General features: G+C 45.5%; 1 protein-coding gene across 38 annotated transcripts; it reads left to right on the forward strand.

The window, feature by feature from the left end:
* Nucleotides 1-210: 210 nt before the first annotated feature.
* LOC123595721 (protein FAM156A/FAM156B-like) lies at nucleotides 211-47,619 on the forward strand. 38 transcript variants are annotated; one of them, XR_006711333.1, is made up of 8 exons: nucleotides 212-517; nucleotides 9,076-9,229; nucleotides 32,251-35,969; nucleotides 42,651-42,856; nucleotides 43,067-43,152; nucleotides 43,429-43,549; nucleotides 46,368-46,527; nucleotides 47,038-47,619. XR_006711333.1 is itself a non-coding variant. In XM_045473401.1 (5 exons), exon 5 carries the CDS (start codon nucleotides 41,274-41,276, stop codon nucleotides 41,928-41,930), a length of 657 nt encoding a protein of 218 aa, XP_045329357.1. In that variant the 5' UTR covers nucleotides 271-517; nucleotides 7,890-8,129; nucleotides 9,076-9,229; nucleotides 32,251-35,969; nucleotides 41,170-41,273; the 3' UTR covers nucleotides 41,931-42,604. The 38 variants fall into 38 exon arrangements, 25 of the variants coding, with proteins under 25 accessions (XP_045329357.1, XP_045329358.1, XP_045329348.1 ...); XR_006711338.1 differs by lacking the exon at nucleotides 47,038-47,619 and having other exon boundaries at nucleotides 211-517; nucleotides 43,067-43,221; nucleotides 46,368-46,684; XR_006711336.1 differs by lacking the exons at nucleotides 46,368-46,527; nucleotides 47,038-47,619 and adding an exon at nucleotides 45,352-46,005.
* The last annotated feature ends 9,107 nt before the right edge of the window (nucleotides 47,620-56,726 follow it).

Raw genomic sequence — 56,726 nt, forward strand, 5'->3', positions numbered from 1 at the left:
CCCATGTGAGCCTATGTGAACACCGGGTCTCAGGCCGCTTTATTCAGTTGCACTTCGCCGACTCCACCCCTCCGTTTCTGCATGGTTACGTCCAGCTGGGCAGCAACGAGGTGAGAGGGGGCGAGGTCAGAGGCTTTCTGGGTGATGATTGGTCCGGGAGAGAGTGTGCCAGAGTAAGCCCTTCCGGGGCGCAAAATGGCTCCGGAAAAACTCCCTACTCCCCGCCCCTGTCTTCGTCTACCCCGTTCCCATTGGCTATCTAGCGGGGTCAGGCACAACGAGGACAGGAGCTCTGGGCGAGGGGTGTGTGTGGGTGTGGGTGTGGGTGTGGGTATGTTTGTTTGTGTGTGTGGCTTTTCAGAGGGCACAGTTTTTCTCCGAGTTGAACTACTCACCGACTGACTGCCCCGAGGGGCTGAAGATGCTGCCCCAGTCGGTGGCGAGGTTCGGCGCAACAGCTCGCTTGTAGCCAGAGTCTGGCACTGGACGCGCGCCGTGACTGTGCAACTGTCTTCACGTGAGCTCTTTCAGTCCTGTTCAGCCCTAACTCGGTCACAAGCCTATTCGGGCGCATTTGGCACGGCGCCATCAATCAATTAAGTCCAGGGCGAGGTCTGTGCGCTTGTTTGGCGTCCCTGCCTGGGAAGTAGAGTGTGTCAAGCAGTTTGGGGATGTGTGTGGCTAGAGAGGACATCACAGGCACAGTTTGAGTATATTTGATCTTTCTGAGCCTTTTAGGAGATTGGGAGTGAATGGGATATTTTATCTGAGTGGATTTTGTACGGCACGGGATAAGGACTTTAGGCCGTGCTTGTCTGTATATCTGGGGGTGCATTTTCTGAGCTTTTTGCGCATTTATGTCCGTGGGGTTGAGATCTGTGTGGGCGTCTGCACCCCAGGTGTGAGGTCTCTGAGCTGTTTGTGATTCTGTTTCAAGTTGTGATATCTCTGAGCTGCGTGGGGTGGGGGGTATTATCTTAAGGTGTAAAGGATCTGTGCTGTTTGGGAGTCCAAGGTGTGGGTTCTCTGAAATGTCTGGGGACTTTAAAGATAAAGGTTATGTGATGTTTCTGAGTTATTTGAGCTTCTGTCTTTCCCTTTTTATTTTGAGGTCCTTGTAATAGCTTGGGAGGTGTCTGCAGGGTTTGGGAGTCTTCTCTAGGATGTGAGGTCTCTGAGCAGATTTAATTTGTTTCCTGGAGTGAACACGTTGATCTGTTGCGGGGGGGGGGGGGCAGGAGTTGTTTCAGTGTGTATGGTCTCTGTTGTTTTTTTTTTTTTTTTTTGTATTCTGTGACTCAAGTTGCAAGCTCTTTGTGCAGAGATTTTTGGAATCTTTTTTAGGGTGTGTTCAGGGATCTGTTTTTGGTGTCCCTGGGTATCTGAGCTGTTTGGGGTCTGTGTCTGAGAAGTAAAATCTTTTATCTTTGTGGTTGTGAGGTCTCTTTCCAGGAACTGAGGGGTTTGGAAGCTGGCAGATATGATTCCAAAGCCCGGACCCCCAAATCCTGGTTGTGTGTCATCGGGAAAGTCACTTGTTTCCTGAGGATTAAATATGTGTCAGCATCAATAAAATGGGGCCAGTGCGTGTCTTGGAGGGTACCTGTGCAACTTAGAAGTGTGTGTAAAGGTCCTGACTCCCAGCCATCCTTCCACAAGAATTTTCTGATCACCGGCTGTGTGCCTGAGTACTTTCCTTGGAAGTTGGAAGTACAACACAGGATAAAACTGACAAAGTGTCTTATTCCCTAGAGTTAGCCAGTAAATGTATTGACTGTCAGAGGATGTCAAGTGCTACATAGAAAGAGAAGGCGGGTTGGAGGAAGGAGTATGTGGGGATCATGTTGGTATTTATGACTCCCTCAGAAGGTAATGACTGAGCAGATTCCTGAGGAAGTGAAGGAGCAGGCCGTGGAACTACCTGCAGTTGTTAGAACATTACAGGCAGAAGGTACAGCAGGTGCAACAGTACTGAGGGGAAATCCACTGAGTGTGTTCCTGGATATCAAGGAGTCCTGTAATGCTGGCAAAAGCCCTCAAAACTGGTTTGACACATAGAGCGCAGTGAAAGGTATCTGGTGTTGCTGTCTCTGTTTTTCCCACAACCTGTGAGGGAGGTGGTCTTCATCCCCATTTTATAAAGGACCCGAGACTCCAAGAAGTGCCCAGAATCTTCTCTCCTGTTTACACCTGAAATTGCTAAGAGGAGTGAAACCTTGTGCTCCATCATGAAAGACTTGAGACATGAGAGGCTTGAGTGTCAGAGCTGCAGGGCCCACACCATCCAGTTTGGATGTCAGCCAGCCAGCAGATATAAGCGATAATATGGGAATCATGCCCCTCATTACATTTCTACATTTGATGGAGGTCCGGACTGAGAAAGAAATGGGGCAGAGAAGAGAGGCAGGAAGGGGAAGCTGGAGAGCAATGAGAAAAAAAACAAAAAAAAAAAACAAAAAAAAAAAACCAACACACTGGCTTCATGATGTTGCCTGGATTTGCCCCAATTCCCTTTAATTAATTGATTGTATTGAGATATATTCACCTCTCCCCCTCCCTTTTCTTTCCCTTCCCTTTCCTTCCCTTCCCTTCCCTCCTGTTGTGCCTGAGCAGTTCAGCCCTGAAGCCATTAGGTGCTACAGAGCAAGGCAAGTGTGTGCATGTAGGGGCATCCCACACTTGGAGTCAGAGCCCAGGCACAGTGAGAAGGGCATCCATACATAGGGGCAGACTGCATTGGGGACAGAGCCCAAGGTAGTAAGGAGGATGTCCCTGGGGGTTGGATGGGGAGAAGGCTAACTGGCTCAAGGGTTCAAACTTCAGTGGAGTGTGGAGGTCAAGGTCAGGGATTGGTTCAGCAGAGCGTGTGAGGGTGGGCCTCTGTGTGCAACTGGGATGCCTTATATACTTTAGGATTCGTCAACTCACTAAATGTGGAAGACCCGACTCTCACTTTTGGAAGAGGAAATTTCAAATACAGAAAGGAAGAAAACAAATTCTGAGGTGTTCTATTGGGATTGGAGGTCTCCATGTGAACTCATGCTTTATGATATGTATGTGTGCATATGTGCGTATGTTGATAGATACAGATGTACATATGTATGCGTGTGTGTTTGAATGTGTACATACATGTATTCCAAACTTTCTGGAAACAGCAACATCCCAATAGTAATAAGTACACCTAGCCCCGACGTCCTGGCTTCTAAATATTATTCTGCATTCAGTGATGGGTTCCCAGGCTGGGAGAGCGAAAGGACAAATGAGCCTGGCTCAACTTGTGGTACCAATCATAAGGGACAGTTCAAGGAAACTTGTGGTACCAACAATAAGGGACAGTTCAAAGACTGATTTGGTGATGTCAGAAGGACACAGAAAATAGCCTGAAGGGGCTCCCACTGGACATTCTGGGGATGATTTTATTTTTTCAGCTTTAATGAGATACTATTGATATATAACATAAGTAAGCTTAAGGTATACACGGTGATGATATATATATATATATATATATATATAAAAATTGTGTGTGTGTGTGTGTGTGTGAGATCCCCATAACTTACTCTTCTTATGGCTGGAAATTTGTACCCAAAACCACCGTTTTCCCCAACCCCTGGCAAACACCATTCTAATCTCTATTTCTATGAGTTTGGCTTTTTAAATTTCCACATATGTGAGAACATACAGTATTTGTCTTTCTCTGTCTTCTTTCAGTGTAAAGCATTCAGGGTCCATCCATTTAGTTGCAAAAGCCAGGATTTTCTTTTTATGGCCAATTAATATTCCATTGTGTATTTATAGCACATTTTCTTGATCCATTCATCCCTCCATGGACACTTACATTGTTTCCATATCTTGGCTGTTGCTGCACAGTCAATCATAAAATCGGTGTTACTCCTCCAATTTTGTTTTTCATTTTCAAAATTATTTGACTATTCTAGTTCCTTTACCTTTCCACATAAACTTCATAATCAGTCTATATGTCCAAAAAGTCCTACTGGGATTTTTTTATTGGAATTGTATTAAAATGTTGCATTCCTTTGAGGCCTATTGACGCCTACATTATTTTGATTTGATCAACCCAAGAACACAGTATGTGTCTCCATTCATTTAGGTCTTATATTTCTTTCCTCAGCTTTTTGTGGTTTTGAGCATATACATCCTGTGTATGTTTCGATAGACTGGAACGGGGGAAGCGATTGTAAATGGTACCTGCGGGTGGTTTCCGTATTTTGTCTTGTTATGTAATTGTTCATTGCTAGCATGCAGAAAGTTGCTTGATTTTTTTGTGTTCAGCTTCTATGCTGTGACAACACTGAATTCACGTATTGGTTCTAGGAGGTTTTTTTCTGTAATTTCATGGGATTTTCTACATACATAATCATGTCATTGTGAATTGGAAGTTTTATTTCCTCCTTCCTGACCTTTCTTTTTTCTTTCCTTACTGAAGTGACTAGGACTTCTAGCAAAATACTGAATAACAGAGGGGAGAGTGGGTATCGTAGCCTCATTCCTGGTCTTAGGGAGAAAGCATGTAGTCTTTCCTCATTAAGCAGGATGGAGGGTGTAGGTATTTTTGTAAGATGCTCTGTATCGTGGAGTTGTTTCTAGAGAAAGTATTGTAAGTCCTGGAGGGTGAACGGGGCAATAGCTGAAATGTCAGCAATGTTCTGGTCTCAAGGCTGTCGAACGTGGTAGCATTATGAGCTACAGAGCCCCACGATCCCCCAGAGGACAGTTAAGATACAAAACCTGCTGTAATTCCCTGACACTCCTTAAAACTTCACGTACTCCTGCATGCCTTCACGTAGCCACCAAATGTATGTCTGGTTAATGTCTAAAGGTCCATTGTGCTCTCTATCCATGCTTTGATATTCTTTGATCCTCTATCTAATGAAATATGAAATAAGGGCTATATGCAGTCTGCTGCTCTCTCACAGAGGCAGCCCTGCATACCCGCTCGGTCTGGTGTCTGAGAACTTCTTCAGTGCGTGGCCACACTATATCCAGGTTAGGAAAGTTCCCTTCTGGTTATAGTTTGCTGAATGTTTTTATCATGAATGGCTGTTGAATTTGGTCAGATGCTTTCTCTGCATCAATTGATATGATCATGTGGGTCTTTTTTTTTTTGATACACTAATGTGATTTCTTAACTGATTTTTGAATTCTACACCAGCTTTGTATTTCCAGGGTAAACCCAACTTGCTCATGTTGTATTATTCTTTTTATATATTATTGAATGATTTGCTAGTAGTGTCTTTGTCTGATTTTGGTATCAGGGTAATGCCAGTCTGATGAAATGATTCAAGAAGTGGTCCCTCTCTTCTATTTCTTTGAAGAGGTTGTAGAATTGCTGTTATTTCTTATTATATTTCTACTACTTTTGTAGAATTTTTTAAAATTTAAATTCAAGTTAGTGTATAGTGTAGTAATGGTTTCAGGAGTAGAATTTAGTGATTCATCACTTACATATAACACCCAGTGCTCATCCCAACAAGTGTCCTCCTTAATGCCCATGATGCATTTAAGCTCATTCCCCCCCCCCCCACACACACACACACAAAACACCTCTCCAGCAACCTTCCGTTTGTTCTCTGTATTTAAGAATCTCTTATGGTTTGCCTCCCTCTCTGTTTTTATCTTATTTTTGCTTCCCTTCCTCTGTGTTCATCTGTTATGTTTTTTAAATTTGACATGGGGTGAAATCGTATGGTATTTGTCTTTCTCTGACTGACTTATTTTGCTTAGCATAATACGATCTACTTCCATCCACATTGTTGCAAATGGCAAGATTTCATTCTTTTTAATCCCCGAGTAGTATTCCATTGTATATGTATGTACCACTTCTTCTTTATCCATTCATCAGTCAATGGACATATGGGCTTTTCCCATAATTTGGCTGTTGTTGATAGCACACTGTTACTTGTTCTTAAGTGTGTGGTACAGTTTTCCAGAGAAACCGTCTGGGCCTGGAGATTTCTTTCCTGAAAGTTTTTAACAATGATATTTTAGAAATATATGTATGTTTTTCAGATTACCTGGGTGGTGGTTTTTTGTTTTTTTGGTTTTGTTTGGTTTTGTTTTGTTTGGGTTGAGCTTTAATAGTTTGTGTCTTTCAAGCAATTGTTCTGTTCCATTTCAATTACCAAATGTAAGTGCATAGATTATTTGTTAGAATCCATTCAAATTCTCTGGATTCTGTAACCTATTTCATTCTGGATATTGGTAAGTTGTGTCTTTATTTTACTTATCTTTCTTTTTGTGTCAGTCTGGATAGAAATTTATGAATTTTATTGACCTTTTCGAAGAACCAGCTTTTGGTTTCATTGACTATCTCTATTCTTTTCCTGATATTTGCTCTAAATCCTGTTTTTCTTATTTGCTTGCTTTATTTTTATGTCCTGTTTCTAGTTTCTTAAGGTGGAAGCTTTCATTATTAACGTGGGTCCTTTCTTCTTTCTAATACAAACATTTGATGCGGTACATTTAACACTAAGTACTGCTGTAGCTGCATCCTGCAAATTTGGATGTGTTGTATTTTCATTTGCATTCAGTTCATCTGATAAAGGGTTAGTATCCAAAATATTTTCTAATTTCCCTTGAGCCTTGCCATTTGCACCATGGGATTATTTAGGCATGTATCGTGTAATTTCCTTGTGTTTGGAGGTTTTCCTCTTCACATTTTCTTACATATTGGGGTTTTTTTTTTTCTTTTGCTCAGGCAACATTCTCTGTATGATTTCAACTATTTTATAACTTCTAATATGTGTTTCGTGACCCAGGATGCAGTCCACCTTGGTGAAACTTCCATATGTGAAGGGTTCTATACTTGTCAGTTACATCCAGGTAGTTCACAGTGTTCAGTTCATCCGCATATTGCTAATTTTCCTTCTATTCCTTCTGCATATGACTGAGAGAGTGTTGACTTCTGTAACTGTTACTTGTAGATTTGTTCATTTATCCTTCAGTTCTGTCTGACTTGGTTATATATTTCGAAGCTTTGTTATTGGGTGTTGTGCAGAGAAGAGTTAACATAGTAGGCCTGAAACTACTGTGCTTACAAACATCAGCATGTTGGCCCTTATCTTGCATCCGGGAACTTGAATTTCAGAAGGTTTCCCACCATTCCCTACCTGAGCAGGGTGCTTTATTCTTCCTAAACTGTCCAAACAATATGTTTCATGTTAAACATCTATGAAACATCTCAACACATAGACATCTATGAAAATACCTTTCCTTCTGGGAATCTGAAATCTTGGTGTGTGCTGGGCAGACAGTGCCTACGTGACCAGCCTCCATCCCAAACCTCTGATGCTGTGTTACTCACGAGGTACCCTTGGTAGACAGCATTTCACATGAGTTATCATGATTTGTTGCTGAAGGCACAAATTGTGTGACTCTCCTGGGAAAGGACTCTTGGAAGCTTGCACTGGTTTCCTCCAGATGTTACCCAGGGCACCATTTCCCCTGGGCAATTTTGCTTTCTATCCTTTTGCTGTAATAAATCTTAGCCCTGAGGATGACCTTCACGTCCTCCTGGGGATGCAGCAGAAGCAAGGGTGGTCTTGGGACCTCCGAAACCATGGTGGCAGCCATGGGACTCACTAGCAGGAAAACCCTGACTCACTAAAATATGGTGGAAGACTTTGCGTAAAGAAAGGATGGCACGGTAGAGATGATAAGCTGCTTGTGCCTCAGTGACTATGGATGTGCCCACGATATGAAAGAGCAGCTGAGCTGTTCTGAAAGGTAAATGTTACACACGGAATGCAAAAATAAAAGGTCCAAGTCCAAGAGCGTTGGCTCACTGCATGCCTTGGCTGCTTTAGCCATGCTGGATGCTATGAGGTGAACAAGTGTAGCCAACTTATGACTTGGGTCTTTATTCTCTGGAGGCCAGGGAAAAGGATCCAGACCTTCCCAAAGGTGAACAAAAATGTTGAAAGTTTAACTTGCTGTCTCCTGCACGTGGGAGAAGACAAATTTAATTGGTTGCCTGGGTTAGAAAAAGCTTTACATAAACTAGAGGCAAAGACGGAGGGGAAGGCATTCCAGCCTTTTCTTCAGCTGGCTTACTGCTGCTGTGGCTGCGCCTCCCAGCATTCCAACCAGGATGTCCCCTGTATGGTCACCCGGTAAGTGTCCACTTACTGCTAGGAGTTTCAGTAAACTTGCAGTGAGAGCGAAAAGGGAGGATTTAAAAGTGGCTTTGTACGTTGTGGCTGTTGGTGCCTGGATGTCTGAGAAAGCTGATGTAAGATGTTAGGCAGGGCCACTGTTCAAAGCAGCTGCCCCCAGCAAGGGTATGACCTGTTCTAGCCTGGCTGCTGGATAAAGGAGAGAGACAAAAGGGACAGGAGGTGATGTAAACCCGTTTTGAAAATTTTGAAAATTCAGAATTTCATCCTGAACAATTCCTAATGATCATGAGTCTTTCTCGTTATGTAATAGAGTTTTCTATGAAAATATTTTGGTCCCTTTTGCTAACAGGCCCTCCTTACAAAAGGTTTGGAGGAGAGCAGGGGATAAATAAAGACACGGAAAGGTTCAGTTTCAGAATTGTACGCACTGATTTTGTAACAGTGGAGAAAACAAACCTGGCACCTGGGGAGAAGCAGAGGGAAGAGGCGAGGACATTAATGGCCTGTGTCTGTCCAGACTATTCTTGGAAATTTTCTATTTTTTGTTAAGGAAACACTCTCAGCGCAGCCTTTGCAAGCCTTTGTGAGCACTGCGAATGCAAATTGACTCCTGAGCCTCGAGCCATACCTGCCAGAGCTCTGACTGTGGGACAGCAGGGGTGGCCCCAGCTCCTGGGCGTTGCACGCATGGCACCTCCACGTGACCTCCACCCTCAGAGAGAGGATGAACTGGTGTCATGGACAGACACAACTTTGGGAAATAACTGCCTCCAGGCATCCCTCTAAAACCAAGGGCTCAAATGAATATTCCAAGTGGACAGGGAGTCCTAGAGGGGAAGGCCCGTGGCGGGAGACCACATTGAGGCCCCGGTGAGCCGTGTTGCCGGATTCGGTGTATGTCCAGCTCTGGGCTCCCTAATGATTGTAAACTCTGTTTCAGGAGAATCACGTGTGCCCGCTAGGATTACCCTTCCTGTGTGTGTGCCCTGACCAGCCCGACACTGCCTCAGCCTGGAAGACGTTCAGGTCAGGTTCTGCTTCTCGACCGGTGTGTGCTGTGCCTGAATTTGTGCGTCAGGCCAGCTAAAAAGAAGGTTCGTACAAAAAACTAAGCAGTAAGTTACCTGTTTTTCTACATTAGACCTTTGTGGTTAGTGCAAATTGTTTTAACTGGTTAAATCTAGGACCCCTGAGGGATGTGATGGAGATCAGTCCTGCAGGCTGGTCTTACCCTACCGCATTGGTCCTAAGACTGAGACCTGTGGCACGTCCCTCCTGCCCTCTGCAGACCGGCATCTGTGTGGTTCATCATCATGACACTAGGTCCATTCATTCCCATTTGACTTCAATTCCACAAGTGTGGACTGGCCTTCTGCCGAGTGTCAGGTCCTCTGGCCTGAAGACACCAAGAGGTGTGTTTCCAACCTTCCACGAGGCAGACACGAGGGAGACAGATATGGAAACAAAGTGGCAATGTTCAGTGACCGCTGGCAGATCACATTGTGAACATCTCCCACTTAATTCCTCCGGTCCTTTCACAGCATAACCTGGAGAAGACCCATCCGGTCAGTACACTTGGGTTCCCCTCATTCTATTTCCTGCACGCACAGCCACAGATATCAAGTGATACTGGCATGTTGTATGAGATGCAAAGCCATGAACAGAATTGCTTTCATTGATGTATTTTCCAAAACAGTCAAGGATTATTGGTACCTTCCCAGGTAAAACAACATGCAAGTATCCCTCAATTTACAGGGAAGTTAACATTTATGGAAAATCCACCTTATGTAAGTCTCTGTCAAAAAGATTTGCCTCCCTGAAACTTTCCCTTTTTAAATACTGATACTTCCCTTTAATCATTTCAACAATCACAGTCTCCCTCTGAAATTTTCAAAATGTGCCATTGTGGTTATAACCCACATAATATGCTGGTCCTTGCCTGGATTTGGTGCGAGGAAATACCATGGCAGCATGGTACTCCCAGGAAGTACTCCCTGGGAAGGATTCCGGGCACCCTCATCCTCTGCCTGCTTTCTGTGATAAGAACGTGTTTCAGGGACAGCTGAGATGTGAGGTAAAGCTTCATTTCAGAGGTCACCACTGCCGTGGAATGTCCACGCCCGGATGGTTTTGTGCTCGTCTTGGCTCTTAGCTCCTGGGACTGGGGTTCTCCTCCTCATTGATGACAAGCCTTTCTAGGTATGGACACCAGAGTAAGGGGCTGGGCAAGGGCTTTAAGCTTCTGTCCTGTTCGGGACAGCAGATGATATCACAGGACAGCTGAAAGGACAAGAGGGAGATGATCTCCTAAGGTCAAAGGCAGGTTTTTGATAGGTGAAGGGAAGACATGTGCCCAAGTTCTGGTTGCGCCAGGCTGACGTGGAGTGGAGTGTGGGTGTAAGAATGAACCAAAGGCTGCGAGGACATGGGGAGAATAGATTGCATAACCTCACATCATATGGTTTACGTGGTCCTCAAAAAAAGCCCGTGCCATCATGAGAACTTAATGTCATCTTCTGTCACCAACCCTACCCACTGGCCACGAAGAGAATGGATTTGAGATAGACCGAAGCTTTCATGGAGAACGTCCAGTGGGGTCGTGATGTCCTGTCAGAAAATCTGCCCTGCCCTTGGTTTGAGTCTCAGGCTGTGCTCATTATGTTCTGCTTTCTGTGTGCTTTCAGATTGGTCTCTCATGTGTGTGTTTGTCTGGAAAGAGTCAGTACATTGAAGTCAGGCTTGCTACCACAGGGATTTAATAAAGTTCTTGAGAGTTTCCTAGGCAGAGTTAAAAATCACAGATTCTAGGGTGCGTGGGTGGCTCAGTTGGTTAAGTATCCGACTCTTGATTTCGGCTCAGGACATGATCTCACAGTTCATGAGAATGAGCTCCGCATTGGGCTCCATGCTAACAGTCCAGAGCCTACTTGGGATTCTCTCTCTTCCTCTGTCTCTGCTGCTACCCGATTCACGTGCATGTTCGCTCTCGCGCACGCGCTCTCTCTCTCTCGATAAATAAACATTTTTTTAAAAATCACAGATTCTTAACGTTGTGACCACGCTAAATGAGATTCACTGGGTATGGATCATAGCATGTGCATTTTTAAAAACTTCTTGGGTTCTGACTTAGGAGGACTCCTTGTCTGGGAACTACTGGAGCAGGGCAGTCAGTGGTCCCGTTTTTCTGCTGCCTGGCTTCTCTCTCCATTGTTGTGAGGGTGCAGAAGTGACAACAGTTTGGTGCCTTCTCTGATGCACAAACCCAAGAACTTCAGCTAGGAGACTGATGTGCTGTCTGCTGTACTAACAAGGCTCGGAGAGTATTGTTTCCACAGAGTATCCTGAATCCAGTCCCTGTCAAGCTTCCATCTAAGTGATTGCTGTTGAAATCAAATTTCTGTATACCATGCAGTTCCGTGCTATAAAATCAGTTTGTGTTATATGTTAGGTGTAACTCTAAATATTTTGCAGTGGCCCTTGGATCCTAATATTGACTGAACAAGTACACAGTACAGTGAATTGTCTGCAACGTGGGCCTGCACCACTTACGGCCCGATGCCACTGAGCAAGTTACTTAACATCTGTGTGCCTCGTTTCCATTAGCAACGTGGAAACACTAGTTAGTAGTAAGTGTAGCTACTTCTTGGGGGCAGTTTAGAGTACTGACTGTGTTAAGACAAAAAAAAGTCATCAGGACAGTGCCCGGCATGTGGCAAATTGCCGATCAATTCTAGCCATTGTTGTTACTGTTGTTGTTCCCACATTTCCGGGAAGCATGTTCTGGACAGATGGTGTCAAGACTACCTTTGACTCACTGGAAGGACTTAGCACTATCACTTCGGCTCCTTGGGGACTCAGGAATTGAGTCTGTGGGGCACGGTGGAGGGCGTGTTTTTATTAGCATAACGAGTATTCAGCTCTCCTTATGGGCCATTGGGAAGCCTAAATGCAATGCTAGGTTCCATCATCGTGGGCTCCTATGGAAAACTTGAATGGAAACTTCTCTAGGAAATTAGAACGAATGACCTGTTTGCACATTTTGTACAGTGTTTGGAAAATGAAGTGGTCACTGGATGATGATAGAACACGAGTGTATAAATTTGCGTAAACATTTCAAAGAGTGAAATGTAAAGGCCAAGGACCTCATCATGTGGTGGCTTCTACAGCCATTAGTTGTATTGAACTCCTATTGGGAGTTCAGTCTGGGAAGATGTGAGTCTGGTAAAGATACGAAGCTGTTAACAGTCCAGTTTTCATCAGTAACATTTGTTTTTCTTCCACTCATATTCATTATTCATTTAACAAAAGGCTGGTGTATTAGTATTTTCTGAACTGAGTCATGAGGAGGTGGTAAACAGTGTGTTTGGAGAGTCTTAGGAAAGGTGCAGTGAGGAGAGAATGGGAGTGGAGGATGAGGTGAAAGTGTGCAGGGGGCAGGCAGAGAGAAGGAGTAGCAAACAGGAGGGAAGGATAATGGATACAAGCAGAAGGAAAGAGACAGGAATACAAGCTCACACTTCAGGAGGCTTACTACAGGCCTGGATTTGTTTTTAGCTCTTTCCCTACAGCAATGATTTTAAAATTCATGGAGTATCCACTGCAGCACTGTGAGGTAAGTGTTTTTAAGGGTATCGTCCCTTGTTCCATCCAGATGAGGAAACTGAGACCCGTAGAGGTTAAGGGGTGAAGTAACTTACCCAGAGCCACCTACTCAGCAAGGGCAAGGTCAGGGTTAAATCCAGGTCAGAGAAAAACATACAGAGACATGGGATTTGGCCATAAACTGCAGTGCACCTCAGTGTCCAGTGTCCTTTGGTTCAAAAGACAGGTGAACGTGTAAGACAGCTTATCCTGATTACACTGGATCAGTGCTTGGATAGAACATGATGTCTCAGGTGCACGAGAGACTGTGAGGTGACGAGTCAATACAGGCACATCACTAAGTCGGGATCTGGTTCATATCAAGGTCTATACACGCGTTTGCTGCGGCAGATTTCAGCGTTGGTATCCTCATCACGATCATTATGGACAGTAGTTTATGGTATATATAATGTTTGGAAACAAAACAACAGATAAAATCCTATAGATTTTAAAGTCGTTTTTCTAAAGACTCGATCTCTTTGGTATCTTGACATTTCAAGATAATGAATTGCTTTGATGTCCTTGCCAGCTGAAAACGCAATCAGTGCATTTAAAGTAGAGGAGAGCTATGTGGGACAGTAGAGCAGAGCAGTGAGGGAAGCAGAGAGGTTTGGATGGAAGGTTAGCTAAGTCTGCAAGGGCCATGAAAATGCCACAGACGATGCAGGCCAAAACCAAACCAAATCAGACAGCAACTTGCTTGTCCCTAAGAAGAGACAGTTGTGCTATTGAGATAAGTATCTCTATTAAAATTTCTTAGACTTTTGCTCTCTTTTGGCCCCCAGGGTGCAGTGTGTGGTTCTTACAAGGTAGCACTGCTTTGGTCACGCTGTGGGTGAGAGTGGCAGCCTCACCTGAAGCATTCTCCGTTTGTGGGCCACCTGGAGCACGTTACTTGAAGTCTGGAGGCCTACGGATTCATAAGAGAAAACAGAAAGCAAATGCATAGTACAATAGTTAGATCCAGCCACCTCCAGTAGAGCCCTACAGCGCAAGTGAGATGCAGGCACAGGTGTTGTAGTCATTGGTTGGGAAGTAGCAGGGTTGGGTTGGGTGACTCAAAGAAGAAGCATGGAAGTGAGTACAAGGTGAGAAAACACATTAAGAGGGGACAAACAGCGAAAATCCCGTTTTCTGGCCTTGCTTTTCTGCTATGAAAATAGAGTGCTCTAGTATTGTGGGGAGAGGTTACCCTGGTCCGAGGTCCGGGAGGGAATCGCTGCACTTAGTGATGAGCGTTCTGATGACCCACCATGAACAGTAACGAGGGGACACTGAGTGTGTGAAGGCACAAAGGTCTCAGCCTTTACCATAGACAGACTCATAAAGTTTCTTAGCCTTGCTGAGAGTAACGCTGCCTCACCTTACAGAAGCTCGAAGCCGCCATCTGGCAACACCACTGGTGCTCCTCCATCTCCTGATCCAGCTGGGGGGTGGCTGCCCAGGCACTGCTCCCTGAGCTGCATAAGTATGATGGTAACCGTGTGTGTGTGTGTGTGTGTGTGTGTGTGTGTGTGTGTGTGTGTGGCAAATATAGGGTGAGAGACTCTATTCATTTAACTATGATTCACTAAATAAGCTTCAGCTCTTACCTAGACACTGTACACACTGTGTTGGGTGCCTGGGCGATACAGTAAACAAAGACACATCACTGCCTTCATGGAGTGAGTTTAAGCCAAATCATTCGAGAATAGTTAATCTAACAATCATATAAGTCAATGTAAAAATTACTACCGTGACTAGTGGTACCTAAGAGGTGTGTTTTATTGAGGTCTGATTGATAGGTAAAGCTATAGGTAAAGGTATTCACATGTACAACCCTTTCTTCTTGTTGGTGTGGTTGTTATTATATGATTATCATTAGCGGTAAGAACACTTTTAACATAAGATAATCTCTTAGCAATTTTAAGTATATAACACAGTATTGTTAGGTAAAGGCACTACGCTCTGTAGGTCTCCAGAACATACTTCTCTTTCATAGTTGTAACTTTGTACCTTTGACCATCACCTCACCATTTACCCCTCCCCTTACCCCTGGCAGCCATTGTTCTACCTTCAGCTTCTAGGAGTCTGACTATTTTAGATTGCACGTAGAAGGGAGATGGCCCAGTATTTGTCTTTCTGTGTCTGGTTTATTTTAGTAGCCATCAAGTCCTCCACGTCCAGATGACATGCTCTTATCTGTGTAAAACCCTGAAGATTCTGACAAAAAGAAATTGTTATACCTAAGGAACCAATTCAGTAACATTACTTTCATTTTTAAAAATAGCTTACTGGATATGAGATTCTTGGTTGTTGAGCATTTTTAAATTTTTTAATTACCCAGTTAGTTCCTTCTGGCCTCCATATTTTCTGCTGAGTAAACTGCTGTTAATTGTAGTTCCCTCATAAGTGACTGGTCATTTTCTCTTGTTGTTTTCACGATTTTCTCCTTGCTTTTGGCTTTCGGCATGTTTACTGTGATGTGTCTATGAATCGCTCATTTATCCTACTTGGAGTTCATTGAGTTGCTTTCAGGCACTGTTTCTTTGAATATTTTTTTCTGCTCCTTTCTGTCTCTGTTCTGGTACTCTCCTGCATCTGTGTTGGTGTTAAGAGTGTTCCATATGTTTGTGCAGCTCAGTTTATTGCCTTCATTTGTTTCCCTCACTTTCTTCAGACTGTATAATCGCTGTCCATCTGTCTTCAAGATTGCTAAATCTTTCTCTGGTAGTTCAACTAGTGTCGATCTCCTCGAGTGAATTTTTCACTTTAGTTACCGCACTTTTCAACTGCAGAACTTGTATTTGGTTCTTTTTTAAATAATTTTTCTCACTTTATTGTTATTCTGTCTTTGATGTGACATTTTCATCATACCTTCCTTTACTTTTTTTGATTGTGGTTTTCTTTGTTCTTTGGACCTGATTATAACAGCTACTTTGAATTCTTTATCAAATCTGACATCTGGTTGCAAGCACCTGCAGTTTCTGTTGCTTATTCATGCTTTCCTGTTTTTTGAATTATCATAATTTTTTTCTTGTCTAACTATCTAAAATATTGGAGCAGTACTGGGTACTGATCCATCCCACCCCTTCCTGGGTTTGTTACCTCTGTTTCCTTGTCTAGTTGTTTAGTGTCTAGCTGGTTTATTTTAGTGGAGTCTGTTTTCTCTCCTTACTCTCGCCCACCCCCACCCTTGTGTTAGGCTTCAGATTTTAGTCCTCAGGGAGAGACGACTTGGGGATGCCTACTGTCCCCTTGGGATGACTGGTTGCGGCAGGCTTCTCTCTGATTGTCTCTTTGCCTGACCACACCCAGCTGTTCCGGTTCACTGACTGTGGGCTACTTGTTCAACTGTTTTCAGCGATACCCTGGATATATTGCTTCATAATCTAAACCAGTGAAATCCATGCTCCTTTGAAGGGCTAGCTGCTGAAGTTACTGTTTCAGAGTTTTTCTGACCCTAGGCAGGCTCCTTGCAGCTGTCTCTTCTCCCTGATTGTCTCAGGTAATCCGGCCAGCCTACAGTTGATCCTCTATGTCCAAGACTTCTACCAGTCTCCTACCGTTTGCCTTGTACCACAACCTCCACTGTTTTGCAAGTGCCCTTAGGCTTGCTTGACCTTCTCCTCAACACCCCTTTGCAAATGAACTTTGTTCCTCTGAGAGGAGCTATCTGCTTCAAAACCTCTGAGCCACAACTCTGTAGTTGGGGAGTGGGGACAATGGCAGCACATTCTTTCTCCTGTTTTTCAGCATTACACTATGTAGCGTTGCTTTTGAAAATTTCCATTTTTAATTGTTTATGGCTGGTATATGGAAGCAGAATTTACTTTTACATACTGACTATGTGTCTCTTCACGTTGCTAAACTCGCTTCTTAATTCAAGTAATGTTTTATGGGTTTTTCTTACAGATTCAGGTGTTGCCAGTGAATAATGACTGTTTTACTTCTTTATTTCTTTACTTCTTTATTTCTGCTTGACTTTTTTATTGGCTAGAACAGCCAGGAAAATATTGACTAGAAGTGGTGAAAGTATGCATACTTACCTTGTTCCCTGTCTCAGGAGGGAAACATTCAGACCTTCAGGATTAACGATTACAGTAGCTTTAGATATTTTTGTAGATGCCAGTTATCGGTTTAAGGATGTTGCCAATAAACTGAATGAATCTTGCCATCTCCCCAACATTCATGTTGAAACCTTTCTCCAGTATGATGGTGATTGGAGGTAGGGCCTTTGGGAGGTGATCAGGTCATTCAGGTGAAGCCCACATGAATGGCATTAGTGCCCTTATAAAAGAGACCCACCCCTGAGAGCTCCCTCGGCCCTCCCGCCATGTGAGGACAAGAAGTCAGCAGTCCGTGAAGCAGGAAGCAGGGCCTCACATCCCAAATCTGCTGGCACCTTGATCTTGGGCTTCCTGGCATCTGGAAATATGAGAAATAGATTTCTCTTGTTTTTAGAAGTCATCCAGTCTGTGGTAGTTTTGTTGCAGCAGCCCTAGGAGACTAAGCTAGAAATCCTTCTTTATTCCTAGTTTGCTAGGAGTTTTTATCAAGTAAATTTATCAAATAAATACTCTTTATGCATCTATTGAGATGCTTATATATTTTTAGTCTGTTATTATGGTCAGTTAGCGTGAGTGATTCTGAAACATTGAACCACTCTCAAAGCTGTGGAACCATTTCACTATGGTATTTTGTCTTTTTTCTATATTGCTGGTTTCAAACAGCCGATATTTTATTTTGGATTATTGCGTCTGTGTCCATGAGTGCTATTGCTCTTGTTAGCCTCAAAAGTAGAACAGCCAGTTATTTTACCAGCAAAAATGAGTTTATTCAGGAATAGCAGAGAATTACAGTTTGGAACAAGCAACCTAAGGCAAAATCCTAGGCAAGTCCGATAAGCAAAGTAGAGGAACGTTATCTTATGGAGAAGAAGGAGGAAGTTGGAAGGGTTGTTTTGAATGAAAGTCCATCGAAGAAAAGCAAGAGTTCGGGGTAATGACAGTTTCTCATTGGCTGAGTTGGAGGCGTAGTCAGTATCTTACAGGACATGCAATGTACATCTTTTCCTGTTGGGGCCTACATGATTCTTTCATGTTGATTATTCTTCTGTTGGGTCTATAACTGACAGTTCTTCCTGTAATTGACGTTGAAGTGGTATGGTTCTCCCTTCTAGGCTCTGGACTCTAGTGAGGTTTCTCTTTTTTTTTTTTTTTTCCAGAGTCTGTTATTTATTTTCTTAATTTTTTGTCTTGCTTTCATATCAGGATATTGCTGGCTCTATAACATGTGTTAGGAAGTGTGACCTCATCTTCAGTTGCCTGGAAGACTTTGTTCAAACCTGCATTATTTCTTTCATATGTGTTTGATAGAATTTAAACAGTGAAACCATTCAAGCCTTGAGTTTTATGTGAGGGAAGGGTTTTTGTTTTCTGTTTGATTTAGTGAATTCAATCTCTGACAGATATAAGGCTAGTGGTGTTATTTTCTTGACTGGGGCCTGCGAGCCAGGGCCTTTCAAGGGGTTTTCCCATTTCATCTTTTTTTTGGATAATATTTTCAATAATATTTTCTCATCCACTTCATGTCTGAAAGATCTGTATTGATGTCTCCTCTGGCAGTAGCGATATTAGTAATCCATGTCACTCTGCCCTCATTCCTTATTATCAGTCTGGCTAAACCTATTAGATTTACTGGTCCTGTCATAGAACCAGCTCTTAGTTTCACTGATTCCTTTGTATCGATTTTATGATTTCTAGTAGGTCAATTTCTGTTCAAACCTTCATTATACTTTTTCTGCTTCCCTTAGGTTTAAATTGATTTTGCTTTTCTAATTTCTTAAGGTGACAGTTTAGACAGTTGATTTCAGACAGTTCTTCTTTTCTAATGTAAATATTTAATGATAAAAATTCCCCTCAATGCATTGTTGTAGATTCACCTTACAGATTTTGATATACTGTGTTTTGGTTTTCTACTTCTTGCAGGTTCTTCTTTGATCCCTGCATTATTGAGAAATGCCATTTAATTTCAAAATATTCTGTGGTTTTCCAGACACCTTGCTGCAATTAATTTCTGTTTAATTCTTTGCGGTCAGAGAACCCAGTTTGTATGATTTCAGCCCTTTAGAAGTTGTTGAGATTTACTTTATGGCACAGAATATGGCCTGTCTTGTGAACCTTGTGTGTGCACTTCAGAAGATGGTGTCTTGTGCTGTCCTTCTGTAAGCATCCGTTAGGTCATGGCTGTTGATAGTGTTGCTCGACTGCTCCATATAGTTTCTGATTGTGTTGTCCACTGGTACTGTCAGTTGTGGATGGGGGAATGTTGAAGGCTTCAGCTAACTGATTTCTCTGTTTTTCCTTTTAGTTTTATCAGTTTTTAGCTCTTGTATCAGTTTTTACTAATGCACGCACATTCATGATTTTTGGATCTTCTCGATGACTGGACCTCTTTTATTAAGTAACATCTGTCTTTTCCCCTTGTGATAATCCTCATTCTGAAGTATATTCTCTGTAATATTAATTTAGCCCTTCCAGCTTTTCCTGTGATTCACGTTTGCTGGGTGTATGTGTCTTAGTGTGTTCGGGGTGCAGGAACAAAATACCACAGACTGGGCGGCTTATGAACAAACTTGGTATCTCACAGTTTTGGAGGCTGGAAGTCCAAGATCAGGGTGCCGGCATAGTTGGGTTCTAGTGAGGACCCTCTTCAAAGTCACAGATTTGTGGTTGTGTCCTCACATAGTGGAAGGACAAAGGATCTCTGGAACCTCTTTCATAAGGGCCCTAATCCTATTCATGAGGGCTCTGCCCCAGGGCCTCATCACCTTCCAAAGGCCACACCTCCTAGGTTAGGAGGTATGGGGGTTAGGATTTAACATAGGAATTTTGGAGGAGACATCTTCAAACCATAGCATTATCGATAAATTTTCCTTTCAGTTACTTTTAACTTAATTTATGTATTCATATTTAAAGTGAGATTCCTTTTGACAGTACATAGTTGGGTCTTTCTATTTTTATCTAAAGTGACAAATTAGGTCTTTTAATTGATGTGTAGGCAGTGTACAATTAGTGTGTTAACAGTTTACATTTAAGTCTGCCATCTGGCTGTATATTTTATCCTATGGATATTTTATTCACATTTTCCTTTCCTATTCCCTCTATAATTTTGGATCAGTTGAACATTTGGTGTTATTCCATTTTATCTCCACAATTGGCTTACTTGTTATATATCTTTAAACATTTTTTCGAAACGGTTGCTCTAGGGTTCTAATATATATTGTTGCTTTTCACACTGTGCCTTCAAACGATATTATACCACTTCCTGTACACTGTCAGAATCGTAGGACTATGTACCTTCATGTCCTTTCTCCCAGCCTTAGTGCTATTGTTTTCTTGCATTTTATTTCTACCAAGGTCGTAAACCCCACAATACATTGTTACTATTATTTAGATGGTTTTCTTTTACTGAGATTAAATATAAGGAAAAAATTCATATACGCCCACAACTTTACCACATCCAGCACTATTCAGTTCTTTGTATAGATCCAGATTTTCTTTGGATTTCATTTGCCTTCTTCCTGAGGAACTCCCTTTAACATGTTGTGTAGGGCAGATCTTCTGGCAATGAATTTTCTCAGCTTTTTTATTTCTTTGAAAGTTTTTGTTTCACCTTCATTTTCAACGTTTATTTATTTTTGGGACAGAGAGAGACAGAGCATGAACGGGGGAGGGGCAGAGAGAGAGGGAGACACAGAATCGGAAACAGGCTCCAGGCTCTGAGCCATCAGCCCAGAGCCCGACGCGGGGCTCGAACTCACGGACCGCGAGATCGTGACCTGGCTGAAGTCGGACGCTTAACCGACTGCGCCACCCAGGCGCCCCTCACCTTCATTTTCAAGAAACATTTGCATTAATCAGAAAATTCTGGCTTGCATGGATTCTTTTTTTTTTTTTTTTTAATTTTTTTTTAATGTTTTTATTTTTTTTTATTTTTGAGACACAGAGAGACAGAGCATGAACAGGGGAGGGTCAGAGAGAGGGAGATACAGAATCTGAAACGGGCTCCAGGCTCTGAGCTGTCAGCACAGAGCCCGACGCGGGGCTCGAACTCACGGACCGCGAGATCATGACCTGAGCCGAAGTCGGACGCTTAACCGACTGAGCCACCCAGGCGCCCCTGGCTTGCATGGATTCTGATCAGTCGTCTGCCCATTCTGTCCTGTTTGTTCCCTTGTATGTAATGTGTCTCTTCTTTTCCTTTTCTGTCACAGGAAGTCAGTGTTGGTGTTTGAATCAGTCTTTCCATTAGTTGATTGGGCTTGAGTCCTGTGTTGCTATAATCACTTTAAATATAAAATAGACTTGGGAACCTGGGCGGCTCAGTCAGTTGAGCGTCTGACTTCTGCTCAGGTCATGATCTCCTGGTTCGTGAGTTTGAGTCTGCATTGGGCTCCCTGCTGTCAGCACAGAACCCACTTCAGATCCTCTGTACCCTTCTCTCTCTGCCACTCCCCTGCTTGTGCTCGCTCTTGCGCGCGCATGCTCTCTCTCTCTCTCTCTCTCTCTCTCTCAAAAATTAAATAAACATTTAAAAATAAATATAAAATAGACTTCAGGTTCGGGGTGCAAGATAGATCAGTATACAAAAATCAATTGTATTTCTGTACATTAGCAGTGAATAATCCAAGTAAGTAAGTAAGAAAACAACTTCAGTTATGATAGAGTAAGAAGAATATTTAGGAATTAATTTAACCAAGCAGGTGTGAGAGTTACACACTGAAAATTACAAAACACAGTTGAGAGAGATTAAAGCAAATTTTAAAAAATGGGAAGACTGTGTGTGTTCATCGATTGGGAGACTTGATATTGTTAAGATGGCAACATTCCCCAAATCGATCCAAGCATTCAGTGTAATTCCTATTGATATTCTAACTGCAGCTTTTTAGAAATTGAGAGACTGCTCCTGAAATTTATGTGGAAATTTCATGGACCCAGAATTAATTTAAACAATCTTGCAGGAGACAGCCAAAAGTGGAAGACTCGTGCGTTCCCATTTCAAACATTATTTCAAAACTCCAGTAATGAATACAATGTAGTACTGATTTAAGGATACACTCAGAGATAAACAGAATGGAATTGAGAGTCTGGAAATAACCCGTCTATCTATGGTGAGTTAATTGTTGACAACAGTGCCAAGACAATTAAATGGGGAAGGAGCAGTCATTTCAGTAAATGGTGCTGGGACAACTGGATAGTCAACATTTAAAAGAATCAATTTGAATCCAAACCTCATACCACAGATAAAAATTAAGTCAAAATGGATCCAAGTCCATATGTAAGAACTAACACTATAAAACTTCTTCTGTAAGAGCGTGTAGGAGTAAATCTTTGTGACATTGGGTTAGGTGATGGATTCTTAGCTAGGACATCAAAAGCACAGATAATAAATGAAAAGTTAGGTAAAAATGGCTTCATCAAAATGAGAAAAAGTTTTTGCTTTAAAGGACACCATAAGAAAGTGAAAAAACCAAAAGAATGGGAAGAAGTATTTGTATATCTGATAAGGGCCCAGTAGTCAGAATGTAAAAAGAACTCTTGCAAGATAAGAGTAAAAAGACAACCCAATTAATAATGGGATAAGGGAGGCACCTGGGGTCTCAGTCAGTGAAGTGACCGACTCTTGATTCTGGCTTAGGTCATGATCTCACGGTTCATGAGAATAAGCCCCAAATCAGTCTCTGGGCCAACAGCATGGAGCCTGCTTGGGATTCTCTTTCTCGACCCCTCCCCCTGTTTGAGCGTGTGCGCGCGCGCTCTCTCTCTCTCTCTCTGTCTCAATTAAAAAAATGGGCTAAGCATTTGAATAGACATTTCTATTAAAAAAGATCTGCAGATGCCAAATAAGCACATGAAAAGATGCCCAAAAATATTAGTCGTTAGGAAAACAAAAATTGAAAGCACTATGAATTATAACTTTCCACCCTCTAATATGGATATAATTTAAAAAGCGAAAATAACAAGTGCTGGGGAAGGTGTGGAATAATTGAAATCCTCATACATTGCTGGTGAGAATTCAAAATGGCACAGCTGCTGTGGAAAACAGTTTGGCAGCTCCTCAAAAAGTTAAACAGAGCTGCTGTATGACACAGTTATGCCATCGTAGGTATATATATCCAAGACAAATAAAGAATAAGCCCCCACAAAAACTTGTATACGAGTGTTCCTAGCAGCGTTAATCACAACAAAGTGCCAACAACCCAGTGCCAACCAAATAATGAATATATCACCTGTGGTGATGTATCCATATAGTAGAATATTATCCAGCCACAAAAAGAATGGAGTAGTGATACTTGCTGCAACATGGACGAAAACTGAACACATTATGCTAAGTGAAAGAAGCCAGACTCAAAGGCCACATAATGTAGGATCCTATTTAGTGGATATGCCCAGAATGGACAAATCTGTAGAGACATAAAGCTGCTAGTAAATGTCCAGGGCTCCTGGGAGGGGGGATTGGGCAGGGACTGCTAATGGCGTAGGGTTTCTTCTGGAATTAGATGTTGGTGATGGTTGGCACAACCGTATGTACATAGTAAAAGCCAACAAAAACGGGTGAATTTTATGGAATGTGACTTACAGCTTAACAAAATGAAAAAAAAAATTGTAAAGGAAAGCATTTGCTTTTGAATATGATTTTGGCCATTTTAGAAGTACAGTTGCCTACCCCAGAAGATGTAATACGCTGTCCAGGTCTTGCCTTCACCAGTTTGATCATCAGAGGTGACCACTGTAGTCTGATAGGTGTTTCCGTCTTGTCCCTGTTATCAGTATTTACAAATTGCACCTGCACATACATATACACTTACAGACACTGGTTGAGTTAGGATTACCACTGGTCTGCTACTCCCCATTTGAAAAAAAAAAAAATAATAATAAAATAAAAATGTCTGGTCAGTACAAATTTGCTCCTCTTACTCTGTTTCAAGGCCAGTGGGTGCTCCATTGTAGGATAGGAACACTTCCATCTTTCATTTACCCTCCCAAAGGTCATTGACTACCAATGGCCATTTAGAGCCCACCCCCACTCCCTGAAATTTGCTATTCTCATTGTACACATACTTCTGTGGCTGTGTAAATATTTCTTTAAGACAAGTTCGTAGCAATGGAAATTGCTGGATCAAGGAAACCTTTTGCTAAGGAAACATCTCTGAAGTACCTTCTTGTGTGCCTGATACCACTGTAAGTGCTGGGGAGACATTAGAGAAGACCCACATATGTTCCTCTTTTCATGAAGCTGAAATTCTACTGAGGGTAGGGACACAGTAGAATCAAATTTTGATAGACGCCGTCAGAGAGCCCTGCAAAGTTCTTTTACCAAGTCACACTACCCTCGGTGTGACTGGAGTAACAAATGCCCCTTTGCTGGCACCCTAAGCACCCCATTCGTGACGTAGGAGATGTAGACAGGAGGCTGGACACTTTATCTCAGGCTCTCTACAAGATCTTGGCGTATGCAAGTGGAATGATCCCTGTGGGGAGTTTAAGAGTAGTGAGACTATGATGGAAGGATGCAGCGCCCATTAGTTTTATTCCTGGGGAGGAGTGGAGCTGGAGGTGATGTGACCCCATCTGGGCAAATTACCAGGGTGTGGGGTGGCAGGAAAGGGTGAAAGGTTGCTAGAGGAGCGGCAGGTTGTACTTTCCTGTAATAGGATGTACCACTGAAGTCCCAGATGAAGCAGTCTCCTCTGGGAGATACAGCTGGAGTGAGGGAGTCTTGTGTTCCCAAAGAAACCATTGCGGGCAGGGTGCAGGGGAGCTCACCACCATGCAAGGACCTCCACCTCTCCGGAGGTCACCATCGTCCCACTTCTGGCCCCAGCCCGTCAGCTGTACAGATTCTAACCAAGTGGGGACCAGGGAACATGGAAGAGGAGCACATGAATGGTTTCCTCATGGGTGAGCAGAGCAGAGATTAAGGACCACACTAGACTGGTTAGTCTAGATGGGATTGCCTGCCAGGATCTTCCAAGGAAAAGAATCCCATTGGCTGGAGGTGGGGTGTCCTTCTCAGGGAGTTTATGGGTGCACAGGTGGGGCTTTGAAGAGTGGAGGTGGAAGTGGAGGGTTTGGAATCATGCCGTGGAACCTCAGGCTGCTCACCAGCAAAAGAGGCTGAAGATGCTACCCAGGTCAGTGGGATCACTGGCTTCTCTTTGTCCTTTAGTCAGTCTTCCTGCAACTTCTTTTTTTAACAGTGCTTCCAGGATCCCACTATAGTGAAATGAGCCCAATAACAAATCACCAAATCTTTCTCCAGTGTCCTGTTATGTGTCCACCAGACTATAAGTCTTGGATGGGCAGAGATATTTCAAAGAGGGGCTCATGACCTACTCCAAGCCAGTTTCTCGAGGGAAACAAGGTGCCCTACTCAACCCAGAGAAGTGAACACTTAGAGGATAGGATTTTAAGCATGAGACAGGAGAGATGTTTGAGTGAGGGCAGGCAAGTAAGAGATAGGTGGGTTCTCATGTCCGTGAGCTTCTCCCCAGTCGTTCCTTAAGCCCTGACTGTATTCACACCTGTGCCTGAAAGGCTGCAGATGCAAGACTGTGTTCCTGGGGGAGGGAAATTCACAATGGCATGAGAGATGGGCCAGTGTGTGTGTCCCCTGAGGAGGACAAGGTGCATGCACCAGGCAGGCCCACGTCAGCCTCGCCGTGGATTCTGCCCGTGAGCAAATAGGCCTGCTCTGGTGTTGGCTTCATGGTGGGAGATCAGGGGGGGAAACGTATGCGCCTCACAGTTTGCACAAAGCCCCACAGGAACTGTGGACACCCTCCTACCACCTTCCCCTTTAAAGCAGAATTAGGCATTGAGAGAAGGGGACAGGTTTCCTTTGGGTGGATGGGGAGATGATAAGGTAGAGAAGCGGGTGGAACAGGGGCACCCTCAGTGGTCAGGTAAGTGGTCTGTGGCAGGTCATCCTGGCACGGCAATGTGAACCCCTTCACCATCTCCTTCCCCCACTGGTGTTCACTGGCTTGCAACAGACCTGCTGACTGAAGGTGTCCTTGTGTTTGGGGCTCACATGGACACTGGGAAAATTGGGAGGCTGCAGTGCCTCCAAGGGTTAGGAGCTGAGAAGGCTGAAGCGAGCAGTGTGTTCAGGGTGAATGGGATGAGGGACAGGCCTTCCACAAGACTGAGAGGGCGTGGATCTACCCTGAGCAGCGTGGGACTGTCCTGTTCTGCCTTCCCCACAGGCTCCGATCCCCACAATGAGGCAACGGCTCCTCAGCAGGAGGGCTCTGGGGCCTTAAGGACAGTGGGAGTCTCCTGAAGATGGCATGAACCCTTCCAACCTAGAAGGTCTCCCCATTTTGATGGGTGGAGGGCTCTACTGTCTGTCAGACGTGTGAGCGGGGGCTTCCCTCCTAGTTGTGGCCTGGGACCAGTGCAGCTGAGTTATTGTCCAGAAACAGCCAATGATGGCCAAACCTGGGGTCATTTATCCCTGGGAAAAGAGGTTCCTCACGTGCCTGGACGGGTGCACTGGGATGGGGGCTAATACTGTGGAGACAGCGGTTTCCCAGAAAGGCTGTCTGTAATTCTGTATTTCAGTCTCTCTGTGCTATTCACTCATGGGGCTGGGTGAGACCTCATTGTGTCTCTGATTGACATGTGTCCTGTATGGAGTGACTTTTTGTGTTCAAAAACAAGATGTCGTTTTACGAGCCATTTTGGGGTCCAGGATTTGAGATGTATGAGCTGTGAGAGGGTCTGTGTCCAGTATGGGAGATCACTGAGCTGTGGAGGGTTGTGTGTCCAAGTGAGAGTTGTCTGGGCTATTAGGGGTCTCTCCTGGTGAGTGAGGTATGTGATCTGTTTTAGGTGCAGTGTGCAGAATGTAAGTTGTCTGGGGCTGTTCCCATTATGTATTTCAGGAATTAGGGTTTGAGCTCTCCTGAGGGTCTCTGTTGAGGTTGGCATATTTGAGCTCCTGGGGGCCCATATTCTAGGTTGTGAGATTGCAGAGGTTATTTGTCATGGGACAGGAGGTATCTGAGCAAGCTTGTGTTCACGGTACAGGTGTTTTGTGCTGTTTGTGTGCCTGCATGCAAGGTTGTCAGCTCTGTGATTGTATGGCATCTGTGTGCAAGGTGTAAGGTCTATGAGCTATTAAGTTTCTATGTTGCAGGTTGCCAGGTTGCTAAAATGCATGTGGATCTGTATTATAGAATTTATCGCCTCTGAGCTGTTTCGTGTCTCTCCTCATATCTCGAGTTCCATAGGAGTTTGAATTCTGTGGGTGGTTTGATATTGTATGTCCAATGCATTGAGGTCTCCTAGCTGCCTTCTCTTGGGTCTGTATCTCATCCACTCCAGCTTCGAACAACCTGGCTTCCTAGTCTAGGCCATTGAGTCAATGTGGTTGGCCTCCCTCAGTGTGTCAATGGGATATTTTGGGTTTTGAGAGCCATAGTGGGAGGCCCATGAAGTATCTGGGAGTCTGTGTCTAGGGTATGATGCTTCAGAGATCCGGGTCCCAGGGTGAGGAAACTCGCCTCTGTCTTCAGTGCTTTCTTCCAGGGATTGACACTTCTGAGCCACATGAGTGTTTATACCCTGATTAGAGAGCCTTTGTCACATACTGAAGTTCATACTTGAGGTATTTGTGGCCTCTTCCTGATGTTGCAGTCTGACAACTGTCCAGAAAGACAGAGCTTGATCTGAGTTGACTGACTGAACTCGTCTGTTCCAGCTCGTAACAGCCTGTCTTCCTTGTCTAGACCATTGACTCTGTGTGGTTAGCTTGCCTGAGACCCTTCCCTAGGGTTGGGTTCTCCCAATCTCGAGCTTTAGCTTACCTATTTCATACAATCTCAAGTACAGTTTTAAATGTAGTCCATATTCAACTAAAAACAGTAGAACCAGTGCTTCCCTAAAAAAAACTATTCACAAAACATTTTGCTGAATCCCAGGAGGTTCCAGGTAAGACACTCCAGTAGGAACTTGTTCACAATCTGCTCCTTACAATATGGAATTTTAAAAAATCTTTTCTCTCTGTTACTGGTACCTTGAGAGGCTCGGGCAAGACAGGCCATTCACTTTTAGGTTTTTGACAAAACACCCTAACACTCACACGCGTGTGCACATAGACACACACACACACACACACACACACACGACCCACCCAATACACACATTAGTAGTCAATATAAGGAAATTGTATTGGAAATGTAAATGGAATTCTGTGATTAATTATAAAGCCAAGTTTCTCATCACACTTATATGTCTGCTGCCCAGGATTGGCTGTTTTTCAGCAAACTGGACAACCAAACATGCCTTCTTTTTGTAAATATTATATATTGGAGCTTGTAATCTGATTACAACAGTCTAAATAATTGTATACCAGTGTAGGAATGACAGAGCCTATTTTTTGTATGTCACCTCCTAGACAGAATTCCTCAGATGGTTTAATACAGGAGGTGATGCCAAGGAAACAGACTGTTTCTGAACCCGTGGAACACGGACTGGAGCCCAGTTATGGCCTGGGGGCCGGGGCGGGGCGGGGGGGGGGTGTCTAGCAATGCCCATGGGAAGTGTCAATCTCATCTCCACTAAATATGGCATCCCCAATTAGAGAAAGAGAAATATGCCACACACAGGTTGTCAAACCTCAGTTCTGACACTGCAGAGGCAGGCTTCTGAGAAAAACAGCTGTTCTTTCAGAGAGCACTGCTCTTGTGTGGCGCAGAAAGAATGGTGGTCCTGTGACACGAATGCACACCCGGCTTGTTGTAGGGAGATTCTCCCTCTTTTATTCTTAGGTTCCCGCTTTTGCTCTCATGCATGTTCTTTCCCGGGATCCTGTTCTTTCCATCCCTGCGCCAGCGCACCCCCTCCTATCCTCAGCCCCAGGTCTGAACCCCCACCTCCCCAGAAGAGAAGGGCTAAGACCACCGAGAGGGGAAGTCCTCCCGACTTCCTAGAGAGACCAGCCACAGGAGGAGGGGCTGCGGGACTGCGTGTGACATCACAGACATGGGACACTATGGAGAAGCCGGGTGCTCCTTAACCTTCCTCCGGCTGCACGGGACAGGGAGGGACAACGGGGTGCCCCGGGGCGAAGTGGCTTCCTCTCCGTGGGCCGTGGCGTGGGTACTTGGGATCCGGGACTTGTAACCACGCAGGGAGTAGAGAAGGTTGAACCCACCCCAGAGTGACTGTGGCGCACCTGAGTGACTGCACAGGATACATATTTCCCGAGGTGGCAGGGAGAGTTTCCAGGCGCTGCGAGTGACGAGTGACGTTGGGTTACTTCCTTTGTAGGGCGCACGCGTGGCAGGAAGTACCACTTTCAGATCTTTGTGTTCTTACCGGTCGTTTTTGCATGCGTGCATACTAGGAAAGACAAAAACCAAACTAGTACGGCACCTCACTATTCAGGTTGTTGCAATGCTGAGGGCAGCCCAGATGTGAACATCACACGGTCTCTGCAGGGTGGTTTTGCCTTTTTTTCCCCTAAGGATTGAGTAGACCCATTATAGTGGGGGAGACTTAAGGTAGGATGTTTCTGCATTCAGGATTAGTCTCCACGAACAAGAAATGTTTCTCTCTGTGTCTAGCTAGTTTCAGGAGGGCTGATTTCTGATCTCAGTTACATCAGGGAGCTGGAGGGACTGTGTGTCTGGCCCAATCAGCAAAAGGAGAAAGGTCTGTGTTTGGCCTTGTCCCATGTAAACCCAGGAGCCACCCGACAGACATATGGTAGGGCGTGACAAAGCGTGAGGAGCAAGCCTTTTCTAGGTTAAAGGGGGAAGAGTGGTCTTTTGCGATAAGCCATTTCTGAAACACGAAAGCCTGTCGAGATTTCTTGACTCTGGCTCTCTTCAGGGCTCGAGTGAAGTTCAACATTGTCTACAGGGTAAAAATGAGCATGGCATGTTTCGTGCCTGTCCAAGCAGATAGCTAGATAAGCAGAGATTCTCTTTTTAACCCTGGAAGTAATCTACACTTGAAGAGCACTTTATAGTTTTAAAAGGTAGTATTTTCTTGATCTAAAAGAAGGAGGCAACCATGAGTCATTATCCTAGAATAGGATCATCATCCTCATCTTACAAATGAGGAAACTGACCACAGGGAGGTGAAGTAACCTGCCCAGAGTCACACAGGGAGTAAGTGATGGGGCCCTGATTCAAATCTTGGTATATATGGCTTCACCACCTGCCTGCAATACAGGCACACACTGTTGGTTTCCAGATCCACACATCCGGCTCTCTCCTGTCCCCTAACTTCACACCTGAGACAACTGACAGGCTCACAGACAGATTGCACTCAACAGGTGCTAGGCACTCTCTGGGACTCTGTAAAGATGACTTTACAGAGAAGAGAACTGTTGGAGAAAGTAGGTCCCAAAGGCTCACCCGCCGCCCTCTGGGGGAGTGAGGCTACAAGAAGAAGAGTGGAGGGCCTGAAGGGGGGCTGTTTCTTTGAGGGACAAACTGACGGGCTAACATAGCACACGTGATAAACACATTTCTTTTGATTGTTTGTTTTAATGTTTATTTATTTTTGAGAGACAGAGCACTAGCAGGGGAAGGGCAGAGAGTCAGGGAGACACAGAATCCCAAGCAGTCTCCAGGCTCTGAGCTGTCAGCACAGAGTCCAGCGTGGGCCCCGAACCCACAAGCCACAAGATCATCACCTGAGCCGAAGTCAGACGCTTAACCTTAACTGAGCCACCCAGGTGCCCCTAAACACATTTATTTGAATTAATTGTTTTTCTTTTAGCACTGCCAAAACACACTGCATGTTGAAAATACACACGGCAGGTAAGTAAAGCCAACCAATACATGGATAAGCAGAGAGACTCCCGTTTTGCCTAGGGACTGCCTAACTTGAAAACAGCATTCTGCTGTACAAGTAGAGAACGTTATCCTGGACTAAATGAATCAGAAATTAGCTGTGTTTTCTAATTATTAGCATCATTCTCCTATTACAGAGGATGCATCTTAGGCACAGAGAGGCTAGGTCAGCTCCCCCAAGTCACTGAGGTACTAAGTCGTTGAGCCCCACAGGCAAGGATACATAACATGTCCAAAAGTGAACACACCTGCACCCACCCCCACTCCCCATGCATCGGCATCTCCTCCAGGAGGCATCTCCTCCTCCTCCTAACCCAGTGAAAAGCAGCCTTCTACCCAGCTGCTTCGGCCAGCGACTCTTAGAGCCGTCCTTCCTTGCTGCCTCTCTCTCACCACCCCCTCAAACACCAAGTCCGTCCAGTCCAACCTCCTACGTCCTTCAAAATAAGATCTTGACACTTACTCCCATCACTACAGTTAGTTCCCTAGGCCACATGACCCTCCTCTCTGCTTGATAACTACCACCAATATTAACCCTTGGCCACAAATTTCTTCATCCCGCTACCTGAGGGACCATTCTTAAATCCTAATCTGGTCTTGTGTACCCTGCTCAGAACTCTGCAGGGTCTTCCTGCTGTTCTTGGGATAACGTCCAGCCTCCTGGACCAGGCACAGCAGGCCTTGCCTACCCTCAAATGCCTCATCTTCAGCAGATGGCCTCCTCCACTCCCACTTCATATTCCAGCCAACTTAAACCTCTTTCTGTTCAGTAGATGGCCACTGGGCTTGGGCACTCTCTCTCCTCCCTGCATCTCCTGTCCCCAGCCTTCATTTGCCTGATTCCTACTGATGTTCAAGCTATCAGGTTAAGTAGAGAGCGATTTCCATTTAACCCTAGGAATCCCTGGATGAAACGGCACTGTTAATAAAACTTTTTACTGAAAAGTGATGGAGATTTCATTATAAATTCTCCCAAATAGATGTTTTACCCTGGTTCACAGTGAGTTAATTGGAGATGCAATCTGACAGCACAGTTGTTCTGGAAAAGGCTTCCTTGCTAGGAATAGGATGACACACAGCAAAGATTTCATCTCCTTTCATATGGATCCTTTGATGCACTTGGACACGGAGTTTGGAATGTGTCACAAACTTTCCCAATGTGAAGGGGCCCTGCCTTCCAGTGAGGAGGGATAAGCAGAAACGTGGAAAGAATATGTCACTTTATGGCACCTTTGACCCAAGAAATTAAATGCCTTCCACTACCTCCCTTGGACTTTGTTTTGATAATGTTTCATTCGGAGTTGCAGTCTGAGTTCCTGTTGGGACAAGACAAAGTGTACTAACTAATCTTCCCTTTACAAGGGGTTTGGTCTGTTAGTCCCTGTGGCCATCAAGGAGGCAAAGATCAGCTGCTGCTCACTATTGGAGCCCTCTAAGGGATCCTGACAGTGCCTTCATAGAACTCCTTAGGGGTCCCTACCAGGTGCCAGAAACCCCTGGAGGAAAGTTTGTCAGTTCCTGTGGGGTCCAGTGGGCAGCAGCACCCCCTGCTGGTTCTGTCTTGTCATAGACTCAACTGTGAGCATTAACCTCATTCACTATAACTCCTCTGCCTAGGCGTGAAATGAAGTGTGTCCCTTGGACAAGAGAAAAGATGGAACCACCAGTCCAGCCACCACCACAACCCCCAAACCCGAACCTCAGCCAGAGGCGTGGACTAGAGTCCCAGGGTCCTGGCATACTTGCTCCATGCTGACATGTCCCTAACACAGGGCACGGTGTGACTGTCTCTTCTGCAGCCTGGCTGTTGAGGAGCTCAGCTGTGCTGGTATATACAGTTTTATTACCCAAACACTCAGGTAAGTGTCAAAGCCCACTGTCTGTAGACAAGGAAACAAACGGAAAGGTTTAGGTCGCTGGTGCAGGAAAGGGTGGATCTGGGCATCACACCTCCGTTTCGCCTGACTCCAAAGCCCGACTTTGCACTCACAGTGATATTCCTGGATTGTGTTTCAGCTGCTGAAATGCATATATTGTTCCAGTATTGTATAGTCATCATGGTCCCAACACCTGTCCACCTTGAAATGGAGGTACTCAGCAACCTTGAAAGGTTCTAAGATTTTGTGTCTGTCCTCTGATGAGCTGCCCTGAAGCCAACAGACCTGGAGTCCCTTGGCATGGAAGGCTTGCCTCAGAACCAACAGCCAAGCAGGACTTCAATGTCCAGGGCTCCCCCCATGGAGTGGTACTTTGCCATGTTAGAGAGCCTTTGCAAGCAACCCCACCACCCAAATTAGGTCTCTACCTGTCTCACTGGTGACCAGGTATTACGAATTGAGAGGCAAGCAGAGGAAGTGCTTTTAGTAGCTGCATCACAGCCGTAGCACTGACCAGACCCCACTGGTGATTTGAAGCCCAGTAGCCCAAGGACTGCAGTCCGACTCTAACTAGGTGTCTCTCTCTGTTCTTCGGCGTGCACGTCTGTACACTGTGGGTGAGCAAAGTGCCTGTGTCATCAGCCTCCCCAGCCTTGAGAGGTGTGTCCTGACCAAACACACACACACACACACACACACACACACACTTAAGTAGGGGTAAGAGGCCCTGCTCTGTGTCCCTAAGGTACTGTGATTTCAATTCTGCCACCGCTCTTCTCACACAGTGTGCAGTGGTCATCTGCTTGCAGACTACACCCTGTGTGATCCCTGTGTCCCCACTGAGTCCAGTGAACTGACACATGAATTCGGGTGGTGCTTAGAACATGTTTCTTCAGCGAAGGAGGGACCTTCACCCAGGGTCCTTCATCCCAAAGGGCAGCTCATGTACCGGTTATGACACAGGAGGATGGAGTAAACAGGACATCTCTGTACTCAGATTCTCTGTGAGGAGGAGGAAGATTGGATTTTTTGTACCATCTCTAATTCCAGAAACTTAAAGAGGCTATAAAGGGATTTTCAATGTGTGGGTCACTGTTGCCCCGTCGGCCACAGTTCTGGTCTCACAGTGGAACTTGGGTCAAGATCCTTGGAGCTCCAGGCAACTCAGAGAATGTTTTCCAAGTCCCGAGCGACTGGTGCACAGAGTAGGTGCCCACAGTGATCTGTCCAGTAGGTGGATTGTTGAGTGAATTAAGGCTGCTAGTTAAATATGGGATGCTCTGGCAAGAGCACAAATCCCCTTGGGGGACGGGACATGAGCACATGGGTGAAGGCTGTGTCAATCCAGGTGACTGCTGTCAGCCTCACAAGAAGGCGCTCCTCCTCACTGTCCTTCCAGCTCTTTGTCCAAACCTGCCTCTTCTCTAAGTGGTCCTCTCCATGTCCCTTCTCTGCCTAACTTACAGCCCGATACAGGCTGTCATTCGGCATCTGTGATCCTTGGGTGTCCTTTGCAGTCCAGCTGACTGAACAGAAGCTGACTCAGCACAGCAGGATCTAGTGCCTGTCACCCGTTGTTCTCCCCTGCTTTCTGTTAGGCTCTCACTCCCTTCCCCTACCCCCCAGCTGCTCCAGCCTTCTGGCAGTATCTGCACTGTTTCTGGAAGCCTCTGCCTCAGACACTTCTTCCCAACTGTTCCCTCTTGACAGGAAAGTCCTGACCCCAGAAATGTGCTTGTCAGATTCCTCTCCCTGTTCACAATGTTTGTTGAAAGGTCACCTCTTCGTGAACCCTGAATTCATACCCTTGGGGATACTTTCTAGGTTCTGCTTTTGGGGCTGACAGATCACCTGGAGAGGCATTGCCAGCAAACGTGCGGGCGCCTGGGTCTAAGAGCCAAAGAGTTTGTCTAGAACCAAAGAGAAGAACCTGGAGAATGTCCTAATATTCTGACTAAAAGGCAGAGGGGCACCCAAGAAAACGGGAGGTCAAATTATCACCGAAGGCAGGCCAGCCCCTGAGCAGCTCCTCAAATGAGTGGAATTGTGTTCATGCATCACTTGTAGCCTGAACCATGGGCCCTGAATGCTGAGGGAAGATCCCTGCTCTCCAGTAGCCATAGTCTGACCAGAAACTCAGAGGATAAGGCCCTGCCTGCAATAGCTGAGTGCCTGTTGTCTTTGGGGCCACTATGTCCAGACCTGGCCATGCAGCTTCTGTTGTTCTAAGATGGGGATGGCAGTACCTGCCTTCCTTGCTTCCAGGGCTCTTCTGACAAACACAGGACGGAAAGCGCGCGCGCACACACACACACACACACACACACACACACACACACACAGAGATCAGAGAACTGGAAAGAACCTAGGTCCTTGACAGCGTCACCAGACCCCGGAATATGCCCCGCCTGCACCCACCCTTACTTCTGATTTCATTGTGTGATTGTGAATTGCCTTTGTGATTAGACCTGTTTGAGGAGGGGTTTCCTCTTTACTCACAGCACAAAGCAGACTTCTGGATATGGGGAGCATCGTGGGGTTTGGTTTTCTTTTCTGTGGGAGCCATGTCGTGTCGTGGGTAAGGGCACAAGCTCTATTCCTAAACAACCTTCCTTCCAACTCAGTTCTGCCACTTGCAGTCCTGTCATTTTGAGAAATGTACCTGGCCCTGTGCCTTACTATCCTCACCTGTGAAATGGGCTTATTATTCTTAATAGTGACAATACCAAGCAGAGAGGGTTGCATTTGTGAATACATAATGAGGTAATGCAAGTATGGTTCACAGAATTGCATCTGCCACATTCCCTATCTTTACACCTACTGATGCTGCCATGGGCAGGTCAGGCTTTACACCACGTGAGCTAGAGCAAAGAACATAAAGATCACATTACACGTCTGTGTTCAGCCCTAGAAACTCTCCTCCTCTGCCATACATTCTCATCCTTTGCGTCATGCACGGACGATCCGTCACCAGGGGGCTGACTCTCCCACCTGGGGACCACAAATACACACCGTCTTACACTGTGTGCATCAATTCAGTACACTCCAGTTATGTCCTCAGATAGCCTGCCCTGGTCCTGGTGCCGGGGTGGGGGTGGGGGGTACCCCAGAGCAGGTAACGGAGCACATGATGTTCCCTTACACCCACACGGCATCGGAAGCTGTCCGCATCCTAGTGCCTGCCTTTCTTTCCAGACTCGCCTCCCTCCGCCCTAAAATTCGGATTACACTCACACTGGATTCCAGGGCAGACCCTGCCACTTCAGTCTCTCTCCTTCAGCCTCAAATTCCTCCTGGTTAAAGGCAATAATCCTGCCTACTCAAGGTTTGTTGGGAGACCTCCAGGAGACAACAAATGTAAAACACCTAGCTGACATTAGCTGGCACATGGAAGGCGCTGGATAAGAAACAGCATTATCTGTTTCGCTTCTTTAATCCACAGCACCTGGAATGCAAAGGGTAAGATTTCCTCCTTTTATACGGCTGAATAATATCCCATTGTATAGATGTGTCACACTTGCTTTATCCATTCCACTGTCGATTGACAGGATTGTTGTTTCCATTATCCTGACTACTGCGATTAATGCTGCAGTAAATATGGGAATGCAGACATCTCTGTCGAGAGGCTGGCTTGAGTTCTTTTGGATATATGCCCAGGAGTGGGATGCTGGATCAGATGATGGGTTTTTTGGGGGTTGGTTTGTGGTTTGTTTGTTTGTTTGTTTGTTTTTAGTTGTTTTGGAGGGGACATCTGGATACGAACAAGATCATATGATAGTTTTAATTTTTTGAGGAACCTCCATACTGTTTTCCATTGTGGCTGCACCAGTTGGCGTTCCCACCGACAGCGTACGACAGTTCCAGTTTTCTGCATACTCTCCAACACTTGTGATCTGCTCTTTGTTAGTTTGTTTGACAATAACCATCCTCACGTGTCACATGTGTGACATGACATCTCATTGTGGTTTTGATTTGCCTTTCCCTAATGCTTAGTGAAGGGGAGCATCATTTCATATACCTTTTGGCCATTTGTATGTCTTCTTTGGAGAAATGTCTATTCAGATCCTTTGCATATTTTTAAATTGGTTTGTTTGTTTTAACTATTGAGTTAGAAAAGTTTGTTATAAATATTGAAAATTAACCCTTATCAGATGCATGGTTTGCACATCTCTGCCCATTTTGTAGATTGCCTTTTCGGTTTGTTGATGTTTTCCCTTGCTGTGCAGAAGCTTTTAAGTTTGATGTAGTCCCACTTGGCCGTTTTTGCTTTTTCATGACTGCTTTTGGTGTCGTTTCCATGAAATCACTTGCCAAGACCCGTGTCACACAGATATTCCTTTATGTTTTCTTCCAGGAGTTTTACAGTGTCACGTCTTATACTTAATCTTCAATCCCTTTGGGGTTGATTTTTGTGTGTGGTGTAACGTAGGGTCCGATATCGTCCTTTTTGTACATGGGTGTCCAGGTTTCCCAGCACCATTTGTCCAAGAGACTGTCCTTTCCCCATTGCGTATTATTGGCACCCTTGTCAAGATCAGCTGACTGTACATGCATGGGTCTATTTCTGGGTTCTCTTCTGTCCCATTGGCCAGTGTCTGTCTTTCTGTCACTACCATACTGATTTACTTACTGTAGCCTTGAAATATGTTTTGAAATGAGGAGGGTGGGTACCTCCAACTTTGTTCTTCCTGCAGGTTGCCTTGGCTATTCTGGGTCTTCTGTTGTTTCATATGCATTTTAGGATTGTTTTTCTAAAATTGTTTTTCTAAAATTGTTTACTGAAAAATGCCATTTGGTTTTGAGAGGAATAGCATTGAGGCTATCGTTTTTCTTTTTAATCTTTCATCTTCAACTATAGATTACATTGATTGATTAATCAGTTATATTCTAAATCTGAGGATTGCATTGGTTGGTTTTCAATTATTGAATCACCTTTGCTTTCCTGAGCTAACCCACTTGATCATGCTGTTTTTCCTTTGAATATATTGCTGGATTCCATCTGCTAGTATTTTGTTGAGGAATTTTGTGCTTGTGCTAAGGAAGAATATTGGTCAGTACTTTTCTTGGTATCAGTGAAATGCTAGCCTCATAAAATCGCTTGCAAGTATTTCCCCCACTTCTGTTTCCTGGAGGACATTGTGTAGAATTTGTGTGTGGGTGTTTTTATTCCTGTCGATATTTGGTAGAATTCACTGGTGATACCATGTGGGATTTTCATCATAGGCTTTTAACAACTGATTCAATTTCTGTAAATGGTTCTGAAATATGCATGTTCTTTCACCTTGGGTAAGTTTTGGTGGTTTATGGTTTTCGAGTAATCAATCCATTTGCACATTGTTGCATTTATGTATGGAGATTTTCATGTAATATTAATAATATCGTTTCTCTCATATTTCCTGGGTCTCTAGTGAAGTCTCCTCTTTCATTCCTGTTGTTAGTAATTAATTTCTTTCTCTCTCTCTCTCTCTCTCTCTCTGTCTCTCTCTCTTTCCAGTTTTATTGAGATATAATTGACAGCACTGGATAAGGTATAAAGGATAATAATCAGACTCACATATATCATGAAATGGTTACCATAGTAAGTTTAGTTGACATCCACCATCTCAGAGACACAAAAAGAAGAAAAAGAAACCAATGTTTTCCTTGTGAAGGGAACTCTTAGGATTTACTCTCTTAACAGCTTTCATTTACATCACATAGCAGTGTTAACTATAGTCATCATGTTGTACATTATATTTCGTTATTTATCTTATTTTTCTTATACCTGGAAGTTTGTTTCTTTTGGCCATCATCCTCCAATTTTCTTCTCCCTCCCCAAATCACCACCTCTGACAACCACAAATCTGATAGCTTTTTCTGTATATTTGGAAGTTTCCTTTTCAATTCCATACATAAGTGAGATAATGCCCTCAAGGTCCAACTATGTTGTCACAAATAGCAGGATTTCCTCCTTTTTATGGCCAGATAATAGTGTGTGTGTGTGTGGGTGTGTGTGTGGGGGGGTGTGGGTGTGTGTGTGTGTGTGTGTGTGTGTGTGTGTGTGTGTATGTGTCTGTGTGTCTGTGTATTTACTTGATCCATTTATCCATCAAAGACGCTTAGGCTGTGTCGATATCTTGGCTATATAATACTGCTGTGGACATGGGGGTAAAGATATATCTTTGACATTGTGGTTTCATTTCCTTCAGATATACTATCAGAAGTGGGATGTCTGCATCATATGGTAGTTCTATTTTTAATTTTTTGAGAAACCTCCATACTGTTTTCCATAGTGGCTGCACCAATTTACATTCCCACCAACAGTACACAAGTATTCTTTATTCTGCACATGGAAGCTGGCATTTTTATCTCTTGTATTTTTGATGCTAGCCATTCTAACAGGTGTGAGGTGATAGCCCATTGTGCTTTTTATTTGCATTTCCCTGATGATTGGTGGTTTGCAGCAGCTTTTCCTGTACCCATTGGCCATTTGTACGTCATCTTTAGAAAAATGTCTGTTCATAGCCTTTACCCATTTTTATTTTATTTTATTTTATTTTATTTTATTTTATTTTATTTTTTTAATGTTTATTTATTTTTGACACACAGAGAGAGACAGAGCACGAGCAGGGGCAAGGACAGAGGGAGAGGGAGACACAGAATCAGAAGCAGGCCCCAGGCTCTGCACTGTCAGCACAGAGCCCGACGCGGGGCTCGAACTCACAGACCGCGAGATCGTGACCTGAGCTGAAGTTGGATGCTCAACCGACTGAGCCACCCAGGCACCCCACCTTTACCCATTTTTAAATTCGATGATTAGTTGTTGTTTTTTTCAGTTTATTTTGTTTTGTTTTTGCTGTGGAGATGTATGAGGTCTTTATAGTTTGGATATTAAATCCTTGTCAGATATACGGTTTGCAAATATTTTCTCCCATTCCATATGTTGTCTTTTCACCTTGGTGGTTTCCTTAGTGTGTAGCTTTTTAGTTAGATGTAGCCCCACTTGTTTTTGATTTTGTTGTTTGTGCCTTGGGTGGTATATCCAAAAATCCATTGCCAAGACCCGTGTCAGGGAGCTTTGTCGTTATGTATTCTTCTAGCAGTTTTAGTTTCCAGTCTTACATTTAAGCCTTTAATCCATTTCAAGTTAACTTTTGTGAGTGTAAGATAGGAATCCAGCTTTATTCTTTTACATGTGAATAGTCCATTCTCCCAGCAGCATTTATTGAAGAGACTGTCTTTTATCCATTGAGTATTCTTGACTCTGTTGTCAAATATTAGTTGGCCCTACATGCATGGGGTTACTTCTAGGCTCTCGATTCTGTTCCGTTAGCCCACGTGTCAGTTCTTATGCCAGTAACACACTGTTCTTATTACTCTAGCTGTGTAGTATGGCTAGAAGTCAGAAGTGTGATGTGTCTTCTTTGCTCTTCTCCTTTTTTTTTCTTCTTCAGTCCTGTAGAGGTTTATCAATTTTATTGATTATTTCAAAGAAGCAACTCTTTAAAAAAACGTTTACTTATTTATTTTGGGAGATAAAGAGCGTGTGAGTGGGGAAGGGGCAGAGAGAGAGGGAGAGAGAGAATCCCAAGCAGGCTCTACAATGTCAGCGCAGAGCCTGACATGTGGCTCAATCCCACGAACCTCGAGATCATGACCTGAGCTGAAATCAAGTGTCAGACGCCTGACTGAGCCCACCAGGCGCCGCATCAAAGAAGCAACTTTTTTTTTTAACGTTTATTTATTTCTGAGACAGAGAGAGACAGAGCATGAACGGGAGAGGGTCAGAGAGAGAGGGAGACACAGAATCTGAAACAGGCTCCAGGCTCCGAGCTGTCAGCACAGAGCCCGACGGGGGGCTCGAACTCACGGACCGCGAGATCATGACCTGAGCCGAAGTCGGATGCCTAACCGACTGAACCACCCAGGCGCCCCAAAGAAGCAACTTTTAATTTGAGTTTCTCTAATCTGTCTTGTTAGAAATTTCATTGATCTCTGTTCTTGTATTTTAGTAAAATTCTCATTGCTGCTTACTGAGGATTATGAAATGACTTCCATAGGTTTGAACATCCTTTTTACCTAGATGAAAGCCAGTGAATATTCAAAAGAATGTGTCACCATGGTGGAAATTTTAGCCATTGTCTCCTTTTGGAAAGTACGTGGACACTTATGAGTATAGCAGATGCTGGTCACACATGGAGTGTTCTTAAAATTATGCTTGAATGGTTATAAAAAGTCGGCAGGGTCGACTGAGCTTGCGCCATGCTTCAGGCTCCCTATTCATTCATTCTGTCTCTGTCGTGTCTCTCTGTCTCTCTGTCTCTCTCCCTCTCCCCCCCCCCCCCCCACCGCCTTTGCTCACTCGCGCCCTCTGTCTCTCTCTTTCAACAACAACAACAAAAGTGGGCAGGGGATTCACATGGTTGACTGCAGGGCACCATTTTTCATTACCTATGATGTGGTTTTGATGATTAATCTCACGCCTGAGATCCTGATTTTATGCCATCCGAATTCTGAGCTTGGAAATGTATACTCTTATTTAAAGCCCAGAACCATCATAGGGAGTAGGGCTCATTATTATCCATCCCCATTTAACAGATAGGAAGCTGAGGCTCAGAAACGTTAAGTCAGGTGAATAATAACAGAGTTTTCTTTCTTCTTTTATCACCATTTGATGTAGTCTGGGTCCTTCTGGCCACACACCTCCCTTGCTAGCTTCCAGCTCTTTGACAACCTTTGTCTTCAGCTTGCTGTCTAGACCAAGGGCCAGGTGGAGCTGTGAGCATGGACCACACCTCCATGGATCCGCTCCGGAAATGCAGCTCAACACTGATTTCTGAGTCTTCCCCGATGATCTCTGAAGAGACCTCCCGGGAAGTCACGGCAGCCTCCTCTCCTTCCTTCTCGGAACTGCTTATGATGGGCCTGGGTGACCTCAAAACCAGTCCTGGCACCAAATACCCTGCCCCTCTTCCAGAGGGGCTGCTCCAGCAGCGCTACAGAGATGAGAAAACCCTACAAGAGAGGCGGTGGGAAAGGTCAGCGTCCCCTCAGAGGAAGAAAACCCTTCTGGGGCACATGAGACGGCGGCACCTCGATCAGGTGGCACCTTATCGGGTGGAGAGGAAAGCCAGGATCTCCTCCTCAGGTGATAGAGATCAGAACAGATTCAGATGCGAATGTCGATACTGCCAGAGCCATAGGCCAAATGTCTCTGGGATGTCTGCAGAGAGGAAAGGGGCCCCCCATGCTTCCTCCTGGGAGACACTGGTACAGGGCCTCAGCGGCTTGACCCTCAGCCTGAGCACCAGCCGACCTGGCCTGCTGCCCGAAGGGGTGCTCCAACAGCAGGAAAGAGACGAGAAGCTCCAACTGGAGATGCAGCAGGAAAGCAAAAGGATGTTTCAGAGGCTCCTAAAGCAGTGGTTGAAAGAAAACTGAGGCTCTCATCCTCACGTGACGCAGGTCTGAATGGCTCCAGGCATGATCCTGGGCGTGGATTTCTTTTGGGGACCAACCAGTAAGCAGTCGTCAGAGAAGTGACAAGAGCAGCGTTGATGACTGAAAATTCGATCGGCGTGAGCCCTCATCCAATCCCAGGAAGGTTCTGTCTTTCCTACCTTGAATTTGTGGATCCCTGTGGGGCTTTCTATGGGACACCGCATACCCCAGGGGTCCGTAACTTCCTTATTATGGCTCCCGTGATGCATGTTGTCACTTTCCCACCCCGAACTCTGCCTCTCCTCCCTGCCTTGTTGTCAGTACGGTAGAGAGCTTCTCTGTAGCATGAATGCCCCGTTGATGATGGCCATGTGCTTTTGTGCCATTTCACGGACTGCCTCCCAGCAGCAGCACTGGTCTGCTGGAATGGACGTGTGCTGAACGGAGATCCACTTTCAAGAGACTGACGCTAAAGGAGGTGCAGAAAGGGACATGGAACTGGAACTTGGTTGTTCACTATTGTGTTGTCTGTGTAAGCCGTTATGAGTATGCTGAGCTAAATGTAGAACATTGTTTCCCTGCTTTATAACACGGATGGTATTCCCCTCGAAGGAATTTCTGACCCGTTACCTCATCATCCTTGCCAAATAAATATACATATAAAAAAAACCTAACTTTTGCATTCAGGTTCTTTATCCATATTGGGTTGTTCTTTGTCAGGTGTGAGGTCACCGCATTTAAATTCTAGAGCAGCAGATCACAGTTTATCAGGAGGTTTGGAGCCAGGCCCGGAGGGCACCAGGGAACACCATCGAGTCACCGTTTGCAGCCCTGCAGCACGAGCAGCCTTCGGATCATCCGGGCAGAGCAAGTGGAAGAGAGTCTTCCTGCCCACAGAGAGCTGGAAGCACAGCCCACCGCCCACGGTATGAGGTCCTGGGGGGATGGTGCCGGCCCCCCTGGCGTAGCATCTCCAGGGGCTGTACCTTGTTGCCCGGTGTCCCTGGGGTGGGGAATGCGAACAGCAGTTTTATGCCTGCATCACGGAGTCATTTCAGAGTTGTTTTGGGATTTACATGTGTGCCTTTTCATTTCAGGAGGCATTAATGAGGCATCATCCTTCTTCCTCCCCACAGACCCAGTGCTGTGTAACCCAGGAAGTGCCCGTGCAGTCCCTCTGAACTACAGAGAAAGTCTGCTTACGCTCAGTCTCCCTAATTAGGTAATGTCCAGAGCTGTGTTGCTGCAAACACCTGTGAGTCTTCTGCAGACAGAAGTGGCTTCAGAGCAGGTGTGTTTATTATGTTCTGAACGTGTGATCTCTCCAGAGAGCTTGGTGCTCAGGTGACCCTGCCAGGCTCGTGTCCCACTTGACAGGAGAAGGTAAACAAAGCAGGGATTTTCTTCCTTGAAACTCTGAGGCCTAAATTTACACTGGTCATTTGGGGTGTGGTTAGCAGGATAACATGCGCATTTCACTTTATTGACCTTGTCCTAGGTATCAGACAGTATTCTACATATCTCCATATATCAGCTTATGGAATCCACTCCCAGAACCCATCATTGAGCAAGACTTCGATCTCACTTTGTGTGTGAAAAGCAGAGTACAGAGAGGTCAGGTGAGTTGTTCAGTGTCGCAGAGGCACTGAAGGAGAGGGTGACAGGCAAACCTAGGCGGACTGAATTCAGAACATGACTCCTAACCAGCTCACCAACGTTAACCTCTATAGAGGCCAGGGGTGAAGTGCGGAGAACCAGTGACTTTGGTGGACGTTTCCCAGCTGGAAGCCTCAGGTCTGATAAGATACCTCCTTGAATCCTCCCCATAATGCACTAGGGCAGGGGCACTCCTACCCACCTGGCAGAGTTCAAGGAAGTCATAAAGAGATGTCTTTACCGCAGCAGCCACACCAACCACAGACAGATGTTTAGCCACTCGTTAAGGTTTCATCGTCTCACCCTTGCCTCCCCCACTCCACGCAAGGCTGGCTGCTGGGGTGGGGAAGTTTGGAGTAATCACAAGACAATCCTGGCCCTCGGGATTGAGCCTTTAATCAGGGAGACCTGTAACGCCCATACATGTGGCAAAGAGCCGTCATGGAGCCCCTCTGTGGCTCTGTGGCCAGGAGACGAGAGGGGTGAGAAGGAACGGGGTGGGGCAGTGTGGATGTGGGGCTTGCTGAAGGTGCTCCTGACCACACTTACTCATGGCCTGCACTGGGGCACATGGGGAATGGGTGGGCAGGTGTGACTGACAGACCCAGTGGTACCATCCCACCCCTGCCTCAAAGTCATTGTCCCCTTGCCCACATATCAAGTGTATGTGGGTATCTGGGGGTCCCATCTGAGTCAGCACACGGTCCCAAGTTATAGACTAGGAGATGGAATCCACTAATGTCCAGAGATGTTCAGCATGTCAAATTCTGCATTTTTTTAAATGTTTATTTTTGAGAGAGAGAGAGAGAGAGAGAGAGAGAGAGGATACAAAGTGGGAGTGGGGGGGGGGCAGAGAGAGAGGGAGACACAGAATCTGAAGCATCAGCATGTCAAATTCTAGGCAAGAGGCAGAGGGAGAACCACCAGGAGGCAAGAAATACAGGGAGAGCACGGGGGTAGAATGGAATGCTCAAATCAGAAATCTCAATGTACCTATCACAAGTAAAGAAATTGAATTTGTTATTTAACAACCTTCCCACTGGGGCACCTGGGTGGCTCAGTCAGTTGAGTGTCTGACTCATGGGATCGAGCCCTACTGTCAGTGCAGAGCCTGCTTGGGATTCTGTCTTTCCCTCTCTCTGACCCTGCTCCACATTCTCTCTCTGTCTCTGTCTCTGTCTCTGTCTCTGTCTCTCTCTCTCTCTCTCTCAAAATGAATAAATTTTAAAAATTGATTTAAAAACCTTCCCACAGAGAAAAGCCCTGGGCCTGCTGGCCTCATTGCTAAGTTCTGTTAAACTATAGGAAGAGATAATATCCATCGCTCATAGGCTGTTCCAGATAGAGAGGAGGAAGGAACATTTCCTAACTCATCCATTAGGACAATATTACCCTGCACCAAAGCCACACATGACAACGCAAGAAACTATACACCAATATCTATCATTAACATCCATACATAAATCCTCAACAGAATAGCATATCAAATCCAACAACATTTGCAAGGGGAAAACCAACTAACCAAGTGAGATTTATCCCAGGGTTGCAATATCGCTTTAACATTCAAAATACAATTCGGGTCAACCAGCATAGTAATATATTGAGGACAGAAACCATGTGATCATCTTGATAGACAAAGACATTTGACAAAATTCGAGGCCCATTCGTGATAAAAATGCTCGTCCAACTAGGGACAGAAGGGGACGTCCTCATTCTGATAGGGCTATCTACAAGAAAAATATGTCCCCTGTCACATATTTATTAGTGAATGAATGCTTTCCCGCTGAGATCCAGACCAAGGCAAGGATGGCGGTTCCCACCATTTCTGCCCGACATGGACTGAAAGTTTCAGCCAGCGCAATCATGCAAGGCAAAGAAACGAAAACATGGAGAAACTGGACACGAAAACTGTGTCCAAGCAAAGACTTGTACTCAGATGTTCACAGCAGCATTATTCATAATCGCCAGAGAGCAAAACAGTGTAAAAAAGTCTGTCAGCTGGTCAATAGATAATCGAAATGTGGCAACCCATGCAGTAAGATGCCACTGATCTATGAAAAGGGATGAACTTCTGATTTCTGCTACAACATGGATGAGCCCCCAGAGTGTTCAGCTACATGAAAGACACAGACACAAGAGTCCACTTAAAGCAGGAGTCAGTTTCTAGGAAATGCCCAGAAAGTGCAAACCTACAGAGATAGAAATTACATTAGACTCTGCCTCAGCCTGGAGGTACTAGTGGGAAGTGAGCGCTGATGGGTACACAGGGTCTTTCTGGAGAGAAGGAAATGTTCTAAAACTGAACTGTGGCAATGGCTGCACGACTCTGTACATTTACTACAAGTCACTGCATTGGACTGTCTAACTGGGTGACGCTGGTGTGTAATTAGAGCCCAATAAAGCCCTTTGGAAAATGTAATGCAAATGTCTAAGTAAGTCATGGTGGAAAAGGTATGCCATTGATTTTGTAACACTAAGGAACTGTCCCGTCTCCCTTTCCATGTTCTGGGTCCTGCCTGCACGACCCATCATCACCTGCCTCCTCCCTGTGGGTGAGGTGCTCCCACCAGAATGAGTCACTGTGCACATCACAAAGGAATGCTGCTGAGTGCACACATCTGTGCGCGTGTGTGTGTGTGTCTGTGTCTGTGTGTGTGTGCGCTCATGCGCAGGCACCCGCTGGGTGAACTTAATGGTTGGCTCAGAAATCCGTGGCTGGGGTCAGGCTCCTAGGGTCCATCCTGCATCTGAAAACCCACTTAGGAGTTTTCCTTTCTTCAGGAATCCCATGGACCTGGCTGCAGTTTCCCTGGTAACCAGCCTCATCCTTAGCTTTAACTTCTGGCCACAGGAAGATGTGTAGAGTGGGGAGGGGTGTTGTCCGCCCCCCACTGGGCCCCCTGCCGCACTCAGCAGCCCAGTGTGGAGACACAGCAGAGAGGTAACCAAGACAATGGAAATCCCACTGCCTCGAGGCCCTTCCCTCTCCCCTCTGCCTGCCTGAGTGTCATGTAAAGAAGGGGACGCAGATGCATAAACACACTCCTCTGTCCTGTGATTGTTCTAAGTGTGGCTGTAAAATAAATATGTCACAAACAGCTCCTGACTAATAAATACAGAAAGCAAACTGATGGCTGCTGCAGGGAAGGGGGTGGGTGGATGGGACAAATGGGTGAAGGGGAGTGGGAGATACAGGCCTTCAGAGAAGGAGGAATGAATAAGTCATTGCATCAGAGGCATAACACAGGGAATGTCGTCAGTTGCTGTCATAGCATTGTATGGTGACAGATAGTGGCTACACTTGTGGTGAGCAGAGCATAACACTAGACATGTTAAGTCCCTGTGATATACACCTGTGACTAATGTAACATTGTGTGTCAACTTTACTCATGTAAAAAAAAAATAGCTCTTGAAAGAAGACACATAAGGAATTTTTTTTTTTTAATTTCAGTGGTAACACACATGGCTCTAAAGTTCAAGATTCTATTTAAACCAGGACAGGTGAAGCTCAGAGATGCTTCTCAACATCATCTGTGCATCAGATCTTTCCTGGAGCAGTTTAGAACGACTCAACACCTAAAAAACAGACAATCCAGTTAAATATGGGCAGAAGTCATGAACACACATTTCTGCAAAGAAGACATACTGACGGTTAATGGACATATGAATAGATAATAGGTACCGATCATCATAGGGAAATGCAAATCAAAACCACAATGAGCTATCACCTCACACCTGTCAGAATGGCTAAATTCAAACACAAGAGACAACAGGTGTCAGCGAGTGTCTGGAGAAAGGACCCCTCCTGCACTGTTGCTGGGAATGCAAACTGGTGCGTCTACTGTGGAAAGGTATGGAGGTTCCTGAAAAAGTTAAAAATAGAACTACCCTAAGATCCAGCTATCGCCTACTGGGCATTTCCCCCCCGAAATACAAAAGCATTGAGGCGCCTGGGTGGCTCAGTCGGTTAGGTGTCCAACTTCGGTTCAGGTCATGATCTCGCAGTTTGTGAGTTCGAGCCCAGTGTGGGGCTCTGTGCTGACAGCTCAGAACCTGGAGCCTGCTTCGGATTCTGTCTCCCTCTCTGCCCCTACCCTGTTCGTGCTCTCTCTCTTTCCCTCCCACTTCCCTCCCTCTCTCTCAAAAATAAACATTTAAAAAATTGTTAGCAGCATCTGGGTGGCTCAGTCGGTTAACTGTCCAACTCTTGGTTTTGGCTCAGGTCATGAACTTGCAGTTTGTTAGTTCAAGCCCCACATCAGGCTTTGTGCTGACAGTGTGGAGCCTGCTTGGGATTCTCTCTCTGCCCCTAAACCGCTTGCTGTCTCTCTCTCAAAATAAATAAATAACCTTAAAAATAAAAAAAAAAAATTAATGCAAAACACTACTTCAGATGGGATGCATTAACTCCTATGTTTTAGCAGCATCATTTGTTATAACCAAATTACAGAGGCAACCCAAAAGTCCATCGAAGGATGAATGGATAAACAAGATGTATATATATACAATGGAATATTATTCAGCTATAAAGAGAATGAACTCTTTCCATTTGCAACGACATGCAAGGAGCTGGAGAGTATTAGAAATAAGTCGTTCAGAAAAAGACAAATAGCATATGATTTCACTCATAAGCAGAATTTAACAAACAACCACAAAGAATGAGCAAAGGAAAAAGAGACAAACCAGGAAACATACTCTTAACTATAGAAAACAAAGGGATGAAGGGGATCCTGAGTGGCTCAGTCGGTTAAGCATCGGACTTCGTCTCAGGTCATGATCTCAAGGTTCAGGAGTTCAAGCCCCACGTGGTGCTGTGTGCTGACAGCATGGAGCCTGCTTCAAGATCCTCTGTCCCTCTCTGTCTCTCAAAAATAAAAATTAAAAAAAAATTTTTAAACAAGAAAACAAAGGGATGGTTACCAGAGGGGGCATGAAGTGGTGGGGGGGTGGGGTGCGGGATGGGTAAAATAGGGGATGGGGATTAAGGAGTGCACTTGTCCTGATGAGCACTGGGTGTTGTATGGAAGTGTTGAATCACTGTATTGTACACCTGAAATTAATATTGTATGTTAACTATACTGGATTTAAAATAAACTTTGTAAAAAAAAAAAAAAAAAAAGAAAAAAAAAAAAAAGAAACCAGGGACAGATGCTAGTGCTCCATCCCTGGAGAACCTGATTTAGCGAGTCTGGAATGTGGCCCCCACATAAGCAGTATTTGGAAATGTCTCCTATGAAAACTTAGATTGCAGCTGTGCAAATAGAACCATCCTTAAGGAGAAAACCTAAAATCAGAAATGTGAGACTCCTTTGCAAGGAAAGCAGGTTTCCATCATTACCTGCTGTGGTTGGCAGGTCTCACAGGCTTGAGGAGAGGAAAAACATGCCATGTAAATGCGGGTTTTAAAACTGACATTGTATCTGCTGTTCTCAATGTTGGCGAAAACCAAAGTTTGAAGTTAAAACCCTGGATTTGCTGTTGAAGCGTGTGACTTGTTATTGCTCGTCAAGATCCCTTGTGCTTACTTACTTTAAACTTTGCATTGCATAGATAACTTCTCCAGACAGATCACAATCATTCTTTGAAGATGGATTGGCTGAGATTTGTATCAGTTGATGTAGATGGATCAGCGGTCAGGCTTATCTGCCAAGTTATGGAGTTTCCTTTTTTAACTTTTTATTATAATTTAATAATTTTTAATATTATTTTTATACAATAATTTTATTATATAATTTTTATATAATAATTTTATTATGATTTAATAATAATTTTATTATAATTTAATAACTTTTCATTATAATTTAAATGTTTAAACGAATTCACATGCTCAGATAAGAGACCAACTAGGTCCAGGTATTTACGATGAAAAATAAAATTGAGCAGTCCCTTGTTTCATGCTCACGCATGGACACGTGCCTCCCCAAACTTTCTCTTTTAGCGATTCCTTCTGGATATTCAAGTCCATATTCCAAATCATGGGCTCACTGCTATGCCTAATCCATTGAGGTTAGACATTGTGAGTTCTTACAGAAGATGAGGAATGCAGTCTCCCAGATATATTACAGGGCCCAGGTCTTCTGCTCGGAATTCCTGTGTGGAACCACCCAAACCAGGGGAAATCTCTGCTCAGGATGCGATCAGAGTGCATCTGCCGAGGAGGATCCCTCCTGGGGGACTTTACACACATCTGTGGCAAGGTGAGGATCATGGCTTAGCCTTTTCCAGAGCAGGTCCCAGAGAGTCATTGGACAATGGAGAACACACCTAGCAGTATCTCTAGGATTTTGCCTTCGGGAATTGGGTGGATGGCAGTGTCCCGCCATGAGACAGGGAATAGAGGTCTGGGGTCCTGTGCAGATTTGTAGGGCTTGTGGGATTTTCACCTGAGTAGAGGTGTCCTATAGGTTCAGCCCATGGGGTCCTGGGGCCCAGCAGACATTTCTTAGGTAGACTTGTTGATGGGAAAAGCCATCAGCATACAAGGGGAAATAGATGAAATCAAGTTAGATGCGTGGAGCTCTGGATGGCCATGTGGTCACCCACGAATCATGTATTAGGATGAGGAGAGCACAGGGAAGAAGTTGGAACCCTGGGAGAAAAAAGAAAAAGATTTAGGAGGGGATCAAATGAAATGGGCCAACAAGGAGACTTACAATTAACGACTGAGAAGTAGGAAGAAAGCTTGGGTGGGCTGCTGTCACAGATGCTGAGGAAAGACAGCATTTTGAAAAAAGAATGTTCAGGCTGCCAAGACAGCATCGGGTACTTTGGTTTTGCAACATGGAGCTCTTTGGAGAATTTAGCAAAGGAATGTTCCACGGGTGGGGGACACGGTAGAGGGAAATCCAGAGGTAAAAAGTACTCTCCTCGGTCTACACTTTGAAGAAGCCTGGCTTGAAGAGAATCAAGGCCAGGGTGGTAGAGACAATTGGCTGTGTGCTTTCAGGGGATGTTCTTTTCTGTCCCCAAAAGCAAGACAGAAAACAAGATGCAGGTTCTGGAACCTCCTCTGGATGGTGAGCACTGTTGAACAGATGACCGAGTTGAGAGTTGGATGAGTCTCACAGGTGTTTCTTTCAGGGCAGAGCAGTGGGATTGGGCAGCAGTGGGGTTACAGGAAGTCTTCCATCATCTCCCATGCCATCCTTACCCCTGTGACCCATGCAGATGTGGCTACAGAGACTCATCATCTTCCAGGTAAAAGCCTCAGTGGATGGTGTCCGGGGAGAGTCCAACATTGAGTTGTCAGACTAGAGAGGAACGGAGGGGGAGAGATTGGGAAGTTCTGGCAGAGGTGACGTCAGAGGACAGGAGTCCTGTTGGGGGTGCTCAGAGCAGTGATGCCATTGAGAGCAGTGGATGTAAGGGGCTTGGGTTTGGGGTGATGGCAGGGCTGGGGATGTGGGCATTAGGCCACCACATTCAGACCCAGTATCTGCGAAAAAGATGTTTCTTGGTTTGGTGCAACCTTGTCTGTGGCCTGTGCCTGGATAGACTTGAGTCTTCTGTAAGACTAAGGCCTCTTCAAGAGATTGGCCTCAACATGTCCTATCTGGTGGTGAGGGTGCTTTGGGGGTCCTTCCGATGAGGAACAGAGAGGCTGGGCCGTAGAGCAGCAGAACAGAACTCCCATGTGATTCCCGCCACCACAAAGTGTATCCTCGGATCCCCATGAAGGGGGTGCAGGGTGCAGGTTGCAGTGGGTCTTTGGAAGTACAGCGAGTGGCCCAGCTCTAAGATCACACACCAGGGCCACCTGGCAAGCCACCATGAAATAACTCAGGCGAATGCTCTCAGGCGAAGGACCAAGGTCCAATCCCAAAGCAAATTCTGCCATTGCTACATGGCCACAGCCCAGGCACTGTCAGAGCTCAAGGTCTTTGGGATGGAAACCCCATCTTTCCAAAGCTCCTTCTCACTGCTTGATGGGGGAGGGAGGGACAGGCCATTATCTGAGAGGAGCCCCGATGAGGAATGGAGGCCAGGCGGACCATGGCTGGAAGAAGAGACCAAGGCCTTGCTCCAGGTCTTTCCATCCCCAGAGTGACACAAGGGGGTGTAGGCTTCTTCAGGACTAGTCCCTGGCTTCCATTTGAGAGACTCTAGGGCCTCAGGGCACCACTGTCCCATGAAGATGAAGGGTGGGAGAAAGCATGACTTTTTGAATTCCAAGAACCAAGTGGGACAATGGATATATCAATGTGTTCCAAGTCCTACAGCCTCCTGTAAAGAAAGCCTGTTGAATGGAGTACTGTTCCTGCTGCATAACTGTGTTATTGTTACCTAATGGGCTCTCCTTCATGGAAAGCACACTCAGGGGGCCAATGACAGCAACTGTAGACGTGAGACATGTCCTTTAGGGGAAGTTTGATTGCTGGTCTCTCAGAACAAAAGCCAGTGTCCTACCTGAGGCCATGTCAGGTATAGTGGACATGGGGAGGATCTACCTTGGAGATTAGATATGCTGAGGACCCAACAGAGGGGGAAAAGAACTTGGGAGATATTGCCAGGTCTGACAGCAACCACTGGGATTGTCACCCCTGCCTCTCAACTCTCAGGAGGAAACTCACATGATTTACCGTCCAAGGACACAAGAAAGGAAAACCTCTACCTCTTCTAATAAAAACTGGTGGCCTTCTACACGGTCCTCCAGGCTTTCTCCTCTGGTTCTGGGAACATTTATGAAACCCAACAACACAACACAGGCACTGAAGTGAGTGTCTGTGTAGCAAAGGAGAAATTGCCCATGGAGGGCAAGGAGGCCATCAGGAGGCCCTGCTCACCTCGGTGACAGCCCTTGTCACTGAGTCCACTCTGTGTGTCTGGGGGGGGGGGGCTCCCTTCCTTCATCTGTTCTGGGGGTCTGTTTGTGGATGTTTGAAGCTTCCTGAGTTAAAGGACAGGACAAGACAAGGACCGCTGATCTCTCACATGGACGGCTTGGCCAGTGGGCAGAGGAAGAGCAGGTGGGGATGGTGAGCTGAGATCACAGAGCCACTCATGCTCCTCAGACCCCATGGGCACGTTGGCTTATTTAGTCCCTGACTGATCTGATCCACACCATGAGAGCTGACCCTCTGGACTATGGAATGCAAGGGGAGGGGGGAGGAAGAGCCATTAATTTACATCCACTATGATAGCTACGTGTGGTCAGATGTAATCAGTGAATTGTCCAAATATACAAATGCTCAGTCTCTTTAAGTGAAAGTGTCCTCACATTTCCACCCCCTGCATCCTCCTCCCAAGATGAGGAAGGGGTATGTGTGGCTACAAATCTGTGTGATGATGTGAGTAGCGGGTCTATGACACACTTATGTGGCTCACAGTGCCCTCGTGGCCTCTAAGGGAAGGACAACACTTGTCTCCCAGGTCCAGCTGGTGATGCCGTGCATGGGGCTGGTGTAACTTGCACTTTTGTCCCTCTCTTCTTGGTCGGGTCCTGGTAGTCCCTGACTGACTCAGATTTACCTCACTTTGCTGGCATCTGCCAGTGCCTCTGAATCTGGGTTGCATCCTCCACCCCACCCCTGGGCAAGAGCGTCCAGTCCACAGGCTCAGCTGCAGAGGCATCTAAGTCTCCAGCCAGGTTAAAGCCTCCTTCATGAACCTCTGGCTAGGAGCTCAGCCACATTCTACATCCCCCAGGGTGGAGTACAGCTTCCCTCACCCACCCACCCCACCCCACCCCCCCACCCCCAGGTCACACCTACACCACAGCAAGAACTAATTTCAGCTCCAGAAAGCTACATATCCACACTCCAGCTGCCCTTCTACCCAAAGAGAGAGGATGGCCATTGGGCAGAGGGTACCTGTGCATCCCAAGTGTGAATGAGGTGAAACCCTCCTTTCCTTGGTGCTCCTCCTCGCTTCTTGACACCCATCCCTTGTCTGAGCTGTGTTGCCTCTGCCACCACTTGCTCTGTGGGCCTTGCTGCCCTGGACTGAAACGGACACTCTTTCTTTGGCTCTTCTTTCTTATTGACCCAACCTCCCATGCTATATCCAGGTGAAAAGGAGCATAATGAGAAATTGGCACATTGTCAAAAACAATGGAAATTGTGGTGACCTATCCCTCCCACTCAAAAAATATGTATAAAGAAGGAGATGGAGAAATGAATGGGCAGAATGCCAAAGGCTCCTCCGAGGTGGCCTACGATGTGCTTAGGGTGTGAGTGGGGTCAGGCAACATGGATATTAATGGTGGCCTTGACAAGAACACTTGCAGTGGAGTGACAGGGACAGAATCTCTGTTGAAGGGGGTCGAGGAGCTAATGGTCTCAGGAGAAGTTGAAGCAGTTTTGCTTTGAAAGGCACAGATGATGTGCCAGTAGCTGCAAGATGACATGTGGGAAGAAGATGGGTTTCCCCCCCCCCTTGGGTGTGGAATGCTCCAATGTAGAGAGAGCAGGTGATGGTTCAGGATAGAGGAGAGACAATTGCAGGAGCAGAGTCTCTGAGAAGGTGGGAGGCCTGGGATCCCGAGCAGCAGTGAGGGGCTGGTATGCAGAGGGGCAGCAGAGAATGCCAGGACAGAATCAGGTAGGTTGGGTTTGGGAAGCTCTGAGAAGCCCCACCTGATTGCTACTGTCTTCTCCGTGAATTATTAGGGAGGTGCACTGGAATGGAAGAGGATTGCAAGTGAGTGATGTAGTTAGTAGTGTGGGCAGGATGAGTGGGAGTGAGAAGCCATTCTCTCCTGACCATGGGATTAAGATGAAAGAATTCAGTAGGATTTTAAATTTTGTCATGAATGCTCTGGTGCTCAGATACAAGCAGGGAGAGTTGGTATTGGGCGTGAACCAGTGAACCACGAGGTGGCCCAGGGGTCCATGGACTGGAAGCCCCCAAGAGGCTGAATACTGTGGATGTAGAGTCATTAGAGGGAGGGAGCTGGAGAAGGAGGGCATCCTGTTGGGGGTGAGGAGAAAGGGGAATGCTTGGCAGCGACAGCAAGGAGGGGAGCGGGGTTCCTGATGCCCACACCCCAAGGCAGGTCCCCGGGCAGCGGGATGTTCGGTTGGGGAGAAGAACAACCCTGAGGGTGGAGAGGACCGGGGGTGGCCAGGTGCTCTACTCGAATCCTGAGGAGGCCAGGAGGTAGTAGAGGAAGGAGGGTTGAGACGACGGCCAGTGTGCCAAGGGAGGAGCGTTTTCACAAGCTGGGGTGAACAGGAGGACAATGACCATGGGATCCATGCACGCATCGCCAGAGGGATGGTCGGGGCGCCCGGGAATAGCACAGGACTGGGATATCAGCGATTCGAGCCTTTGGACGCGTCGGGAAACCTCATCAGACTCAGGCAAGCACACAGTCCAGGACCTCACTCAGCCACCGTAGGCACTCACAGAACCCACCAATCGGAGCGCAGCCCCAAGCCCGGGCATTCTACCTCCTGGGTGAAGGGACTTCTTGCCTCTGCAGGCATAGTTCCGGGGAGGGATGACGGAAGGCTTTTGTGCCAAAGGAGGTGTGGCCGAGCCAGTTATCCCTGGCTCCAGCTTTCTCTCCCCTTCAGTGGCCTTCCTCTTTTTTCCCTCAGCTATGGTCTCCAGGGCTCTTCGTATGACACTAACGAAAAAGACAGATTTTACTTCGCGATGTGCGGTATTCAGTTTGTCTAGCCAGTAGGTGACAGTGTTGCCCCGTTCGGTGGGCTTCCACCCCGCCCTTTGTGCTTGAAAAAAGAGTAGCTGCCTTCTATTAAAAAACCAGGGCTTGTTTTTTTGTTTGTTTTGTTTTGCGCCTGGGCTAACCGCCGTCTAGCCTGGTTCTGTCACCTCTCTCAGTAGGTGAGCACACCAGTGAAGATGCACAGCTGTAGAACATCTTTTTTAAAATGTTTAGATTTGAGAGAGAGAGAGAAAGAGTGCGAGCGGGGGAGAAGCAGAGAAACGGAGGCAGTCTGAAGCAGGCTCCAAGCCTGGAGCTGTCAGCACGGAGCCAGACAGGGGGCTCGAACTAACTCATGACCTGAGCCAAAGTGGAGGCTTAACCAACTGGGCCACCCAGATGCCCTGGGAAAAAACTCTTAATGCTTTGTAAAATAGTTGCCAGGTTCCTCTGCAAATAGTATTTGCGCGTCTCTGAGTGTTCTAATTGACTTTCTGCCACACCTAGTGGTTACCAGGCATTGAGGGGAAGAGGTACTGGGGGGTTCTTAATTAAAGCGTACAAAGAAACAGGGGTGATGACACTTCTGGAGTTGGATGATTGTGGTGCTGATTGCACAACAGTGTGAACTTCATGGTTCTGATGAGGGGGTATGGGGTGGTCTGAGGCTGAAGTGCAAGCTAGTGCACCCCTGCCCTCCCCTGCCCCCCAGGTGGGATGTGTGTGATATTCCTCAGGCACTCGTGGCTGCCCAAGGACATAGGAAAGGAAAGAAAACAAATGGCCAACTGATAAGAGATCATAGTCCTACTGGACTTGGGTCTCCATCAGTTTACAAATATTTAGTAAATTACAAGAAAAAGGCAATCTTATCAACAGCCTAATCTCTAGAAGCCTGTAGACTGTTTCCTGGAGCCCCCACATCACCCCTCCATAGTGATATGGGAAACAAAGGCAAGAAGGAAATGACAGGTAAAATTAAATTTCCTTATAACCTGCAGCCCATTGACAAATACTTAAGGCAAATACAGAGTATAACATTTCTCCCCGTCATAATGTTAGTGACTTACTAGAGGGAAAACAACCATAGCTTGATAATACCAAGGCCTCAGGTAAGGTAGGAGTCCTCTTTAGTATATCAAAGTCCCTGTGGAGGCCTCCCATTTGACTTCACCTCCCCAACACCAAAGTATAAAACCAGTCATTCTTCACAACCCCAGAGCAGCTCTTAGGGCCCATAGGTCCCGTCCCCATACATTAATATAATCACCTTTTTGCACCAAATACGTCTTCAAGAATTCTTTGTTGGTCGTCAGCTCTGGACCCACTACCATCACCCCAAAAATCTCATCAGTGCTACAGAGTGTTCATTTTAAACATGCTTAACATGGTAAATTTTATGTGATGGATATTTTAGCACCACCAAAACGAGAAAAAACATGTTTCAGATGAAGGTGACTTGGCATAGAGTTTTTTCTAAATAAGTAGTTGTACAAATGGATCCAAATAAATTACAGATGTCAAATAAA

The sequence above is a fragment of the Leopardus geoffroyi genome, assembly GCF_018350155.1.
Source record: "Leopardus geoffroyi isolate Oge1 chromosome X unlocalized genomic scaffold, O.geoffroyi_Oge1_pat1.0 chrX_random_Un_scaffold_72, whole genome shotgun sequence".
Classification (NCBI taxonomy): Eukaryota; Metazoa; Chordata; class Mammalia; order Carnivora; family Felidae; genus Leopardus; species Leopardus geoffroyi.

Bases quoted from the DNA above. Each gene is read 5' to 3' on its own strand.
- LOC123595721 (XM_045473401.1), top strand. From the start codon at position 41,274: ATGGACCACACCTCCATGGATCCGCTCCGGAAATGCAGCTCAACACTG.